Source organism: Apodemus sylvaticus, chromosome 12 (genome assembly GCF_947179515.1).
Source record: "Apodemus sylvaticus chromosome 12, mApoSyl1.1, whole genome shotgun sequence".
Taxonomy (NCBI): domain Eukaryota; kingdom Metazoa; phylum Chordata; class Mammalia; order Rodentia; family Muridae; genus Apodemus; species Apodemus sylvaticus.
The window spans coordinates 78,581,324-78,636,804 of record NC_067483.1 but is presented as its reverse complement, the minus strand read 5'-3'; the positions used below and the strand labels follow the sequence as shown (position 1 = coordinate 78,636,804).

Here is a 55,481-nt window from a genome sequence, read left to right as displayed (position 1 = left end):
CTGGTCTACAGAATGAGTTCCAGGACAGCCAGGGCTACACAGAGAAACCCTGTCTCGAAAAAAATCAAATCCAAAAAACCAAAATAAATAAATAAATATAAATAAATAAAATAAATCAGAGATGTACAATGCTTTGTTATTCTGAGAGGTTTTATAATCTTCCAGAGTCAAAGTCCCTTTGATCTCTTTCTTCCTGTATTGAGCACAAAGAGAAGCTCTGTACAAAATTCCTATCAATTTTACTGGATCCAGGTAGAGGGGAAGACAGAAGTGGCTGGATTTTGCTACTTGGCAGTGTGATTTATTTTATGTGCCGGGCGCTTTAAAGAACCCTAAGCCCTTGAGTGTTGTCCGGTGCCTCTTGGAATTCTGGGGACAGGAGGATTTTTTAAAAGCCTGAAGAGGCTGTGAGTTGAGGACTAGAATTGGGAAATAAGCAGGAGTAATCAAGTGGAAACTTAAGGGTTCTTTGGAAAGTCAGTTGGATGGAGGTGTTTTGCTGGGACAAACACATGAACTCTTTTTTTTTTCTTTTTTGTTTTTTTTGGATTCGGTTTTTTTGAGACAGGGTTTCTCTGTGTAGCCCTGGCTGTCCTGGAACTCACTCGGTAGACCAGGCCGGCCTCGAACTCAGAAATCCGCCTGCCTCTGCCTCCCAGAGTGCTGGGATTACAGGCGTGCGCCACCACCGTGCGCTTACATGAACTCTTCATTAAAGTGGACACAGGTGTGAAAGGCTAAGGCCAACTCATGAAAGAATGTTTCACTGAAGCAGTAACAGAAATTGTAAGACCCCCCAAAACTGAGGGTGCCCCAGCACCCCACACCTCAGAAGGCAACACCCAAATCACTCGTGAGAAACGGTCTCGATGCAATAACATGAGGATTTCTTTATTCCAGAATTCTGGGTTCCACAGCCATACACTGAGCAGGGGTAGAGGACTGAGGACCACGAGTGCCGAACTGCGACAGCTTTTATAAGCTTATGACAAAGCCCCCGAATCACAAACCAATCATTTCTTAGCATGGAGAGCCCTCGAAATCGAGCCAATTGATTAGTACCACTCCATAGTTTTTAGGCCAATCAGTTTAAATTATCGGAGCCCACGCTCAGTGGACCAGTTAGTTTCCTATTTTCTTGAATGTCTGTAGCTGCGTAAACTCCTGCATAAGGGTAATGGTGTAAGCAGTTTACAGAAGCAAGATAAGCTTAGCCCATTTCCAGTTACCTTATGGGGCCAGGATCACCTATTCAAGGCCTTTCTGCTAGGTCTAAACAAAGGGCGGGCTCTGGAATGTGACCTTTTACCTAGTTTCTTTGTTTGTTTGATTTTTTTGGATTTGGTTTTTTCAAGACAGGGTTTCTCTGTATAGCCCTGGCTGTCCTGGAACTCACTCTGTATACCAGGCTGGTCTTGAACTCAGAAATCCGCCTGCCTCTGCCTCCCAGAGTGCTGGGATGACGTGCACCACCCCCCCACCCCGCCCATCCCCCCCACTCCACCCCCCTCCCTTCTAACAAAGGGAGATAGCATTTTAAACTTTCTGACTTCTTGGGGCCATTAGAGTTAGGCTGTATTATTTTCTATCCTTTCAAGATGTTCTGCTAAAGCAAGCATGTGAAAAGACACATGATGAAGGATTCTTCACTAACAACACACGAGTAATGGTGTGCCCTACAATGCATAGTTGAGCTGCATTTGTAGGGACTCCGAAGAAAGAAATGCACCCAAAAAAAAGTTCTGGTGGTGTGCTGCAGTTTCTTGCCGCTTCCACTGACCCTGGCACATGCTGAGGCAAGGCTCGTGGAAAACAGATAATGTTTGGAGGATATAAATAGGACTCACCGAACAGTGATGGTGAAAATAGGACTCACCAAACAGTGATGGAGGCAGAACTCTGCTTGCTGGTACAGCTAGCTGTGAAACACTTGTGGATCTTTTGTCTTCACTGATCTTCCCTTCCGTGAGAGAGGCGCAGCTGAGAACTCCGGGTGTTCCTGCTGGTCCCTCCTGCTGACTCAAGCCTCGCCTAGGCTGAGGCCAGGCTGTCTCTCCTAGGTGGTGCCTCCACTGTTGCTGTGAGAACCCTGTCAGAAACAACAGGCCAGCTCCCCACGACCAAAAATCCAGGCTCACCGCCCAAGACTTCCTGGGGGAGAGACAAGGAAAAGGCCTAAACAGAGAACCACCCGACCTAGGGTGAGGACAGAGAGGGAAGTGACAAAAAAAGACAATGCCAGAAAATACCTTGAATACCACAAGGTGGGCAGGACAGGGCCAAAGGGCAGAGACAACCGCCCCATTTGAGTTGACCAATAATTTTAAATGTTGCTCTGGGTAACCAATCGCAGCCGTCTAACTCAGGTCACCACTGAACTCCCCACCAAAATGTTCTAGCCTGCTTGCCAGGGGACTCCAACATACTTTGGAACAATAAACCTCTTGCAGATTGCAGCGATTCCGGTCTCTGTGGCCTTATTGAGTGGGGGTCTTCTGACGGACTCTTTTTTGTCGTTTGGTTTTTTGGTTTTGGTTTTTTTCGAGACAGGGTTTCTCCGTATTAGCCCTGGCTGTCCTGAAACTCACCCTGTAGACCAGGCTGGCCTTGAACTCAGAAATCCGCCTGCCTGTGCCTCCCAGAGTGCTGGGATTACAGGCATGCGCCACCACTTCCAGGCTTTCTGATGGACTCTTACTAACCTGACTCTACCGAAATGGACTGCTGAAGTGTCCATGAAATGTTTTGTGAATAGATCGAGCTGCTACTGCTTGTCTGCTAACCTGTGAACTGAACTGCCAGTTTCCAGACAACACAGACAAGAGTTGCTTCAAAGAATCTTTCTAAACAGGTCCACTGCTCCCCTCCCCAGTCTTTCTTTTCCACTACCTCTGTTGGGTGGTGGGCTACAAGGAAGGTTAAAGTGTTTATGAAATATCATTAAAAATAAGGTTTGAGGGGCTGGAGAGATGGTTCAGTGGTTAAGAACACTGACTGTTCTTCCAGAGGTCCTGAATTCAATTCCCAGTAACCACATGGTGGCTCACAACCATTTGTAATGGGATCTGATTCCTTCTGCTGTTTCTGAAGACAGCAACAGTGTACTCACATAAGTAAAATTAAAATAAATAAACAAATAAATAAATGGTTTGGAAAAAAAAAAAGCTAAAGTTACAAATAGGGTCCAGGAGAGAGAGGAGTAAGGCAGAGAGTAGAAAAAAAAGATATGAGCCGGGCGGTGGTGGCGCACGCCTGTAATCCCAGCACTCTGGGAGGCAGAGGCAGGCGGATTTCTGAGTTCGAGGCCAGCCTGGTTTACAGAGTGAGGTCTAGGACAGCCAGGGCTACACAGAGAAACCCTGTCTCAGGTGGCGGGGTGTGTGCGTGGGGGGAGATACTTGGTGACAATTGAGCCAGAAGCTGAGCTGAGCTGGAGAACCTATTGTTAGGAGACAGGAGAGGCCCCTGGAAGAACCCACAAGCAAAAGAGCAAATAAAGAAAAAAATAACATTAAAAGCTACAGCTGGCACCCAGCTTGGCAGGCTGTTTGAATGAAAAGAAACATTTAAGGAATGTGGCCACCACTGTCAGGTAAGAGTTACCTTCACAATGTCTAGACCACTTGTATTTGAAATCCTTGGAGAAAGTATTTTATGATCTATCTTAGCTTGGATGAGATTGGAATTCTGTACTTAAATCAGTTCATATCATAACTTGCATTTATCAACCTCAGAGGATTTTCTTAAATTCTAAACAACTTAAGCTTATATATGAGACTATAACTATCTAGTCTTCAAAGACAGATGGGCTGGACATTGTAAAAGTAATTCTTACCTGATAGTTGCCATAGTTATTCTTATTATATGTAATTTATTGATATTAAAAAGCCTTTTCTTAAACTAAAAGGAGGAGACATTGGGAGATCATTTTGTACTGTGTGAAGATATTTTTCTGTCTTTCCTTGCCTTCCTTTTAAAAAAATTTTTTTTAAAGATTTACTTATTTATTATATATGTAAGTACACTGTAGCTGTCTTCAGACACTCCAGAAAAGGGTGTCAGAACTTGTTATGGATGGTTGTGAGCCACCATGTGGTTGCTGGGATTTGAACTCAGGACCTTCGAAAGAGCAGTCAGCGCTCTTAATAATTAATAATTTTTTAAGATTTACTTACTTATTATATGTAAGTACACTGTAACTGTCATCAGATACCCCAGAGGAGGTCATTAGATCTCATTGTGGATGGCTGTCAGGCACCATGTGGTTGCTGGGATTTGAACTCAGGACCTTTTGAAGGGCTGTCAGTGCTCTTAACCACTGAGCCATCCCTTCAGCTCCTCCTTCCTCACTTTCCTAAAGGCAGCTGAATGGCCAATAGCTGGGTAGGAGAGGACAGGTAAGACTTCCAGGCAGAGAAAGGAACACTGGAAAAGGATGAGAGGCAAGAAGATTCATCAGCCGGAACCAGAAGTCGGACATACCAAGCTAAGGAGAGGTAACCAGCCATGTGGCAGGACATAGATTACTATAAATGGACCAATTTAAGTATAAGAGCTACTTGAGAACAAGTTTAAGCTAAGGCCAAGTTTGCTTGCTTGAGAATTTATTTTATTTTATGTATATGAGGACACCGTAGCTGTCTTCAGACACATCAGAAGAGAGCATCAGATCCCATTACAGATGGTTGTGAGCCACCATGTGATTGCTTGGATTTGAACTCAGAGCCTCTGGAAGAGCAGTCAGCGCTCTTAACCAATAAGCAATCTCTCCGGCCTCCCAAGCTTTCATAATTAATAAAAGGCCTTAGTATCATTATTTGGAGCTGGTGGGTCTAAAATAATTTAGGGGGTTTGCTTCAGCCCCTTGCTCCCAAATAACTGTGGGTGTTTTTGTTTCTATGCTCTATCCTGTTTTAGGTGGCAGCCCTATAATTGAGCAGATACTCATCTATTCCAACCCTACTATGTGTCTTGGCTACTTCCCAGCCTTACCTGTAACCTGCAACTTGCTTAGGCCCTCTCTGCTCCATGTTTCTCCTTGTGGCCCTTTGAGAGCTGCCCACCGTCTCTCCTCATCTTTTCTCACATAAGGCAAGTGCATCTTATAAGGTACCTCTTTAAAACACCTTCCGATCTATCATGTCTACAGGAAGCCACCCTATTTCATTATAATCTTGTGAACTATCCCCATTAGCAGGCATATACTGTATATAACTACTAGGAATGCTGTTGGTAATTTTGTGACCAAGGACTACCTGTACTCAAAAGTTGTTATGGGTTTAACTCCATCTCCTGAGAAGGGCTGTCTCATCTGATCTTCCTTCCTTCCTTCCTTCCTTCCTTCCTTCCTTCCTTCCTTCCTTCCTTCCTTTAAGATTTATTTATTTTATGTATATGAGTACACTGTCAATGTCTTCAGACACACACCAGAAGAGGGCATCCGATCCCATTACAGATGGTTGTGAGCCACCATGTGGTTACGGGAATTGAACTCAGGACCTCTAGAAGAGCAGTCAGTGCTCTTATCCGCTGAGCCATCTCTCCAGGCCAAGAAATGTTTTAATAAGAGGTAAACAACGAGAGCAGTACATGTACAGATCTAGCAGAAAGTGTCAGGAAGAGTTATTTCTTTACAGATGCACACCTAACAAGATTAAATAATTATGTCAGAGCAACTGTAAAACCTCATTTCAAACCACTGTTCCCTGACCACATGACCACATCACTGTGACTACACACACACACACTCACAAAATAAACACACAAAAAATAAAATAATTTTATTTACCTTAGGAGATCTCTAGTGAAACATTACAAAGATGTGTTAGCTACACCTAATATGCTTATAAAGAGCTGTATAGCATGCTAGTAAGATCCAAAACCTCTAAGCTTTGTGGTGTGCCTGTAATACCAGTACTTGGGACATGGAGATTGGGCAGTCAGGAATTCAGATACATGAGACCAGTCTTAAAAGCCAAAGCAACACAGAGAATGAGAGGGAGATACTAAGAACATACTGTTAAACAAACTAGGGAAGAGAGGACAAGAACACTCTATTTGGCAAGCATGGTACAGGACATCTTAACCCCAGCACTCCAATTGCAAGGGGCCTTTAGATCCTGTGAGTTCAAGGGCAGCCTGGTCTACACAGAGAATTCTAGGACATCCATGCATACACAGACCTTGCCTCAAAAACAAAACAAATACTTTACCAAACAACACAGGGAAATCATCTGGGAAGGAAATGTCCAACATCATTTATTTGTAACTCAGCCTGTGATGACAGACACACACCGTCATGTCTGGTTTATGTGATCATGGGGACCCAACCCCAGCTTTGTGCATTCTAGGCAAGCATTCTAACACTACACTACACCCTCAGCCCTTAAAACTGAGTGTTTGTGTCTTCACCTAGAGGACTAGAGAGACAGCTCAACATTTAAGCACACTTGCTACTCTTGCAGAGGACTAGTCTTCAGTTCTCAGCACCCACAGCAAGTACAGTCTGTAACTCTACAGTTCTCAGCACCCACAGGAAGTACAGTCTGTAACTCTACAGTTCTCAGCACCCACAGGAAGTACAGTCTGTAACTCTACAGTTCTCAGCACCCACAGGAAGCACTGTCTGTAACTCTACAGTTCTCAGCACCCACAGGAAGTACAGTCTGTAACTCTACAGTTCTCAGCACCCACAGGAAGTACAGTCTGTAACTCTACAGTTCTCAGCACCCACAGGAAGCACTGTCTGTAACTCTACAGTTCTCAGCACCCACAGGAAGTACAGTCTGTAACTCTACAGTTCTCAGCACCCACAGGAAGTACAGTCTGTAACTCTACAGTTCTCAGCACCCACAGGAAGCACTGTCTGTAACTCTACAGTTCTCAGCACCCACAGGAAGTACAGTCTGTAACTCTACAGTTCTCAGCACCCACAGGAAGCACTGTCTGTAACTCTACAGTTCTCAGCACCCACAGGAAGTACAGTCTGTAACTCTACAGTTCTCAGCACCCACAGGAAGTACAGTCTGTAACTCTACAGTTCTCAGCACCCACAGGAAGCACTGTCTGTAACTCTACAGTTCTCAGCACCCACAGGAAATATAGTCTATAACTCTACAGTTCTCAGCACCCACAGGAAGCACTGTCTGTAACTCTACAGTTCTCAGCACCCACAGGAAGTACAGTCTGTAACTCTACAGTTCTCAGCACCCACAGGAAGCACTGTCTGTAACTCTACAGTTCTCAGCACCCATAGGAAGTACAGTCTGTAACTCTACAGTCTGTAACTCTACAGTTCTCAGCACCCACAGGAAGTACAGTCTGTAACTCTACAGTTCTCAGCACCCACAGGAAGCACTGTCTGTAACTCTACAGTTCTCAGCATCCATAGGAAGTACAGTCTGTAACTCTACAGTCTGTAACTCTACAGTTCTCAGCACCCACAGGAAGTACAGTCTGTAACTCTACAGTTCTCAGCACCCACAGGAAGTACAGTCTGTAACTCTACAGTTCTCAGCACCCACAGGAAGCACTGTCTGTAACTCTACAGTTCTCAGCACCCACAGGAAGCACTGCCTGTAACTCTACAGTCTATAACTCTACAGTTCTCAGCACCCACAGGAAGTACAGTCTGTAACTCTACAGTTCTCAGCACCCACAGGAAGTACAGTCTGTAACTCTACAGTTCTCAGCACCCACAGGAAGCACTGTCTGTAACTCTACAGTTCTCAGCACCCACAGGAAATATAGTCTGTAACTCTACAGTTCTCAGCACCCACAGGAAGTACAGTCTGTAACTCTACAGTTCTCAGCACCCACAGGAAGTACTGTCTGTAACTTGGTTCTAGGGCATCTGTTGCCCTTGACATTCCTCTATTGGCACTGCATGCACATGGCACCTTAAATACATGCTAGCAAAACACTCACATAAAATACATACATACATACATACATACATACATACATACCATAGTACCATAGCACGGGTATGTAGGTCAGAGGACAACTTGTCTGTCTTCCCTTTCTTTCTCTCTTTCTTTCCTTCCTTCCTTCTTTCTTTGTTTCTTTGTTTCTCTGGGTAGGAGGTTGTTTTGGTTTTGGGTTTTTTCTTTTCTTTTCTTTGTTTGGTTGGTTCTTTTTGAGACAGGGTTTCTCTGTGTAGCCCTGGCTGCCCTGGAACTCACTCTGTAGACCAGGCTGGCTCTCAGAGATCTGCTGGTCTCTGTCTCCTGAGTGCTGGGATTAAAGATGTGTGACACCACCACCTTGGAACTTGTTCTCTTTGAAACAGGATCTCATTGTCAATGTAGACTCAAACTCACTGAGGTTAACTCTGGGGGCCTCTGCCTCCCAAATGCTGGGATTGAAGCTGTGCTATCATAGCAGCTGCCACATATGGGGCTGGTTTGTTTTAGACTGAGTTGCAGCAATCTTCTGACCTTGACCCCCAAGTTCTGGGATAACAGATGTGGGCCACCATGCTTACTGAGGTTTCTTGGTGTCAAATGAATTTAGAAATTACCCAACCAGCATTTGGGAGACAGAGGCAGGCAGATATCTGTGAGTCAGTCAGAGGCCAGCCTGGTCTAATCAAAAACAACAAAAAATTACCAGAAGCCTTGTCATAGGCTTAGAATAGGCATTTAGTGACTGTCTTCTAGCCACTTGGGAGAATTCCTCTAAGAAGAAATCTATAGTGTCTATATACTTAATTTATAGCACGTGAAAGATATTCTTTGAATAAAAAGTTTTATCTTTAGGTTGGCTTTAAAACCTGAACAGATTAATTTTGGCATAAGCGATAGCTCCAGGCCTTGTATGTGTTGGAGGCAAGTTTGGGATAGATAGGACCTTTAAAAAAAAAACAAACAAGCTCATATACTTCCTAATTCAGTTGTGTTAATTATTCAGGTCGGGGATTGAAACTAAGAAAGTCAATCTGAAGCATAAACATGTAAATTGCGCTTCTTAGGAGACGGGATTTTGACGTGTCTAGAGAAACCTGAAATTCAAACAACTTTCCTGGTTTGGGAAGGTCTTCAGTTTTTCCCGAGATTGCTTCTGAGCATGAACGGAAGTCGCTCTCTGAGCAGTCTCCTGTGATTTAATGATAGGTGCCATCTTCTGGACAGAGTAACCCACCTGCATTCTGATCTTCCGGACGCACGCTCACACCAGTGGGTCAATTTTATTTTCTTACAAAAATAAATAAATAAATAAATAATTGAGTGCATTCAAAGACCGCTTTAAAGCAATACGCCTCATCTTCCCACAGTAAAGATGGCGACGCCGTGAGTAAGTTACAAGCAATTCCACTTCCGCACTTTTCCTGCGCCCTGGTCCAAGATGGCGGACGAGGCCACCCGGCGGGTCGTGTCTGAGATCCCGGTGCTGAAGACTAACGCCGGACCCCGAGATCGGGAATTGTGGGTGCAGCGACTAAAGGAGGAATATCAGTCCCTTATCCGGGTCAGTTTTACTCCTGTGGTTGACCGCGTAGCAGAGGGGTGGCGGGTAATCATGTGTCCTCGGGAATTGGCTCCGGGTGGAAGCCGCTTCCGGTTTTTAAGTTTAAACTCTAAATTCATATAAATGCGACTGTTTGGGGGGACTGGGGGCGTTACGGGTGGCTGGAGGGAGGATGCAGAAGAGATTCCGGTTGGGAGCACAGTAGGGCTAGATCTTGTAGGAAAAAATAGCAGTATTCCGGGAAGGTGACGTGTCTCTGTCGCACCAGGTGTTTGCTCTGCAGGCTGTGGTAGAGGGTCAAAAGTACTTCTTAGAACGCGAGGAAGCCTCTGTGCATCACTGCTTTTCTTGCATTCTTAGTGATGAAATGGATCGAACAAATGTTAGGACAGAAACCTGAAGTGTTTAGAGGTTGAAAGAGATGTTTGTAGTTATAAATTAGCTATCCTTTCAGCTAATTCCTCTGTTAAGGGAAGAGAGAGATTGCCCTCCTTTTAGTGCTTCCTATCTGCTTCAAAAACCAGTAGATGGCTTGCAGTATATATTGCCTCACTGAGAAATTGGCTGAGTGTTTGCCATGCAAGATGGCCTGGGTTCTATCTCTAGCACCTCATAAATTGGTGCGGCTCGTGCATTCTCGGCACCCAGGACGTGGAGCCAGGAGGACTGGAAGCTCAGGTCATTTTTAGACTACAAAATGAATTCCACGCCAGTCTGGACTATATGAGACCCTGCCTCAAACACAACAATAAAACATTTATTGTGTTACCAGTACCTAGGGAGAGTATATGAGCCCTAATAATAATGGCCTTATTGACAGAATTGAGGTTGACAGAAACAATATTAAACTGTGTTTACGTGGAGACACAGAGACATGACTAGGGTATTTTGAGAATATGGGGAAAGATGAGTAAGGTGTAGTGAGAATTTTGGAATTTTGGTCTCTTTAAAACAGAAGCATAAGAATGTGGTTTTGTTTTAATCCCAGGTATGGGGATATGGGGCTGCTTCAAAGCAGCTGTCTATGGTTTGACTTGTGCCTAGCAGAGGCCTGGTTTTGCCGGCTGCAGATAGTTTCTGTGATTGCAGGACAATTGGAATTTTGGGAAATTTTCAGAAGGTATATAAATGCTAGAACTCTGATTGCATTTGGTGGTTGCTGGTAACTTGGGGGGAGGGTTGCCTGGGATTTGTTAGTAGTCTTGCTCAAAGAAGAAACAAGACAGAACTTAGATTTGTTATCCCTCCCTCCCCTCTCCTGCGTTTTTCTTTGTCTCCTGTCTAGTTATAGGGGATGTAACCGGGGAATAAAGTGTGGAGCAAACAAGAAACCATAGAGTAGCTAAAACACCAGCTACAATAAAGCTTCTTAGAAGTGATAAAACTTGACCAGGCAGTGGTGACACACATCTTTAATCCCAGCACTTGGGAGGCAGAGGCAGGTGGATTTCTGAGTTCGAGGCCAGCCTGGTCTACAGAGTGAGTTCCAGGACAGCCAGGGCTACACAGAGAAACCCTGTCTCGAAAAAACAACAACAACAAAAAACCTTAAAGTATAAACACGAGGCCAGAGAGAGATGGCTCAGTAAACAACCTTAGCTTGATCCCTGAAACCCACAGTAGAAGACAACTGGCTCCTTCAGGTTGTCCTCTAATCAGCACAGGCAACGCCTTGGAACTCCTTAGCATAGGTGCACAAACACACACACACTAGCATATCAAACCTAAGGTAGGAAAGGGATACTCAAGACGTAAGGACAAGAGTGAAGAAATGGCTCCTCACTGCCCTTGCAGAGGATCTGGTTTGATTCCCAGGACTTACATGGTTGCTTGCAACCACCCATAACTCCTTTTTCAGGGGATCCGATTCCCTTTTCTAGGCCGCATGAGCAAAGGAGGCAAGCTAGGAAGGGCGCGGCCGGCGTGCGCAGGAAGCCTCCAGGTTCAGCACTTGGGAGGCAGAGGCGGGAAGAGTGCAGCAGCCTGGGCTGTTCCAAAGCCGCCTTGAGTTGTCGTGGGGTTTTACGGCTGTGAAGAGACACCATGACCAAGGCAACTCTTATAAGGACAGCATTCAATTGGGGCTGGCTTACAGAGTCGGAGGTCTCTTATCATCAAGGTGGGAGCATGGCAGTGTCCAGACAAGCATGGTGCAGGAGCAGCTGAAGGTTCCGTCTTCTGAAAGCTGCTAGCAGAATACTCACTTCCAGGCACGATGAGGGCCTTAAAGCCCACACCTACAGTGACACACCTACTCCAACAAGGCCACACTTTCTAATAGTGCCACTCCCTGGACCAGGTATATATAAACCATCACTAGCTGTAACAGAATGAGTTCGAGGCCAGCCTGAGCACTTTAGTGAGACTATCAAGAAAAAAAAAAAGAGTAAAATTTGGGCTGGGGCTAAGGCTAGGAGTTGCAGTATATACCCGTAAACCTAGTACAGGGACACCAAGGCAGGAGAATTTCAGAGAGTTTAGTTCCAGCCCCGGCTACAGAGAGACCCTGTAAGAGATGAAGAGCCGGGCTGGAGAGATGGCTCAGTAGATAAGAGTACTGACTGCTCTTCCAGAGGTCCTGAGTTCAATTCCCAGCAACCACATGGTGGCTCACAACCATCTGTAATGGAATCTGTTGCCCTCATCTGGTATGTCTGAAGACAGCTACAGTGTACTCACATACATAAAATAAATAAATTTTAAAAAAAGATGAAGATCAGAAACTAAAATCAGCAGGACGTCATGAAAGATTAGTAAGGAAAATGAAAGGGAAAGGTCAGGAGTGAAGGCTGACTCCTGAAATTGAGAATGTCCTTGGTGGTTTGTATTGAGATTTCTAGAATTAAAAACAAAACAAGCAAACAAACAACAACAACCAGAAATGGTATAAGAATGTGCTTTTACTTTAATCCCAGGTGTGGGGATGTGGGACTGCTTTGGACTGACAACAGCTAATCATGATTTATTTGCCTTGAGCTGTAACAGAAGCATGGTTTTGCCAGCTGCAGATAATTTCTGCAGTTATAATGACATTTAGAATTCTGGGAGCTTTTCAGAGGGTACATAAATGTGAAGGTTCCTGAGAGGTGAGCGTTGGGTGGTGGTGTTAGTTGTTAAAGGAGGTGGTTGAGGTTAGATTCAGGGATTTTTCTTTCTTTTTTGTTTTTGTTTGTTTGTTTTGTTTTGTTTTTGATTTTTGGTTTCTTTCGAGACATGGTTTCTCTGTATAACCCTGGCTGTCCTGTAACTCACTCTGTAGACCAGGCTGGCCTCGGACTTAAAAATCCGCCTGCCTCTGCCTCCCAGAGTGCTGGGACTACAGGCGTGCACCACCACCATCTGGCGGGATTTTTCTAATTATCTCTGCCCTCTTTGTTTTTTTTCCTATCTAGGCTTAGGGGGTAAAACTAGGGGGTGTGGATAAAGGGTGGGAAAAAGAACCCACAAAGCAGCAAAGGCCAGCCACAGTGGTTCATACCTGTTATCCCAGCACTCAGGAGGTGGAGGCAGGAGGATCATCATTCTTAGTTATATAAGGTAGGTTGAGGCCAGCCTGGACAGGAGACCCTCAAGAGGAAGAGAGAGGGGGACCGTATAAAATCCAGTGGAAGTTCTAAGTTTATTTTCTGTAAGGTAAAGGTATAGATTGAAGCATACAGTTGGATACTAGAATCTGAAATTCTGACAAAGGCTTGAACTAAAGGTAAAGATTTGAGAGTCACTAGCTTGTGGGCTGCTGATGGGCGTTAGCACAGGATCCCCCAGGAATGTCGTCTTTGGTAAATGGGCTTGGGGCTGAGGACAGACACTATCAGAAGTGAAAAAACAACCCTACAAATCTCCACATATTTTGTGCTTGTGGTATTGTTATCTGCTCTGAGAAAGCCCCCAACTTCTTTAGCCTTTTTCTTCATTTTGCTTATCTCTTTAAAATTGTTAAAAATTGGGCTGGAGAGATGGCTCAGTGGTTAAGAGCACTGACTGCTCTTCCAGGGGTCCTGAGTTCAATTCTCAGCAACCACATGGTGGGCCACAACCATCTGTAATGGGATGTGACGCCCCCTTCTAGTGTGTCTGATGGCTACAGTGTACTCATAATAAATAAAAATAAGTAAAATTGTTAAAAATAGTACTAAAGAGGAAAGTAATCATACTTTTCTTTTTGACAAGAGGGGCTGCCCTTGGCTCCAGTGTCCGTCGTGTGTGTGTGTGTGTGTGTGTGTGTGTGTGTGTGTGTGTGTGTGTTTGCTTTTTGTTTTTCATGTCAGGGTTTCTCTGTGTAGCCCTTGCTGTCCTGGCTTTGTAGACCAGGCCGGCCTGGAACTGAGAGATCTGCTTACATCCTGAGTGCTGGGATTAAAGGTGTTCACCACTGTTACCCGGCTCCAGCTTCCTTTTCTCTAAGATCTCATTTTCTGCTTTCAGTACGTGGAGAACAACAAGAATTCGGACAATGACTGGTTCCGACTGGAGTCCAACAAGGAAGGCACCCGGTAAGCAGGTCCATGGGAGGTACGGGTAGGAGCCTCACGTGCCTTAAGCAGTTTGGTATCCCATAACCAGCTGCCAAAGCTGCCACGCAGCACTTTAGAATTCCTCATTCCTGACCTGTGAGTCTTGCTGTTAGGTGACCTAGGCAGAGATGTCATTTGCATATGCTAGGAACGGTCTGAGGTTTGGTCTCTGTTGCAGGTGGTTTGGAAAATGCTGGTACATCCACGACCTCCTCAAATATGAGTTTGACATCGAGTTTGAAGTGAGTGTGGTAGAATGGGAAGTGTGAAGGTTAGTAGACAAGGCTTGATTAGCTGATTGTTGACAAGCTAACCTTTCATGAAGGGGCCAAATAAAGCTTTTAAAGTGGGAGGGGAAAGCTGGAGTTTGGAGCAGATATGTACCAGTTACTAATCTCTATGTCTAGAATGCTAGTGTGCACACGCCGCTTGGGGGATCTGCAGAACAAGCCGTTCAGCCAAGAGATGCATATGTTTCATTAGACTAGTTCCTTTTTTTTTCTCTCGCTTCTCTGTTTTATTATGGCTTTGTAATTTCTCCAGATTCCTATCACATACCCCACTACTGCTCCAGAAATTGCAGTCCCTGAGCTGGATGGGAAGACAGCAAAGATGTACAGGTAGGACCAGGAGGTGAGAAAGAGCAAAGGTAGCCTTAGAAAGAACTCAAGAGACAAATGGCTTCCCCAGAGCCTGCTGCTCCAGCGTCTAGAGAGGGTCCAGGTCTCCTATGTCAAGCCTGTGCAAAGTACTTAGCTGGCCTTGTTTTCCCTTCTGAGCACTAATCATCTTCCCGTGTTCCCAAGAAGAGGCTGCTATACACTAAGCCAGTTTCGGGTATCAACGCTTTCTTCTTGGCTTTTTGATAGGGGTGGCAAAATATGTCTGACCGATCATTTCAAACCTTTGTGGGCCAGGAATGTGCCAAAGTTTGGACTAGCTCATCTCATGGCCCTGGGGGTAAGTTTGTTATTCTTGGTGTGTGAGAGGAAGACGGGTCGGGGTTTCAGGGATAATATTCTCATACATGTAGCCAAGACTAAACATTCCTTGGGCATGTCCTCCTAGACTCTAGGACCTAGAGTCTCCAGGAAGGAGGCTCAGGTGGAACAAGAGGCACAGACTGTGACAGTGACCTCACAGGGTTTCCCTTGCATTGCAGCTGGGTCCTTGGCTGGCAGTGGAAATCCCTGATCTGATTCAGAAGGGTGTGATCCAGCACAAAGAAAAAGGCAACCAATGAAGGAGGAAGCGCCCGAGGCAGGACAGAGGGGCTGTTGCGAGGCTCTACCCCAGCTCTCTCCTTTCTCATGATTCCTTCGAGGGTCACCTCTGGCTGTTACAAAGTAGCTGGAGGGACAAAGAAGAAACACCCAACAATAGGCAAGGTCACAAAGTTTCTAAATGAAGGTACAGAGAGGTGAAAGATTTGGGTCTGGAAATAGGCAATTTGTATCCCTTCTCCAAGAAGAGCCCTGGAGGCATTTTGGAGGCATGGAGTGTAACTGACAGCTTATAGCTTTTTGGTTTCTGGAGACAACCTATCAATAAAAGCTGCTTCCCGTGGTAGCCCCGTGGGTCTCATTGATGGCTGTTAACGAGGTGAACAAGCAAAATATGGAGGTACCTAAAAAACTACACCAGGTTGGGAGGAGGGTATGAGCAGAAGAAAATCTGGTTTCTTTCCTTGCTATCGGGGTTTATTTTTGCCCTTTAGCAGTGAAGCGCGCTTTACTTAACTGCCTGAGACTACAAAGAGGCTTGAAGGATGGGTTTTACAGGTCCGCCAGCGTTCCCTGCCCACTAGGGATCTCATCCTTAGGTGGAGATGCTAAATGCTTCTCTATTGGTTTGCTGGCTAGCCCTGGACCTGCATGCAGCCTTCCTTCCCACTGCATCCCTCCTTGTTTGGGAAGAATCTGTGTTGCAAGCCCTTCCGTTATTTTTCGACTTTTTTGGCTCTTCGTCCCTATGGACCATATATGACTGGGTAAGGGGCTTTGGCCTCAGGGACTCGCAGCAACGGTTTAAAGACCACCACCAGGCAGGGCCTGAAACTAGTGGTTCTAAAGTTGGCTGCGTTTCCATGGTGTCGGTCTGGGAGCCGTGGGGGCGGGTTCACGCAAGCGCCGAGGAGGTAGGTGGGAGGAAGCCGAGTGTGGGCGCGCAGGCGCCTAAGAGACTGTGAAGCCGGTGGCCGGTGGCCGGGCGGCACCAACAAAGATGGCGGCGGCCCTTGCGGCGGGAGCAAGCTGGGCAACAGCTGCGGCTAAAGCTGCAGCCCGGCCTGCGGGGAGGCTGTTTGGGGGTCGGAGGGGGTGGCCCTGAGCTGGAGCTGGACCCCAGCTGGCCTCCCCCGCTGCCTCACCGGGGGACAGGTATTGGCCGGGACGTTATGGCGGGGTGGGGTGGGGGAGCCGAGGGAGGATGGATCCAGACCCCAGAGGACGTTCACCACAAAGGGAGAGGCTCGCGGTGCCCAGCGGGGCCTGGGAGAACTGGGCTGGAAGAACAGCATTCTCGGACCGCGGGGAATATGCCGCCGGACCCCGCAGCCAATCAGCAGCCTCGGCCTTTCTGCCCTCGAGGGGGGCGGACCCGGGTAAAACCCTGCTGTGGTGGGAGAGGTGCACAAATTAGGGGTCAAGTAGTTCGTCCTCCATCTCAAACCATTGCCCCCCAGGGCCCAGATGCCAAGTAGGACCCCAGAATTGGAGGAGGGAGTGGATTGCAGATCACCCGTTTAATCGGCTTCGTTTGCAACCCAGAGGAGCAGGGGTTGAGCTTGGAATTCTGTCTTTTGGACTGATTCCTGCGTCCACAGTCCCAGGTCTATGGCACATTCCACTTGACTAGCCACATATGAGGGTTTTTTAGGAGTTTGTAGATTATAAAAACAGCTGAGATTGAGATTACCATTGGCTTTTAAATAAATCTGTATTCTACAGAGAGGGGGTGGGGCATGGAAAGGTCAAAATGATGGTCTACTATTCAGTCATGTGTTTATTCAATGAATACTAAGTATTTTTCTTGTGCCAAACATTGCCAGGTCTTGGAGATGCAAGAACTGATTTTATAATTCGTGCTCTCCGTACATTAAGAAGCCAGCTTGCATGTTAGCCTATATCTTAGCTCCCTTCCTAACTCAAATGCTGACCCTCTGTTCTCCTCAGGTCCAGCCTGCGGTGCCCACAATGCCCCAGGCTTCTGAGCACCGCCTGGGCCGGACTCGAGAGCCACCTGTCAATGTACAGCCCCGAGTGGGAGCCAAGATCCCACTTCCTCCTCGGGCCCGCAGCAAGGAGCGCCGAAACCCAGTTCCTGGGCCAAACTCCATGTTAAGACCTTTGCCTCCCAGGCCAGGTCCCCCAGATGAGAGGCTCAAGAAACTGGAGCTGGGTCGGGGTCGAATCTCAGGCTCTCGTCCTAGAGGTCCCCTTCGAGCAGATCATGGGGTTCCCCTGCCTGGCTCACCGCCCCCAACTGTGGCTCTGCCTCTCCCATCCCGGACCAACTTAGCGCGTTCCAAGTCTGTGAGCAGTGGGGACTTGCGTCCAATGGGGATTGCCTTGGGAGGGCACCGTGGCGCCAGCGAGCTCGGGGCTGCCCTGAGCCGCTTGGCACTCCGGCCTGAGCCACCCACTTTGAGACGTAGTACTTCTCTCCGGCGTCTTGGGGGCTTCCCTGGCCCCCCTACCCTGCTCAGCATACGGACAGAGCCCCCTACTTCCCATGGCACCTTCCACATGATATCTACCCGGCCTTCTGAGCCTTTCTACTCTGATGACAAGATGGTGAGGACTTGGCAGCACACGTGGTCTTCCATGCTCATTTTCCTCTTGCCTTCAACTTTGTCATGCTATGGCTTTCCTGTGTTCCCTTCTCGGAGTCCCTTTGGTCAGCCCTTCATTACACCAGTGGATTCTTGTCTTTTCTGAGACCTTCTAGATCTTATTTTGGGTTGTATGTGATTCTCCAACGTGGTGTGCCAGTCTAGTCCCTAGGGAATTAGCCCGCCTATTTAGAATTCTTCTTTGGGTCCTTAGGCCCTCTCTTTTAAGGCAGCTTCGCTCCTGGGACCGGGCCCTAGACCTAATTAATCCCTGGAGCTGAGGAGGGGCGGGGTTAAGAGCACCTGCACTGGTGTGGTTTACCCATTTCCTGAGCTGTCTGAGCGAGGCTGCTTGCAGTTGGAGCCAGCAGGAGAGGGGGCCACGGGGGCAGGAGGGGGATTTGGGGGCAGTAAAGTGGGGGTGGGGAGCAGCTGGGCAGCCATGCCAGTGCTTGGGGCGTTGCCTCAGGAGCTGCAGCGCCGGCTAGCGTGGCAGCGGAGTAAATGGGGACTAGGTGTGACAGCCATGGCCGAATCTGTGGTACACTCAGCTGTGATGGGTTTACTACTCATGACCAGTGAGGTAGGATGGCCAGTGAGGGAAGCAGGGTAGAGTTGGGGCACGGACGGGGTTGAGGAGGCACTCGGCAGCACGCTCTCTCGAAAGCGCCAGGTAGAATATGTCTGTCCTCTGACTTTCTAGGCTCATCACACACTACTTCTGGGCTCTGGTCATGTTGGCCTCCGAAATCTAGGAAATACAGTAAGAGCCATTTTTTCTGTCCTCTGTAAAGGAGTGTGAAGTGTGAGATGGTGTTGGGGGTGGAGATGAGTGCAGATCCAGGCGAGGCGGGTGGGAGAGCACAGAACCGCTCTCAGTCCAGCAGGGTCCCCTCTGGAAAGGTAACCGCAGTGTTCCCACTGCTTCCCCAGTGCTTCCTGAACGCCGTGCTACAGTGTTTGAGCAGCACAAGGCCTCTTCGAGACTTCTGTCTGCGAAGGGACTTCCGGCAGGAGGTGCCCGGAGGAGGCCGAGCCCAGGAACTCACAGAAGGTGGGCAACAATTTCTTCTGTTCTCTCTCGTTCAAACCTTCAGTTCTACCCTCCCAATACCCATGGCTCCCAGCCCTTCAAGCTAGCAGGTACATCCGTATTCCCCTGTTTCTTCCTTCCTGGACATTTTCTAGCCACTGAATCTCCTCCCGCCTGCTCTTCTAGACATTAACCTTGAATCCCTCCCCCGCTGTCCAACCAACAGCCTTTGCAGATGTGATTGGTGCCCTGTGGCACCCTGACTCCTGTGAAGCTGTGAATCCTACCCGATTCCGGGCCGTCTTCCAGAAATACGTCCCTTCCTTCTCCGGATACAGGTGGGGAAACTAAGTGAATGGGATTTCTCTCTGGCTGCGTCTGGGGCTGGGGCCAAGCAGAGGCTCTAGCAGCAGTGTTCTGAGCCTTGAGGTTTCCTACACTGAGGGAACAGGGACGCACCCACCTTTGGGCAGGGGACCCCGGGAGGACCGAGGGGATGGATCAGTCGCCCATATTCTGTCTGGCTGTAGCCAGCAGGATGCCCAGGAGTTCCTGAAGCTCCTCATGGAGCGGCTGCACCTTGAAATCAACCGACGAGGCCGCCGGGCCCCGCCAATCCTGGCCAGTGGTCCGGTTCCCTCGCCACCTCGCCGAGGAGGGGCTGTGCATGGAGAGCCTGAATTGAGGTAAGGGCTCGTTCCCCCTTGCTTCTCTCTGAGTAGTTCTGTCAGCTTTCAGTCATCACAGAACTGAGCTAACCGAAACTGAAATGTAGGGCCTAGGGGTGGAAGCCCCTTTAGCACAGAAAAAAAAAAAAAAGGAAGAGAGGGAGAGGAAGAGGGAAGCTCCAAAGTGCATATAGAGGGGTCAGGGATGCCACTGAACTGGGGAAGGAGACAACTTCTACAATCAAATATATCAAAAGAGTTGGTAAAGAAGATGACTGTGTGTGTGTAGACACATATACACACATACATATACACACCTTCATATATCTTCATCTATCATCCAAGATGAAAGGATCTCTCTCTCTCTCACACACACACACACATATATATATGTGTATATATATATATATATATATATATATATATATATATATACTTTCATCTTAGATTTCCCCAGAAAGTTCCCAGAAGCAATACTTACTCCTTTGACTAGGAACCTAGGGAAGGGGCTGGTATGTGGACAGAGAACAGGGTTCAGTGGACAGTTTCCCTGGCTGGGGACACCCAGTATTGCAGCTGTCTCACAGGTGGCCCCCTTCCCTTGCTCTGTGGCAGTGATGACGACCGAGCCAACTTAATGTGGAAGCGCTACCTGGAGCGAGAAGACAGCAAGATCGTGGGTGGGTATGCAGTGGAGCCCCACCGTGGGAGTCGGGCCCGGGACGGGGAAGTGTGGGAGCCAGGCCAGACGCCGAGGGAGGCTGTGAAGTGGTGTGTGGAGCTGGTCGGCAGCTGTAGGGAAGAGACGATGACTTCTTCTGCCTCTTTGCTTCTACCTAGACCTGTTTGTGGGCCAGCTGAAAAGTTGCCTCAAGTGCCAGGCCTGTGGGTATCGCTCCACGACCTTCGAGGTTTTTTGTGACCTGTCCCTGCCCATCCCCAAGGTGGGATTCCAGTAGATTCCAGGGGTGGAAGGAACATGGGTGCTGTGACCCACCCCTCCCCACCCCTAAGTGTGGGTGGGAACTGTGTGGGTCTCTAAAGCAGAATTAAAGCCTGGATTTAAAAAAAAAAAGATTAAAAAAAAAGAAAAAGGAAACTCGGAACATGCTGACCCTTCCTTCCCCCTTTCTCCCTAGAAAGGGTTTGCTGGGGGCAAAGTGTCTTTGCGGGATTGCTTCAGCCTCTTCACCAAGGAGGAAGAGCTGGAGTCGGAGAACGCCCCAGTACGTGGGACCTTAATAACAGTTACATGTCTGGGTGTGTGTTGGGGGGGGTGTGTCTCAGGTATGTCCTCGTATGCCTAGGTTAAAGGGGGAGGGGAAAGCAATGAGAAACATTACATTTCTGTGTGAGTAGGGTTTTAGAAAAACCAACCTAGGTGAGAGCACCCTGACCTAACACTATTTGCTGTTTATTTAGGTGTGTGACCGATGTCGGCAGAAAACACGAAGTACCAAAAAGCTGACAGTACAAAGATTCCCCCGAATCCTCGTGCTCCATATCCTACTCTTCAAGTTCTTATTTCTCTTAGGGTATCTCCCATACAGTGTTTCCTCACCTTCAGTGAGTTTCCTTTAGGGAAAACCTGCCACCCTACCTTTCTTTGTCACCTTTCAGGATGTGTTGGGGGGATAGAGGGCACTGGATTTATTACTGCGGTCCCCCTTAGAGACCCTTAGACTCCCCAAAGCTCCTTAACCAGGGCTTAGATCTGAACCGATTTTCCACCTCCCGAGGCTCCATCAAGAAAAGCTCAGTCGGTGTAGACTTCCCGCTGCAGCGGCTGAGTCTAGGGGACTTTGCGAGCGACAAAGCGGGTGAGTCTGGCAGGGACCGTCCTACGGAATCGTCAGGAGGGAGACACAACTCCTGCTGTAGAAACTGATGTTATTTAACCCGCAGGAAGCCCTGTCTACCAGCTGTATGCCCTTTGCAACCACTCGGGGAGTGTCCACTGTGGTCACTACACAGCCCTGTGCCGGTGCCAGACTGGTTGGCATGTCTACAATGACTCCCGGTGAGAACAGCCTCTTAGTCAGCTCCTGTCCCACCCCACTGCAGCCCTGGCGCGCCCCCCTCCTGTGAGGTCTGAAGTTCCTGACAGAGGATGGGCTGAGAGTCTCTCCTGGTCCCCACCCAGCTACTCTACATTGAGTCTTGTAGGACTGAGGGGGAATCTACAAAAATGACCACTGACCACAGCCGTGTCCCATTTGTCTTCTCAGTGTCTCCCCCGTCAGTGAAAATCAGGTGGCATCCAGTGAGGGCTACGTGTTGTTCTACCAATTGATGCAGGAGCCACTTCGGTGCCTGTGACACCATCTTGAAGCCCTGGCACCTGTGAAAACCCTCTGAACACCCTTAAGCCCCCAGGCTCCCCACTTACCTCACAGACGTCTATTTTTGTGTCTTTTTAATCGGGGAGGGGAGGAGGGTTGGCTGTAGCTCCCGTTATTTTTTTTATTAAGAAGTCCCTTCCGCCTTGTTTCCCTGTCCCATGTACAGAAACCACCAGGCCCTTGACCATGTACAGCCCCCAGAACCTCTGCAATCTCACTTTTTTGTGAATAAATTTATTAAGAAAACGTGATGTTCATGTTTGTATTTGTGGGTAAGAGGGAATGGATATCTAGAACTTTTGGTTCAATTAGAGCTTTCCTGAGCCCCAATTCTGTCTCTGAACAGGTGGGGGCGCTCTCACGGCAGAAGGAAAAGAAGAGGGACTGAGCTAGCCCCAGGACCCAAACACTCAGTTCAGTGGTACTAGGAAGACAAACCTTGAGATGCGAGAAGTTGCGGGAAAGCCTGAATCTAGAGTGCAGGCATTGGCACGCTGGTTTTTCCTGAGAGGGGGACTGCCCCTCGAGGGCAAGGCACCCAAGAACCCCTGTTGACAAACACTGCTTTCGTTGCCGGGTGGCCCTTGTTCCCGTAGGCCCTATCTGTTGCTAACATCAAGGAGCTGTTTATGGAGTCTTCTCCCCACGGACTGGCCTCCAAGTGTGTCTCTCTTTCTCCCTAACTAAAGCTCGTGGGGCCCTCCCACCCTCCAGGGTTCTCACCGCAGACCTGGGAAGCTTGAGCTGGGGAATGCTAACCCCAGGATTCAGCTTTTCGCTGCCCTATCCCTGGGGAAGGCAGTGCGGGTTACTGCCACTAAATCCGGCTAGGAAACGAACAGGTTAACCCGCTCCGCGGAACTGACACTGAAAGCGGCTGTTGCTCCCAGGAAGCGTCACCGCCAATGTGGTGTTTTCATTGGTGGATGTCTCCAGAGCTCACCAATCCAGAACCCGCATTCCAGAACCCACCAATCCAGAAGCCGGAACGTGAAACGCAGCCTCGCCTCGCGGGCCTCCAGGAGAGAGTCGACGGAGAGTCGGAGGGACCCTAAAAGTTAGGGGCGGGGATACCAGACTTGAACCTGTTCACCAGCTGAGGCTGGGCGAACCGAGTGCTGCAGAATTCTAGCCTCGGGAGGGCCTGGGCTGGGGAGATAGCGTGGGCGTGGCCCGTATCTGCACACCGACAGGATGGACTGATCCTAGGGCCTCTGTATCGCTCACTCACTTTCTCGGGTCCCCTATCTCGTGGGTAAGTCCTGGCCTCAGAACGAAGACCCCACTCTTCCACCAGCACGTACACGCGCGCCCGCATTAGTTGCTCCTAAACAGTAAGTTCCCAGAGGTGGGTTACGGGGACCAGTGGGGGTTTCTGCAGTTGTAAAACAGGATGCTTCCCATTCTCCTGGGGTATCTCGACCTTTCCCTAGGCCTTACGATGGGCCGGACTGTGATAGTGCTTGGCGGAGGTATCAGCGGATTGGCCGCAAGTTATCATCTGATCCGAGGCTCCAGCCCTCCTAAGGTGAGTCCCCACCGGAACCAAAGGAAGACTCATTTCATACTCTTAACGTTTCCAGCAAAAGCTGGATAGATTTTTGTCCCGTGAAATATGCACTTCCCCCGATCCCCAGTCCCTTTGCCCTGCACCGACAGTGTCTCACTTTTGGCGCCAGGTGGTCTTAGTGGAGGGCAGCAAACGTTTGGGAGGCTGGATCCGCTCAGTCCGAGGATCGGATGGTGCGATCTTTGAACTTGGACCTCGAGGAATTAGGCCAGCTGGAGCCCTGGGGGCTCGGACCCTGCTCCTGGTGAGCGTGCTGTGGAATGTGCAGGACAGGTGGTGGAGGAGAGTTCTCCAGAGGGACAGAGTTGCAGAGAGGGAAAAAAACGTTGGGTCAGGTTTTCCTTAGTGTCTCCTCTTCCTGAGGGCTTGTGGAGAGCAGGTTTCTGAACTTGGCTTGGAGTCCGAAGTCTTGCCTGTCCGAGGAGATCACCCAGCTGCCAAGAACAGGTTCCTGTATGTAGGCGGTTCCCTGCACCCCCTACCCTCCGGCCTCAGGTAACACCCCGTCTCTCTAGCTCCCTATTACACACCCCCTCCTTTCGCTCCCTGTCAGGCCTCCCAGCTACAGGGGGTCAAATGGATGAAGATAACCCCGCCCCGCCCCGCCCCTTCCCCCCCAGCTGGGAAGGTGAATCTGGGAGTTTTCACCATGCCTTCCTCCATGCAGGGGTCTACTCCGTCCTTCACCCCCCTTCTCAAAACCTCTGTTTTGGGCTGGGCTGAGGGAGTTGCTGGAGTCCAGGGGCAAAGAGCCTGATGAGACGGTGCACAGCTTTGCCCAGCGCCGCCTTGGACCTGAGGTGACATTGCTCAGACATGGTCTCAAACCTCTTCCCCCCTGCTGCTGGTCTCTAACTCAGACTTAACCTCGGGGGACTCTTGGACCATTTAGGGATGTCCTCTCTCTATTGCTGGAATTTCCAAAACTCAGTGTTGGGAATCAAGGCCTTTCTTTCCTTCCCATCCTTTTGTTACACTGGGAACATCTCCAACCCAAACTCTCTCCTTTCTTAGTCCCTAGCAAGGAGGGCCAGTGGAAATCAGTCAGGGTGGCTTATTCCTTGGCCCCCTCAGTCCCAGTCTTACCCTTAAGGTGGCGTCTTTAGCCATGGACAGTCTTTGCCGAGGAGTGTTTGCTGGCAATAGCCGTGAGCTCAGCGTCCGGTCCTGCTTTCCCAGTCTCTTCCAAGCTGAGCAGACACACCGGTCCATATTACTGGGGCTGCTGCTGGGGGCAGGTGAGGCGGGGCATCGGTTCAGAGGGTGAAAATATAAAGCCTGACAACATGCTAAGGTACTTTGTATAAGGCGTACTATTTTAATCTTCGTTCCCTCCCCCAACTCCTTTTAGGGCAGAGTCCACAGCCAGATTCCTCGTTAATTCGTCGGGCCCGAGCTGAGCGATGGAGTCAGTGGTCGCTCCGTGGAGGGCTGGAGGTGTTGCCCCAGGCCCTTCACGATTACCTAACAAGGAAAGGGGTCACCGTCCTCAGGGGTCAGCCAGTCTGCGGGCTCAGCCTTCAGCCAGAAGGGCGCTGGAAGGTAGGGGAACCCTCTGGAGTGTAGTGAGCCTCTATCAGTGTTACTGGTGGTAGTGGTGCTATATTGGGTATTGCAAAATTTTACCTGGCAAAAAGTTTCATTTGTCAGTGTGCATGACCCGATATTTTTTTGGTTTTTGGTTTTGTTTTTTTGTTTGTTTGTTTGTTTGGGTTTTTTTGGAGTTTTTTTTTTTTGTTTGTTTGTTTGTTTGTTTTTGAGACAGGGTTTCTCTATATAGCCCTGGCTGTCCTGGAACTCACTCTGTAGACCAGGCTGGCCTCCAACTCAGAAATCTGACTGCCTCTGCCTCCCAGAGTACTGGGATTACAGGCGCCACCACTGCCCAGCTGCATGACCCAATTTTATACCATAGCAAAATAGGCCCTCTGGGGAGGGATGTGGGCTTCTCTGCTTAACATCCATTTCTTTAAACTTGGTCCAAACCTTTAAAACATGATACCATTTCCTCAGGTGGCCACCATTCTAATATTCTGCTGCCTAGAAGTCACCTTTGCTACCTACATATCAGTCACAAGATTCATACAGGAGGGCATCAAGGCCCTGCAGTGTTCCTCGGATACTTCTGTCCCTATTTTAGAGTCAGTGATAATTCTTTGTCCGTAAATGTCTTCATCTGGGAAGAGAAAAGCTGAAACAGCTTAGCAGTTAAGAGCACGTACCACCATCGAGCGGTGTGGCGCACGCTGGTAATCCCAGCACTCTGGGAGGCAGAGGCAGGCAGATTTCTGAGTTCGAAGCCAGCCTGGTCTACAGAGTGAGTTTCAGGACAGCCAGGGCTATACAGAGAAACCCTGTCTCAAAAAAAAATCAAATCCAAAAAACCAAAACAAACAAAAAAAGAGCACGTACTGCCTTTGCAGAAGAACTGAACTCCACAGGCGTCCCCGCTCACGGGCATGCACACACAGACTATGTCACCATCCCTGTCAAAGTGGTTAACCAAGTCAGGTTAAACCACTTATCACTGGACTTACTACTGTTTTCTTGCCTTAGAGAAGCTATGTAGATACTGGCTACCTTAGGTTGCTACGTTTTATTTGTAAACCTCCCTCAAAATGCCCGTGGGTAAGAGCCTGTGAATGGAAGTAGTGTTTTTGAGTGTCTAGGACAAGGAAAGAACCACCCACCTTCACTGAACATTTCAGAGCCGCCACACTGGCCTACTTTCGGGATTACACAAGAGGGTGTCTTAGTTGTTGAGATGACCTTGTCACTCGTATTCTTCATCCTGGGTCAGCACCCAGTCTTTCCTGCCCCTTGAGTACCTTGGGAAACTGAGGCAGCAAATCCCACCTGACCCATAAAGCCCTCATAACGCTGTCTTTCATATGTTCTTGTCACTCAGGTGTCTCTAGGGGACAGCAGTCTGGAAGCCGACCACGTTATAAGCGCCATTCCAGCTTCAGGTAATGGGATGACCCTTCCCCTAGCCATCAGGGAGCAATAGTGTGCCTTCACACAGCAGCAGGACCACACAGGCTCCAGAGCTGGTCATTCCCAAGGGGCTCTGAGGGGCTCTGGTAAGGCAGAGTTAGCCTAGTGTGAACGCCTGCCTGCTCTCCAGAGCTCAGCAAACTGCTCCCTGCCGAGGCTGCACCTCTAGCTCGCATCCTGAGCACCATCAAGGCTGTGTCTGTCGCTGTGGTGAATCTGCAGTACCGAGGCGCCTGTCTGCCCGTTCAGGTATGAGGAAGAGGACTGGAGACACCGGCTCAGTGACAGCCGTTCCCTTGTGACCCACAGACATCTTCCTCTCCAGGGATTTGGACACTTGGTGCCATCATCAGAAGATCCGACTGTCCTGGGAATCGTGTATGACTCAGTTGCTTTTCCTGAGCAGGATGGGAACCCCCCAGGCCTCAGAGTGACTGTGAGAGGAGATGGGGCTTCGGGTGGGGTCTCCACAGGGCTTCTCGGTGCCGCGGTATAGGCAAGAGCAGGCTGGTCAGTGCCAGATTTCTTCGTAGGTGATGTTGGGAGGTTACTGGTTACAGAAGCTAAAATCTGATGGCCATCAGTTGTCTCCAGAGCTGTTCCAACAACAAGCCCGGGAAGCAGCCGCTACCCAGTTAGGCCTGAGAGAACCCCCAAGCCACTGCCTGGTCCATCTCCACGAGGTGAGTTGAGATAAATTCTTATTCATTCCCCCACTGAAAGCCTTGAAAGTGAAGACGCAAGGGCAGTGACAATCCTGCCAAGGCCTTGGAAGTCACTAATAAACTTCCCCTTGCATCTTCTCTCTCCTCAGAACTGTATCCCTCAGTATACGCTAGGCCACTGGCAGAAGCTAGGTAAGCCGGGACAGCAGCCGGGCCGAGGGAGTCACTCCTCAGCCATAACTGCTCCTTTCACTCTTACCTTCCAGACTCGGCTACGCAGTTCCTGACGGCCCAGAGGTTGCCCCTGACTCTGGCTGGAGCCTCCTATGAGGGGGTTGCTGTCAATGACTGTATAGAGAGCGGGCGCCAGGCAGCAGCTGCTGTCCTGGGCACAGAATCTATCAGCTGACACCCCCCCCCCAACTCCCACTTTCCTACTCGGCAAAGTAAAAGTTGGTGGAGCTTGGTTTGGTTTGGTTTGGTCTGACTGTTCTGTCACCCACCCTATAGTCTTGCCAGGGTGGGGCTGTTGAGAGACAATGATTAAGTGGCCTGGGGTGCAGAAATCACAAGCAAAGGTGAGACAAAATCCTTTATTAGAAAAGATATCAAAATCCCAGCCCCTGCCTCCCCCTGGCCATTCCAGACCCGAGGGGACCATTCCAGCACTCGCAGGAAATGCCCAGCTAGGGGTTTCTCCCACCAGACAGCTTCTTAGGAACCATAAATAGAATAAATATTCACAGAGGTCCCAGGAGAAGCCAGGCCACTCTTGGAAAAGAGTAACGCCCATGGACGAGGAAGGGACTTTGGGTCCAGCCCTGCTCCCACCCCAGGGGCAGAGAATGACATCAAAGATTCACAGTCATGAGCCCTGACAGGTGGCCCCTAGAAAGAGGAACCTCCGGGTCTAGAGGAGCCCAGCTCCAATCTAGCAGTGAGGAGAGGTCCCTGCCCCCTAGCACAGCCCTGGAGTTAAATCCCTCACATCCCTCTGAGAGCAGTGAGGGGCAGAGGGTGTGAGGAACGCAGCCCCTCAGGTTCAGTTTCATGATTAAAATGGGCAAAGAGTCAGCGTGAACCCCGGGGGGCTGTGTGGTTGGCAGTAGGCAGAGGGCCAGGCCTAGCCGGGGGCCGGCGTTGCAGCATCTCTTGACGGAAGGCCTGAGAGGAACCTGGTGGGTACCGGGGACCAGAGGGAGACCGGGGACCCCGAGGGTCAGTCCCAATGTCTGCAGTGATGTTGGTGTAAAGAGGACCCAGCTCTCTTGCCAGCAATCGGTATGTTAGTGAGTTCATTCCATCTTGTGTCCAAGAATTCTGGGTACGGACCAGGAGGTCAAATCTGAGGGTGAGAAGTTTTAAGACTAAGCTCTAAAAGGAAGAATCTGGAATTTAGGGACATTTAAGAGCGTCCTAAACAGACGAGAGGCCTGAGAATCCAACAACCATTCCCTTCCTACCTGTGGGGATTTTCCTCGTTTCCTTTGTCCCCCCTGTGCCTCACCATCTTATAGTGTCCCACAGAGGTAGGCGGTCGAGAGATCTTCATCCCAGCCAGGCGGACCCTGTGAGAGAAGTGGGGGAGTCTTGGAGGAGCTTGTGTGGGAAACTGCTGCTGTCGGGTGAATGGGAAAAACAGACCCACTAGGGAGGGGATGGCCTGACTGGGATGCAGAGAGCAAGGGCCTAGATCGGCACACAGAGCGATGGCATAGGCTGGCACACAGAGCGATGGCATAGGCCGGCACACAGAGTGATGGCATAGGCTGGGACACACAGAGCGATGGCATAAGCCGGCACACACAGAGAGCGATGGCATAGGCAGGGACACACAGAGTGATGGCATAAGCTGGCACACAGAGTGATGGCGTAGGCCGGCATACACAGCACGGCGGCCCAGGTCGGCACACAGAGAGCAATTTTACCTGTCTGGCAAGGAAGAAAAAATAAATAAATAAAAACTGCCACGCATGACAAGGCGGGACAAAAGCAAACAAACAAAGGGAAGGTAAGACTGACTGTATCTAAGTCTGCGGGGCCTGGTGCCAGGTGCCCTAGGGCCTTACAACAGTTGGCAAAGGTAGATTTATAATTCTTGCATCTGCTTTCTAAATGGCTCCTAGAAGCTGCCTGTAGAGTCTTGGGAGGACAGAGAAGGGTGCCCTTTTGTCCAGCGTATGGAAATGGCAGACCCAAACCCAGCCATCCATCTCTTACCCTTTGGCACTGGCGCTGAAAGCGGGGCTTACGTATGCTAAGCACACACGTGCCCACCGAGCTGCCTCCCTAGCCCAGCAGTTCTTATTTAGAAACAGTGTCTAAACTACCCCGCTCCTTTCCAGCCACTGCCACACGGGACAGGGAAGAGCAGAAGCAGACAGATGATCAGGACCTTAAAACAAGCCAGAACTGAAACAGAGGCAAGGGGTGAGGGTGGTTTGACAAAGAACTGGCAGAATACATCTAGAAGTCTCAGAGTGTGAAATACACAGAGGGAGAGGAGAATTCACAGAATGATGTCATTTCCGGGGACACAAGGTAGAGAAGGCAATGAATTCAGCACACGAAACTCAAATGCACTACACATGGACATAGTTCACTGGAGGCTAAAGATAAGAAATGTTTCACAGCCTAAGAAATGAGTTGGCATTATGCAAATCAGCACCCCCGAAAAAATAAAAAGAGAAAAACCAAAAAGATGTGCCGGCAGTGGTGGCACATGCCTTTAATCCCAGCACTCAGTAGGCAGAGGCAGGTGGATTCAGTGAGTTCAAGGCCAACCTGGTCTACATAATGAGTTCCAGGATAACCAGCGGTACACAGAAACCCTGTCTCATAAAACAAACAAAAACCAAACCAAACAAGGGTGATTTGGGGCTCTATGGGGCGAATCCCTTTTCCCCATTCTCACAGAAGTAGTTTCTATGTAAGCCTAGCAAAACTAAGAACTAACTTGTCTCTTAGGCCCCTTTCTGAGGTCTAGAATTCTGTATTCCATATTTCTAATTGATCTTCTCCCCTTTTCCAAGAATATCACCAACCAGATCTACCTGGAAAACTGAAATTTGGCAGAATGGGTAGCAACAGGCAACGCCTGTCTGGAGGCGACTAGGCCAAAGGGTTTGGTGCAGAAGCAAGAGGCTCAGGATTTGTGCTGACAATTGTGGTCAGGGTTTGAGAAAGAGATGTGGCAAGAAGTCTGACCTGGTAGCAATGTCGTCATCCTCGCCACCCCAGCCCCAGTATTCGTTGGGGAAGCCGTTCATCTTCAGGTACTGGTCAGGAGTGAGCGCCGAAACTCCACCAAAGTACTGGGGGTACGGGAGGCTAAGGGCAAAAAGATCTGCGCGGTTGACAAGTTTGAACAGCCACCCCTACCCACAATCCCCTTGGCCCTCCTCACACTACAACCGAGCTGGCTTCCCTATTTTCTAGTGCCCTTCCACGCCCTCTACCTGTATCCAAACTTGTTCATGGCAACGGCAACATGGCGGGGTCCCCGGGGGTCGCACACATACAGGTTATGGTCATTCTCCGGAAGGAGATCCACATCGTGTAAGAACAAGCAGTCCCATTCCTCGTCACGAAGGGCTTCCCGCACCCCGACGTTCAGCAGCTTTGCCCGGTTAAACGTTCCATTTCCAGCCTAGAAGATAACGAAGGGGAGCAGGCTAGGCCCGGGGTGGGGGAGCAGGCTGCATGCGGGCCCGGAGAAGGGGGAACAAGGCCACCGCTGAGCCCGCGCGGTGGTCCCTGACTAATTCCAGCACTCACGAGGCCAAGACCGGAAGATTCTGAGTAGGCTGAAAATAAAACAGTCCCGGAGATGGGGCTCATTTGGTAGAGTGTTATCTACATTCTTTAAGGCCCCTGCACAGTCCAGCTCAGCACCATGTAATACCGAATACGGTGGCATGTGCCTATAGCCCAGCGGTGGGAAGGCAGAGACAGGAGCAGCAGAAGGCAAAGGTCCTCCTCAGCTACACCAGACCCAATCTCAGAAAACAACACAAAACCGCACCACTTTTTTGATTTAGTTATTCAAACTAATTAAAACTTTTCTTCCGTATCATCGAGTGCCGGACATTTAGTTTCTTTGATTGCTAACAGTCATATGCAATAATTGTTAATTGGCTTCTGTTTTTTGCCACATGTCAAAGGGACATCTTCCTCAAGACAATATATGTCAGCAGTTGTGGATCTAGGGGGCTGGAGAGATGGCTCAGCGGTTAAGAGCGTTTGTTGTTCTCATAGAGGACGGGACCCAGGTTCAATTCCCAGTACCCACACAGTTTGCACGGTTTACAATCATCAGAAACTCCAGTTCCAGGAAACTGAAGTCCTTTTCTGACCTCAGACACCAAGCATGCCTGTGCTGCACATACTTACATGCCAGCAAAGCGCTCATACACAAAATAAACCTTTTTTTTTAATTAAAGAACAAGTATTTTAGCTCATCCTCGACCAATTCTAAATTTGCATAAGTCACTCAACAAAGAAAAAAAAATCGAAAAATATAGGAGAGTAGAAATACCCTAACAGAATAAGCATGGGTCCAGCAAGGTCAGAAGAGAAAGGGTGGGCGCTTCTCCATTATCTATCGTCCGCCGTCTTACAGTTAACCTACAGACCCATGAGATGAAAGAAGAGACGTTCGAGGCTCCCTTAACATTAAGGAAAGAGTAAGGCGGACAACGGGGATACCTGGTGGATGACATAGATGCCGTATGCGAGCTGTTGGCGCTGCAGGAAAGGGTGCAGGTGATAGAGCAGCAGGCGAAGGTGGTGCTCCCGGGCGCGATGGGGCACAATTATGGCTGTTCGGGAGCGGGGTTCACACCCTGCAGGGCGGTACCGGCCCCCTGATTCCACCCGGGGATTCCGCTCCACAATCTCCGCTAGTGACGGCACTGGGCTAAAGGATACTGACACAGGACCCACTGTTGGTAGGGAAAGACAAGTTTAGAAATCGGAGGCACACGGGTAAATGGGTATCAGAACCCAAGAAGAGGCTTGGAGAGAAACAGCCTGCTTCTGAGGCTCAGTTTCCCAACAGCTCACTCATTCTTATTTTAGGGAACTATATAACTTTCTCTTGTCCCACACTGAAGCTACAGGAGAAGACAAAAAAAAAAAAAAAAAAAAAAAAACCCAAAAAAGCAAAAAAAACAAAAAAACAAAAAAACTACCTTATTAAGCCAAAACTCATCTACAAGGGAAATAATTTCCACCCTAGGGCATAAAGTGGGCAGGCCGTGGGAAGCTTGTGACCCCAAGGGCCCACCTCTTAATTCACAACATCGGCCCACGTTAGAGTCCATTCATTAGTCTTAAGTCTCGCTTCATGCCTGCCCAAGACTCCCTCCCCCGCAAGCCTTGTTCTCTTCCTCCCGTTCTTTCCTTTGCACTCACCTAAGAAAGGTGATCTTTCTGGGCAGTAGGGCAGGGCTTGAGCTGGAGGAGCTCCTGCAGCTGCAGGGGCCTCAGGCAGGTGACTGAGGTTACTATAGACGTCATGGGGATGGGAATAGTCAAACGTTGGGCCCGGATCTCGACCAAATAGGGCGCTAAGACTTCGGAAGCCTCCTAGTGACAGATACATCATAACTGCCAGCTGGGAGCCCACAAGCAGGGCCAACGTGCAGGGCCTCTCCAGGAGCCTCCGCAACATCCTGGAGTGAGGGCTAGGTGAGGAGTGAAAGGATTTCTGGAAGGGAACAGGAAGAGAGCAAGCCAGAAGAGACATCAGCAGGAAGAGATGAAAGCGAGGTGGCCGGGGAAAGAAAAACCAGGCAGGGAACAAAGTCACAGAAAGGAACACTGGTGTGATCAATCAAAAATAAATAACAATAAAAAAAAAAGGTTAACCAACCACCACCAGCAACTTTCTTCCACTTCCCCCAAGCCCCTCCCACCAGCTACTCTGTCTCCACCTTCAAGAAAGCTTACATCATTCACGTCCCAAGTCTACTTCAGAAGCCCTTTCAGGCTTTGAGAGAGAGAGAGAGAGAGAGAGAGAGAGAGAGAGAGAGAGAGAGAGAGAGAGAAGACACGACACACACGCACCTGTGTTCAAGCTGTCTTTTTCCGGATCATAGGGGCTTCAGGAGGTCCCCGGGGAGCAGAGATATGAGGCATTATCTCAAATTGGGACGGTCACAGAGGACAGAAAAAAAAAAAAAAAGCATTCCAATAGCCAATCTGGAACCAGCAGAAACCAGAAATGATCAAGGATAACCAGTCACCTGTACAACAGAATTTGGGAAGAAACAACAACTTTGCCATCATGGGAAGTGAGGGAAAGTGATTGGAAAAATTAAAGATTCTCAGGTGACCTGCAGTGGAGGAGTGTCAGCTCTGTAACTAACCCTCTATACTCCCACAAAACGAGCTCTTTGGGGAGTGGGGACAGGGAAATGAATGAAGGCCCTAAACAACAACAACAACCCCAACTATTAGAGAGGCAAGGCATACGTAACGGAACCTTGTAGTGGCCAGAAAACAGAGCAAAATAGGGAACAGGTTCTTTCTGTTCTTTTAAGTCCCAGCGAGCGCCTCCGCAGGTGCAGGGTGCTTGGTCACCTGGGAGCCGCAGGCAGCAGCTCTGGAGCGTGGCCCGAAGAAGGGTGGGGGTGGCGTCCTCTACCCCTTTCCACCTTTCTCCAGCCGTAATGGGGGTGGGGAGGAGCGTTCCAGGTGAAGGAACTAGAGGAAGGGCTGGGGCAGGATCGGCCCACGACCTGGGCCGACTCACCTGGAAGGGCGTGGTCGGTCAGAGCTTTGCAAGCGGAGGGAAGAGGATTGGAACCCCGTTCTCCTCGAACACGCCCATCCCACCCTGGTCTCTTGCGCTCGCCCCTACCGTGCAATGGGAAAGCAACCGGCCCGCGTCCACATTTCCACCCGAGACCCTTTCCCTGCTCAATCTGATTTTTTAGCCTTGACTCAGAACTTCTTCTTCCCCCGACCTCCCAAACCTTTCTCGGAGGACTCTCTCTCTATGGCCCCCAGCCCATCATACCTGGTCTGTTCCCCGTCGTCACCGCCACCCGGACAACCGGGCAGGTATCGCTGCCGCCATCTTGGAAGCGGGCGCCGGGGCGGGGCCTGACGTCACGGGGCGGAGACTCTGGGGGAGCCAGGCGCAGGGGCCCCCACCTCCAAGCCTGCCAATCCTTAATTGGTGGCCCGCGTCGCGGAGATGCACAAGGGTACCGGGGAGCCTCAGATCCCGGTGCTTCCTCTCGACTTCGCAGTCGACTGACGGGGTTCCATTGCTCATTTCAGTTTAAAAAACCCAACAGCTCAAAGCCCTGGTTTTTCAGTAAAGCTGAGAGACTCTTTGTAATGTTTCGGACTACCTCACTCAGGGATCAGCTGAGCGCTTAACCCAGTGAGTTAATGGCGTCCACTGTAGCCTAGTGCTACTTAGTATCAGAGTTGTTCCTCCCTAAGGCTACTGTAGCACGCATTTTGTATCTCCATGGTATCTCACGGGCCTTGAAATGGAAGTTAGCTAACTGTGAAACGTACAACGTAGAGGGAAAGGCAGCATCGGCTCTGATGTAAATATGTTTTCCTAGATATTAGACTACAATGGACGCTACGACGATGTATTTAATCCTGTGGCTTCCTCCAGCCCCTTGCTTACCGTTTCTTAGAAACAAGTATTTATTGCTAGGAAACAATAAGACCAGTTACTTGCGGTGTCTGTCTCAAACAGAGCACCATCTCCTGGGGTGGCGGAAGAAGAGGGTGCGGAGGGGCTACATGCAAACAATACAACGCAATGATCATAATGACCCAGAAAGATCACCTCATCCATACATGTTGTGATCCCGGCAGGCTTTTCAGAAAAAGTCATGTTTAATGGGAAATCTGAAAGACTTGTCTGCAACATATCCTGCGCTAAAAATTGTTCTCATGAAAGTTACTTTACAACTCAGTATAGGCTGTCTAGTAAATATCACTTGGAGAGAAAAAAAAGTTTGTCTCAAGTTCCTCCTTTAGTTTTATATTTCTTATCTGTAAATTTGTATTCGGTAGAGCCAGTTCCTTCAGGAGTTAAACACTATAAACATGTGCTCCTTTTTTATACGGTTAAAAACAATTCTTTGCCGGGCATGGTGACGCACACCTGTAATCCTAGCACTTGAGAGGCAGAGGCAGACCTGGTCTACAGAGTAAGTTCCAGGACAGCCAGGACTACACAGAGAAACCCTGTCTCGAAAAAAAAAAAAACAACCAACCAAACAAACAAACAAACGAACCAAAACAACAACAACAAAAAACAATTCTTCTTTACCAAACGTTCGACAGAGCCCTCTTTTTAACTACATCTTATCTTTGGTCCTATCTTGGGCCTGCCTTAACGGTTTTTGCCAGAAAGAATCCTACCAAGCTAGTCTTATACCACTAACCCCTTGATAATTGATCAGCACCATCTGCCTGCAGCAAGAATCCTGTCAAGTCAGTTTACAAAGCATCCCTTTGTAAAAGTATCTTTTATTCTCAGCTCTGATTGTTGTCTCCGAGGCTTACTGCCTCAGTCAGCTAACCTAGGCCTAGTCCTGGAAGCGTCTAATGTCTTCACAATCTTATCTAGGCCTAGAATGTTTTCAGCCTCTGAGACTTACTGCTGAATAAGCTCATCCCTTCCTAGTTCTTTCTGATCTCTATTGGCTGGTGTAACGCTGTTCTGGCGCAAACTCCTCTCCAAGCTGACTGATTTAAATTGGCCTCTCTTTTCGGCCTCTGACTGAATAGCTCTGCTTGGCCTCATACTAACTTTGGCAATATGTTTTGATCTTTTGGCTTCTTCTCATTCTCTGACTCATTCTGTCTCGTGTCTAGCCTGTTCTCTCTCTCTCTGCAATCTGTCTCTGTACAACTGTCCCCGGTCAAACTGCCTCTGTCCTCTCTCACCACTGCCCCTCAAGTAGCTTCTGGTGACCGTTGGGTATACCCTGTTCTGTCAGATCTTTCTCTAATTTGTCCCTTTGTCTGCCACTCGGTTAGACATCGCTTTCAATCATAGATACTTCCTTCTACAAACTAACTTTACCCTCATTGTTTGGGGACTAAAGGTGTGTTCTAAGGGCATGTCTGTATCCGGCCAAGGGGATTAAAGGTGTGTGCTAAGGGTGAGCCACACCACAAATAGGAACAGTGTTTCCCAATAAACAACACAATCTTGGGATTAATAATGTGATCAAATATCCTGCAACATCCTTCTAGTCCTTGATGCCGTTTCTAGGCCAGGTACAGACTTACTTGACCCATTCTTAAATTCCATTGCTAGCCTCCAGGCTGGTCTGCTGGCCTGCCCTCAGGGACCTAGAAACTGCTGATGTCATCTGTCACCTGCTGCAGCTGCCAGGTGTTCTCTCTCTCTCTCTCTCTCTCTCTCTTCCTTCCCCTTCTCCACCCTCACGTTCCCAGGTCCCCACTCCTCTTGTCTCCCCCCAGTAAACCCCCCTTATACCAGATCTGTTGCATGGCGTAATTACTCAGGGCACATTATGGCGTGGGTCTGCCTGGTACCCCCTTGTGCCACTATATTTCATAATACACATAACCCTGGCCTTCTTCCTTCCCTCCTCTTTTTTTCTTCCTATAATCCCGAGTAGAGTCTCCCTTACTGTTCTAAGTGTCAGAATATAACAAGTGTGAATGCTGAGATCTGAGACTGGAGCACGAAAGCAGGTAGTGAAATATCATGATGGTAATGGAGGTGACGCAACAGGTAAAGGCAGTGGCTGGCAACCCCGAAGGCCTGAAGTTGATCCCTGAAAACTACCTAATGGGAGAGAACTGACACCCACAGGATAGTCTCTGATGTCCACACATTTGCATCATGACACATGTGCCCACACATATATACACAACAATAAATAAATAAATAAATAAATAAATAAATAAATAAATAAATGTTAAAAGGCAAAAATCAAATGAAAAGAAAGATTCTGGTGTTGGAGAGATGGCTCAGTGGTTAACAGCACTGACTGCTCTTCCTGAGTTCAATTCCCAGCAACCACATGGTAGCTCACAACCACCTGTAATGGGATCTAATACCCTCTTCTAGTGTGTCTGAAAACAGTTACAGTGTACTCATATAAATAAAATGAATAAATTAACCTTTTTAAAAAAGAAAGAAAGACTCTAAAGTACTTTAAAAGGGTTGGAGCTGAGGGTGTAGATCAGTGGTGGATTATTGTTTTTGGCTGGTTGGTTAGGTTTTTTTTTTTTTTTTTTTTTTTTTTTTTTTTTGGATTTAGCTTTTTCAAGACAGGGTTTCTCTGTATAGCCCCGGCTGTCCTGGAACTCACTCTGTAGACCAGGCTGGCCTCGAACTCAGAAATCCGCCTGCCTCTGCCTCCCAAGTGCTGGGATTACAGGCGTGCACCACCACTGCCCAGACTTACCAAAATTCCCTGTGTTTATCTCAAGAGAAGGAATGAAATTGCTCTGATCACAACTTTTCTCTGGTGGCAAGGTGGAACATTCTTAATGTGGTCAAGATCGGAGCTGAGACTGTAAGCCAGTGGTTACTGGCTTAGCCTTGGCAAAAAGTCAAAAGACAGGAGGTGAGAGGGCTATGTAGCCAGGTATCATAGAAACCAGCAGTGAGATAGGAGTTATGCAAAAACGATGTATTATTAGATCTCGAGAGAAGGCTTGGCAATCAGGAGCACCTGCTGCCCTTGCAGAATTCCCAGGCTTGGCCCCCCAGCAGCTTCCCGCAGCGTTTCTCAACTATCGGCCATGCTCAGACCAGAGATCCAAAGCCCCTCTACAGGTTGCCAAGAGCACTAGATAGCCCCACGGTGTGCATATGCATGCAAGCAAAACACACACACACAGAGAAATAAATATTTTTGTTAAAATCATTTAAGGTGACTTGGCGTTGCAGTGCAGGCTTTAATCCCAGAGCTCAGGAGGCAGCAGTAGGTGAGACTAGGCGAGACCAGCCTGGTTTTCATAGTAATCTCCAGACCAGCCAAGGCTGCATACATGGCTCAGCGGGTAAGGTTAAGAGCACTGACTGCGCTCCCAGCAGCCATATGGTGGCTCACAACCATCTCTAATGGGATCTGATGCCCTCTTCTGGTGTGTCTGAAAAAGAGTGCCAGTGTACTCACATACATAAAATAAATAAATGAAAATAAAAACTAAAAAAACACAGAAATACTATGGGAATATGCTTTCAGTTTTAATCCCAGCTGTGGGGATGTGGCACTGCTTCCCAGCCCAGGACAATGATTTGTCCTGAGCTCTAGCAGGGACATGGTGTGGCCAGCGGCAGCTGTTTTCTGAGAGTGTGTGACATTTGGAATGAAAAGAAAGATTCTGGTGCTGGAGAGATGGCTCAGTGGTTAACAGCACTGACTGCTAACCAGCCAGAGGGAATTCTGGAGACTTTTCAGAGGGGCTATAAATGCTAGGGCCCTGAGCAGCGGGGGGTGGGGGGGTGGGGGGGTGTGGGGGTGTAGTAGGGGGTGGGAGTGGGGGGGTGAGGGGAGTGGGGGGGTGGGAGGGGGGTTTGGTGGATGTGGTTTGTTAAGTAGTCATGTGCAAAGAAGAGAGAAGAAGAAAGAGGAGGAGGAAGGAGAGGAGGAAGGAGAGGAGGATGGAGAGGAGGAGAAAGGAGAGCAGGAGAGACAGGAGGAAGAGGAAGGGAGAGGAGGGAGAGGAAGGGAGGAGGGAGAAGGAGGGAGAGGGAAAAAGTAAGAGGGAGGGAAGGGAGAAGAAAGGTGAGAAAGATGAAGAAGGTGAAGATGAAGAAGGTGAAAAAGAAGAAGGAGGAGGAGGAGGAGGAGAAGAAGAAAAAGAAAAAGGAGAAGAAATTATATACCCTGATGCTGAAGATCAAACCTACCTCAATGACTACTAATCAGCAAGAAGCAGTCTGACGATAACATTGTCCCCTTTCTGATCCCTGACTTTACTCAGGGAACTCTTTCCTTTCCCCTCTCTCCATTTTTTTCCTCTTCTATCTAGTGTTAGGGACTTAAAAGGAAAGAAAAAGGGTGGAGAAGGGAGGCAGAAAGAACTCAGAAAGTAGCTACAGGCTGTAAGTCAGCTTCGGGCATTGCACCGTAGGAGGTGTTGACATTGCTTGTTTCAATTTTTTAAAAATTAGATTGATTTTGCATATATGGATGTTTTGTCTTCATGTATGTATGCCACATGCATTCCTGGTACCTGGAGCAAGCCAGAAGAGGGTATAGGAGCCCCTGGAACTGGAGTTACAGGGGGCCGTGAGCCACCATGTGGGCGCTGGGAATTAAACCCTAGTCTTCTGCAAAAACAACTGGGCCACCGCTCCAGCCCTCATTAGTATATTTTTATTTTATGTGTGTGTGCTCATTTGCCTATAAGCCTGCCTGTACGTATGTGTACTAAGCAGTGCCTAGTGCCTGGAGAAGCCAGAGGGCATCGGGTCACCTGGAATCGGAGTTACAGGTGCCCGTGAGCTGCAGGGTGGGGGCTGGGAACCTAGCCTGGGCTTCAAGAGCAGCGAGTCATCAGCACTTCACCTTCTTTCTTTCTTTCTTTCTTTCTTTCTTTCTTTCTTTCTTCCTTCCTTCCTTCCTTCCTTCCTTCCTTCCTTCCTCTCTCTCTCTCTCTCTCTTTCTTTCTCTCTCTCTCTCTCTCTCTCTTTCTTTCTTTCAGATCAGATCTTTCACGGAAACCTGGCATTTGCTGTGTAGGTGAGACTGGCTGACTAGCTATTCCCAGATCTACATGCCCCACCCCCAAGCACTAGGGTTCAAGTATATCCTGTGGGCTTGAAAGAGCTGGCTCAGTGATTAAGAGCTTTGGCTGCTCTTCCAGAGATCATGAGTTCAAGTCCCAGCAACCATGTGGGGCTCACAACCATCTCTACTGGGATCTGATGCCCTCTTCTGGCATACAGGTGTACATGCAGATAAGTAGAGTATATAAAAAAAAATTCCTAAAAAACCAAGTACATTGTGGAGTGCACCTTACCAAGGGAACTGCCTCCTCAGACCCTTCTTTTCCTCTTTTTAAGTCGGGGTTTTCTTTTTCTGTCTTTTTTTTAATTAATTAATTTATTTATTATATGTGAGTACACTGTAGCTGTCTTCAGACACCAGAAGAGGGCCTCAGATCTCATTATGGATGGTTGTGAGCCACCATGTGGTTGCTGGGATTTGAACTCAGGACCTTTGGAAGAGCAATCAGTGCTCTTAACCACTGAATCATCTCTCCAGCCTCCTTTCTTTTTCTTTTTCTTTTGTTCGTTTTGTTGGTTTGGTTTGGTTTGGTTTTTTGAGACAGAGTTTCCTGGAACTCACTTTGTAACCAAGATGGCCTCCACCTCAGAGATCCACCCGCCTCTGCTGCCTTTTACTGCTAGCATAAAAGGTGTGCACCACCACACCTGGCTTGAGTCAGACTGTCCTTATGTAGCCAGGGCTGGTCTTGAGTTCCTGGCAGGTCTCCATTCTCGACTTCCTGAGTGCTGGGATTACGGCAATATGCCACCACACCCAGCAGGATTTCCCCTATTCTTGAGACTCATTTCCCCTGCCCTCTCTCCTCTTTTTCTCCTCTTCTTCTCCTGTCCCCTTTTCTCTTTCATGAATATTTATATTATCAAGAGAATGTGCCTAACATCATGTCTCTATCAAGATGTGTGTGTGTGTGTGTGTGTGTCACTGGAAGAGCTTAGATGGCCTTTTGTTAGTTAAATATAATGGATGCTTAAATATACTTCCACCCCTCCTCTCCTTCCCAAGGCTAATTAAGAGCTCGGAGCCTGTCCCCATATAAGGTCCTGTCTGGGGATGTTGTTGAACTGCTGCTCCCCCACCCCCTCTGACTCCCCTTTTTCTGAGCATATTTCGAGCTGGCGGTTTCCTCCAGCTGTCAGCTGGTTGATCTTGCTGCCAAAGATTTTGGCTTCTCCCCCCCCCCCCCACTACCCTCCCCCCAGCAACAGTCAATGGGGAAGGTATTCAATTGGCTCAGAAGCATCATTCTCATAGCCAATGAAATGTTAATCCTTTGAATCCAGGCCCTCACCCCCCGCCCCCCTGACAAGCTCTGACCAATGAGATACTGCTTTATCATTGTCAATCTGGTAAGACAGAGAGAGGGAGAGGGGAGTGGGGAGGGAGGGAGGGAGGGTAGGAAGGAGAGAGAGAGAGAGAGAGAGAGAGAGAGAGAGAGAGAGAGAGAGAGAGAGAGAGACTATATGGGAAGGACAGAAGCGGAGCTAGAGTTCATGTGTAGAAAAACAAATGTGCATTCTCCAGCACTCTCCAGAAACCCTGACTCTCCTACCGCCACCACCAAAATAGTGATTGGACAAAAGCCCAGATGTCCTCTGCCCTAACCACAGAAGTGAGAATGTCAGAGGCAGGCAGCAGGGGGTTGAAGAAATTGATCCAAATCCTGTACTGCTACAGTCTCCTTCCCAGCTCCGAAGAATCTTCATGCATAGCATTTGCCATCTCCTGAAATGAGATAGTCTGAACTCTACTTACACTTTTTTAGGGAACATGCCCTTAAGATCACTGCCTGGTCTCTCACTGTCCCTCCTCCTCCTCCTCCTCCTTCTTCTTTTTTTTTTTTTTTTTTAATGGTTTTTTGGATTTGGTTTTTTTGAGACAGGGTTTCTCTGTGTAGCCCTGGCTGTCCTGGAACTCACTTTGTAGACCAGGCTGGCCTCGAACTCAGAAATCTGCCTTCCTCTGCCTCCCAGAATGCTGGAATTACAGGTGTGCACCACCACTGCCTGGCATTGTCCCTCCTTCTATCCTTACAGATCCCGGAGCAGTTCAGACACCCTCCCCTCTTCTCCTTTGCCCTCTTCTGCCCTGCTGTCTATACCACATCATAGCTACAGCTACAGCCGCAGCTTAGGTTGGGCTCCTCCTGGCCCGTATACAGAGGGCTACATCCCCTCATCCCCACAGCTAGCAAAAGCTTGTTGGACCCTTGACTTCAGGTTAGCTTTTATGTGACGTTTATATTCTGGCTCTGGAGGGCAGAACATGAAAGTTCATTCCTGGAAAAGGTCAGGTGTTGACCAGCATTGAGAACTTGGATAAACTCATCTTTTTGAAGAGCTAACTATCTCTTTCACTATACAAACCCACCCACTTCATCAACCAACCAACCATCCATCCATCAATCAATCAATCAATCAATCAATCCCAATCAATCACAGAAGTAGCCTTTAAACTCAATGCTTTTTTATTTTATTTATTTACACTTTGTGGATATCAGTGTTTTTTCTGCCTGTATGTCTGTGCACCACATGCACACCTAGTACCCACAGAGAACAGAAGACGGTATTGGATTCCCTGGAACTGGAGTCATAGAGGGCTGTGAGCGGCTGTGTGGGTGCTGGGACTCAAACTCTGGGTTCTCTGGAAGAGCAGCCAGCCCTGTTAACGGGGGAGCCATCTCTCTAGCCTTCAATACATTGGAGGAAAAGACAATTCTCTACCTCCCCCCCCCCCTTTTTTTAAAAAAAAGATTTTATTTATTTATGTATCTGAGTACACTGTGGCTGTTGAACTCGGGACCTCTGGAAGAGCAGTCAGTGCTCTTAACCTCTGAGCCAGTTCTCCCTCCCCCTCCTCCTCCTCTTTTGAAGAGCCAAACTGGCCTTATGCCACCATGCAGCAGCAGAGGCCTTGAAATCCCCACCTACCTGCTTCTACCTCCCAAGGAGGAAATTTCTTTGTGTCAGTAAGAACCCTGGGGTTGGTTCTTAAGAACCCTATGGTAGGGTTCTTTAAAGTAGGGTTTCTGTAAAATAACTCATGACAGTGACTTACAAAGTAAATTAACAAGGACCCCAAAGAAATGGGAGAAGGATTACTACCATAGTGGACCACTCCCCAAAGCCCAGACCGTGTTTCTTCTTCCTGGGCCGTCGTGCTCAGGTGCTAGGTCAAGCTCTGTGAAGTCCATTTTGCCTTTATCTTATCAGCGCCTTGCACTGCCCCCTTGATTCTCTTGTGTGCGCATGTGCTGCACAACCACCCCCCAGGATGCAGAGTGAGCTCTTTAAGGTTACAGCCGTACGTCATTTGTGTTTTACCTTCACTTCAACGAAGCTTTGCTTGTACCATCAGTTCACAGTATTAAGCTCCAGAAGTGTACTGTCGGGCCAATCTCACCACCTAGCCGAAGCAACTGAAGATGCCACGGTCGGTCCTGCTCCTGCCTCTCCCCCGCCACCCACCTGGTTGGTAGAAGCACCAGGAGACCCACTAGAGAGCAAGTACAGGAGTGGGAGCAGTGCTTGCTAAAGAGAGGAGTGCAGCCAGCCCTTCCCTCCGGGCTGCAGAGAGTGCGAGCACTGTGCTCTGGGGTGTGTAGCACACTCTGCCTCCTACAGAACTTGACCAGCAAAGCCTAGTCCCAAAGAATACAGCACACACAAAGGCCTCCAACTCCGCGCCTGCCTCTCACCCTCATGCCCTTGCTCTGCATCTCAAGTCCCGCCAGGAAGTTCCCACAGACGATGCTAAGGCAGAGCAAGATGCCTTTAGTTTCTCTGCAGTCCAGCCTCACCTCAGGGTCATCCTCACCTCAGGGTCATCCTCGCCTCAGGGTCATCCTCACCTCAGGGTCATCCTCGCCTCAGGGTCATCCTCACCTCAGGGTCATCCTCAACTCAGGGTCATCCTCAACTCAGGGTCATCCTCACCTCAGGGTCATCCTCACCTCAGGGTCATCCTTACCCACAGCTCCTTCCTAGCGCAACCTTCAATCCCTTCCACAATCCTAGCAGTTCTGTGTTTGCCGCTCAACATTTGAAATTCTCCACTGACACCTTCAACGATTCCCTTTTTTTTGTTTTTAAAGTTCTTAGCAGGACACCAAATTCTGCTAATAAATTTATTTTATTAATTATTGGTTAAATAATGTAATGTTCATGGCTTTACATTCTTTCTTTTTGAAGATCAAATTGGCATTTATTTTTTAATTGAATATCATCTTCATTTACATTGCCATGGTAAAACCTTTCCCAACTTCCCCCTATTCCTAATGCACACAGAACTGACTAGGTTACTGCTCAAGGGAGAGCCATTGCAGCCGTACTTTCTGCCACCAGGGACAGATGGCTCCACTCTCGTTGGGTGTTTTTTTTTTTTTTTTCTTTTTTCTTTGCTTTGTTGACTATCGCCTGCCTACCAGACCACATCCTGTTCCTCTCCTTGAATTCCATTCTAACCTCCAGTCTTCCAAGACTGGGCTTGGCTGAGCTTACATTGATTGATTCTGGAGTCATTGTCCCAGTCAGTCACTACAAAGGTTGCCTTTCATGTTACAAATGCCTTTACAGTTTGAAAATCTCTGAGCATAGAGCGATGTTGTTAGAGCTGTTATTAATGGCCCCATTCTACAGACTTGTGATCCAAGGTTGTGTGTCAGTATCTGCCCAATATCACCCAGGTCATAGGCTGCTGAATCCTAGCTCAAGGTCACACCCACCAGCTCCTAGAATGCCAGGATGCTACTACAGTGGTCCTTTCTCTGCCCTTTCCACAGGATGCTACTGTTTCATCTTTTCTCTGCCCTTCCACCACTCTTACTACTAAGCCCCTGTTTGTGTTGAGGGAGTTGTCTGGTTTTGTTCTTGTACCTTCCTGTTCTTGTTGACTACCCTTGCCAAGTGTTTATGGTGTCTGTCTGTTGCAGGTGTCTACGAGCCCACAGAAGTCATGGACAGGATGGCCACCTGAGAAAACTCTCTCCAAATCCTAAACTGGGTACTACCAACCCAGGGATCTGAGCCTGGGACCAAAGACAGGCACACGTGACAGGAATGCTGGTGGCCTTCCAGCGCCTTGCAGAGCCACCACGGAGGGCCACTGCGGAAGAGCAAGTGTCACAAGAAGAGGGGCTGCCATTGCTTGAGCACCTTCTGAGTGGGGGGGGCATTACGCTAGTTCTTTATTTACATTATTTAATCCTTACAGCAAATTTCTACGGGAGGTATTATTATCGGCACATGAGAAAACGTATGCTCAAAGAAGCAGGGCCAAAATATAACCCACATTTGTCAGACTCCAAAAAGAGCGTATAAATAACAAACTTCAATTTAAAAATATGATAATCCCTTACTCCCTGAAGGCAATCCTACCTTTGACTCTCCTTTTCCCAGAAAAAAATAAAAAATCAAGGAGAGGAAAGCAGGGCAGGTTGTACCTCATACATAAACACACACACACACACACACACACACACACACACACACACGTGTGCGCGTACACACACCACTCATATTTGTCACCAACACCCTGGATTTCATAGCTAGGTTGGGGCTATAATGGGTGAGTTTCCCTAAGACCCTAGTCCCCTTCCCTGGTGCTAAATAAAAGTGAATAAATACCAAATAAATACAACTAGGGCCCAGGACCCACCCTGTCTTCCCCGCTCCTTCCTGTGACCTGCAGGGTAGAGGGGGGCAGTTTAGTAGATAGGGTACTGTCACCTAGCCCCCGTCCATTCACCAGCACATCGCTGCCTCCCAGGGCAGGAAGCCAGGGCAGGGCCAGCCTGCGGTTTGGGGCAGAGAGGCAGGCGGGTCTCACCCTCTACACCGCCCTACTGTGTTTTAGCACGAGGCGGCTGAGGAAGCCCGCTCATTCTCTCAGATGAGTCCGAGGCCCCGGCGCCCCCAAAGGGCAGCCGGGACAGTGAGGTTATTTCCGGCCTGCCCAGGGACGCTTCCGAAGGATTTTCATAATCTCTGCCCTGCGTTGTAGCCAGTCTTGCGGAGGAGGGCGTGGAGTTGAAGGGGCTGGCCGCGGGACGAAGAAACTGTACCGCAGACGTGCATTCTGTGGGTTGCCAGCCACCAGGACTTGCAGTGTCAAGGGCTGGGCCAGCGGCCCATGTCCAGACAGTGTCTCTGAGGCTGCTGTGGCCCCGCTGTAGCGCAAACTGACTGCCCCAGGAAGTACCACATCTGTTGCGGAGGGCATCAGAGTGTATTCACCATTGAGAGCATAGGAACCGTCTGAAAGCTTCAGGGCCAGGTAGATGCTCCTGAGGCCAGATCCCCCCTGCTGCCGTACAAGGATATGGGTGGCCCCCGCAGGGATCGTGACCACATCGCTGTATCCGTACCTGTGAGGAAAAAGGAAATAAAGAACTCAGCATCTCCCAAATTCCTTCAGCCTACCTTACCGTGTTTGTCTGTGTGTGTGTGTGTTAGGGGTTGCTTCTGCAAGCTTATCTGAGGTGTGTGTCCACTCTAGAACAGAGCTACCAGCAAGTGTACTCTCCTTACCCTTATCTCTGGACACCTACTCTGCTTCTTGAATATCGAGCCACTCCTGGTCTCCCTGGGGCCTGGCCAAGTCCTACTCTTTGCTCTCTACCCAAGGAAGCCTTCCCTGATGCCTCTGAGAGCCCGTGTGCTCTCTCTGCTCAACATGTGGAGCACCACACTGTGACAGCCCACTCCTGTCTCCCCCTGAGACTACAGAATGTGTTGAGTCTGCAGGGAAGCATTGGGCCCCAAGATTAGAACAGCAACCAGGAGAACGGAGCAGAGGAGAACTGCTGAAAGGACCTGAATTTTTTGAAGGAGCCCGACTGCTTGCTGCAGCGAGAGCCATCCCCGCCGCACACCATGCACTTGTCAAATTTCTTTTTGGAACCAATGATCCGATCACAGCCAGCGTGGATACAGCGGCCTTGGACACAGACAGAGGAGGTGTCTGGAGAACAGGGAGTTCCGTCTGCCACCTGAGGAGCAGAGGAGGGACATTGTTAAGAGTTCTTGCTAAGTCAGCAGGGGGGTGTAAGTTAAACATCTGAAAGGTGAAATCGGAAAATAACAGGAAAGGAAAAGATGTGTGTGTGTGTGTGGGGGGGGTTCACCTAAATGGGATTAATACGATAATAACACACAGCCATTGTTCTCGCATTGACTATGAATCAGGTGATGCACAAGATGCTGTAGGTCTCACAATTCCTAAGGGTGAATTTTTGAGGGTTAGAAATATCACAAACTGAGAGGGGCAAGGATTTTTACTCCCAGAACCCAATTCTAAGCTTAATGGTACAGCCTCCGATGGCCACTAGAGGGCAGCAAACTCGCAGGAATTTTGTATAGACTCCTGGAGTAGGGAGGGCGTCCCAAACCGCTAGGGCTTGTTTTAAGTCGGCTCTGTGAAAGGAGTGTCCCAGTGGTCTTCGGGAAGTCTACCCACTGAGGGACTGGCTGTCTGAGAGGAGTCCATGGAAGAGTGAGTCAAGGCTTTCCCCCGAAAGGTCACATGCTTCCGTTCTCACCAAATGTGGGGCAAAGGAACAGAGAACCGGAGAAGCAAACAGAGCTAGAAGCCGGAGCAGCTCTACTGGCTTCTGATCCAAAGCCAGGCCTCTGCTCTGGCACAGCCGTGGACAGACAAGACCGAGGGAGCCTGTCCGCTGACACGCGGGACCGTGGGAATGGCAGCAGCGGCCTGGGGGAACCACTGGGAAGTGTGTAAGCCTCGACTGGGCCTGAAGGTTTCTGGGCTCACCCGTGGCTCCAGTACATAGTAGTAGCCCAGTGCCCGGGCCTGGCAGGTGAGTTTGCACTGGTCTCGAGGGGCTACACCTGTGTAGCGTGGCACCCAGTCCATGGGCCCCGGAAAGCTCTTGAAGAGGTCGGTTCGGTGGTTGTAGGCTGCACACTGCTCTTCCCGGAAGGTCAATGCTACAGGCATAAAGAAAACAGCCTGAGGCCTCTCTCTCTCTCTCTCCTCACACCACCCCACACACCCTTCCACTTAGCCCCTCAGGACTTTAGCCAGCATGGCATCTCCCCCACAGATTTCCAGGGATAGTTCTGGAAAGATAAAGACATTTCCCCAGCAGCAGAGGCGATCAGCGCCTTAGGCCAGGACTCAAGGCACAGCGCTTCCTGTGGGCCACCCCTTCCTGTCAGCCACAGTTTCCAGGGCTCCTGTCCTTCACACCCCTCACCTGAGCCATGTGGGCAGTTCTCAGTGTTGCAGGAGCGGAAGCGGGTTCGGCGGCCCTCACAATACTTGCCACCATTCCGGGGGACAGGCCTTGTGCAGTCCCGGGAGGAGAACTGGACGCCACCCCCACAAGTTCTGGAGCAGTCGCCCCAGGGTCCCCAGGGACCCCAGCCTCCAGCCTGAGGAATCTGCAAGGGTACAACATGGAGATGGGATGAGCGCCCTCTGTCCTAGGCTTAGGGCCAGTCCTTTCTACAGGCCTTTGACCAAGGTCCCGCCCTGGGGTCTCACATTGAAGTCCTTGAGCTGGTCCACATGGAGACAGCGGCCCCCCATGCAGGCCTGTGCGGGTCCGCAGGGAGTGCCGTCAGCCCAGGGTGAATGCTTAGTCTGACACATGGCGTGACCATTGAGGTGGCCAGAGCACCAGAGGGCGGCACAGGGCGGTGGCAGCTGCGGGCAATGGCTTGAGTCAGGACCAAAGGTCAGTTGGCATTGTCGGTCAGCGTCATAGTCCTTGCCAGGAAACGTCATGGGCAGATGCAGGGGAGCCTCTGGTTTGTCTAAGAGGCAGTGCCCTGAAAGGAGCAAAGATACAAAATTAGCAAGGGCCTGAAATTTAGGATTACCAGCTAAAGCCGGGGCTCCCTCATGCCGAAGGTGCCCTCAGCTGCATTGTATTGAATGCTTCAGATGTGATCAGAACAGGCCGGGCAGTGGTGGCGCACGCCTTTAATCCCAGCACTTGTGAGGCAGAGGCAGGCAGATTTCTGAGTTCATCGTGCCATCGGGGCCAGTCTGGTCTACAGAGTGAGTTCCAGGACAACCAGGACTATACAGAGAAACCCTGTTTCAAAAAACCAAAAAAAAAACCCCAAAAAAACAAAAACCAAAACCAAAAACCAAAAACAAAACAAACAAACAAAAAAACAAAAAAACAAAAAAAAAACAAAAAAAAAAGCCCTGGTCTATAATATCTCATTATCATAGTACTGTGGGTTACTGGCTATTATTACATTTAATTTACCTACTAGCTAACTACAAGCAGAGAGAAATGAAGTAACTTATAGCCACGCGTCTGCATGTAAACAAAGAACTCAGTCAATGTAGGAACCAAAGGTACCTCCACCTGGTCTTACCCTACAGAATTTATCATCCTCCTCCTCCTCCTCATCATCATCACCACCACCACTATCATCATGGTCACTGCTTGTAATGGGTTGGCCTGATGCTGCTTTTATTTCTAATGCTAATATTGGGTCCTCAAGACCTGTTTGCCCCCAAGTTATTTTTGATTGTAAAGATTTTGAGGAAAGATGCCTATAGCCAATAGGTGTGCAGAAGAGACATAGGTGGGGTTTAGGGTTCTGGGCTTGGGAGTCAGGGGAGAACCAGGACGGGGGAAGGTGAGGAATGGAGGAGACGCCCCCACGGACTAGTGAGCCGTGTGGTTGGCTAATTGGCATTAAGAGCATCCCAGACAAACACGGCAAATTATACAGTGGGATTATTGGCTGGGAAATAGACATATTCACACAGAGGATAGATTATCTGCTCAGATCTTCTGCTGATTATGGCTTATTATAAATATAAAAGTTGTGTCTTTTTTCTGGGAACTGAATATTCAAAGTGGGTTAGAAACCCCAGATTGGGATTAAAAATTTCTATGACTAGTAGTATTTGGGTTTTCTTTTCCTCTTTTTCTTTTCTTTTTTTCTTTTTTATTTATTTAATATATGAGTACACTGTAGCAGTTCTCAAACACACCAGAAGAGGGCATCAGAGCCCATTACAAATGGTTGTGAGCCACCATGTGGTGGTTGCTGGGAACTGAAGTCAGGACCTTTGGAAGAGCGGCCAGTGCTCTTAACCACTGAGCCATCTCTCCAGCCCCAGTATCTGGGTTTTCAAAACCATTTAAAAAAAAAATCACATTCACTTATTTATCTCAGGAGAACAGAGTTTTCACATGACACAGCTCATGTATGGAAGTCAGCGGACAACTTGAAGAGGCCAGTCATCAGACTCTCCAGTTTGCCAGCAAGTATCTTAACCCGCCACGCCATCTTGCCAGCCCTATTTGGAATCTTGTGGGTGGTTCATGCTATAGCCCCAGATAGCCTGGAACTCACTATTACATAGCTCAGGCTAGCCTGAAAGCCATGTGGCAATTCTTCTGCCTTCATTTCCCAAATGCTAGGATTATTGGCATATGCCACCATGCACAGCACCTCTGCACAATTCTTCTGTGGTGGTTTGTATATGATTGGCCCAGGGAGTGACCCTATTAGGAGGTGTGGCCTTATTGGAGTAGGTGTGCTACTGTGGGTGTGAGCTTAAGACCCTCACCCTAGTTGCCTGGAAGTCAGTCTTCTACTAGCAGCCTTCAGATGAAGATGTCCATCTCTCAGTTCCTCCTGTACCATGTCTGCCTGCATGCTGCCATGTTTCTGCCTTGATGACAATGGACTGAACCTCTGAACCTGTAAGCCAGCCCCAATTAAATGCTGTCTTTTATAATACTTGCATTGGTCATGGTGTCTGTTCACAGCAGTAAAACCCTAACAAAGACACCTTCCTTTTCTCTCTCCCTTCCTTCCTTCCTTCTTTCTTTCTCTCTTTCTTTTTGAATTGTGGTCTCCTTTATAGTCCTGGCTGCCCTGGAACTCACTACATAGACAGGCTGACCTCAAACTCGCACAGATGCACCTGCCTCTGAAGGCTGGGATTAAAGGCGTGCGCCAGTACCGCCCACCTGTAGAGTTCTTGAGAATGCCTCTGTGCTGGAGAGATGGCTCGGTGGTTAAGAGATTGCTTCCGATCAGTTGCTCTGGGGAGCTGGAGACATAGTTCCACAGTTGAGAGCACTTGAAGTGGTCTCAAGTTCAGTCCCCAGCAACCACATCAAGTGACTCACAAACTGCCTCCAGCCCCAGGGGACCCTGCACCCCTCTTCTGGCCTCCAAGGGCACCCGCAAGCATGTATGCTCACACAGAAAATAAAATGCAAACTTTTGTCTGGAGATAGTCATTCTGCAGTCTGGCACACCTTACTGAATGCCAAGGTGATCTACTGATTTATAGTCTGTCCATTTCAATCTTGGACCGTGCTGGCCCTTAAAGGGTCAATTCTAATTGTGCAAAGCTAATATTATCTTTAGCCCCCCTTTATCTGTGCTATTTGTTGTCATAGGAAGTGGGAACCACACAGAGATGGCAGCATTTCTCACCCCATCGGAGAGGAAACACACACGGACGACTCAGTGTGGCCCACAGAAAATGTTCCAGAAATAGAGTCCAGTGAGAGAGGTCAAGAATTGATCTCCTACTTTGGGAACGGTGTCACCAGCTTACCGTAACCATTGTCCAGGAAGTCAGTGATGAATCGGGCACTGCAGGGGGACCAGGGCTCCTCAGGGTCCACGTGAGCCATCACGGGGGCCATGACATGGCGAGAGGACCCGCCCAGCCCGTTCAGGTTAGCACATGGCTTGGAGTTATCATGAAGCATGTTGAAGACATGGCCTGTAAGAGAAAAGGTCCTGCTAGTGTCCACAGGGTCCATGCCGTGTCCTCACAGGGCTCCATCTCCATCACACACTTGGTTGCAGCTGTGGATCAGACCCACCTCCCCTCCCCCACGGGCCCCCTGATTGTTCTCTGAAGATTCATCATGGAGCCCCTATTGCCTTGTCTTCTCTTCCCCAAAGGAAAGGCCCCTCTCTGCTTACTTTCCACTGCAGCGAACACGCCCGACCCTCCAGTCCTATTCCCTTACCCTCTCCCCTTCCAGACACATATACTCATGTTACGTGCATATAGTCCAAAGTAAGTTTCCACTACTTGCTATTTTATTTAGTAGAAAAATCTATGCTTGTCTGCCCCCAGAGCACAGAGGGCTTCTGACCCTGGACCTAAGGCAGAGGAGGAAAGACATCTTGGTATCCCCATTTGTACTCTAGCGAGCCCCTTATATCATTAGAGCATCCTCAGTCCCCCTCACACCCACTTCCGGTACCGCCCCGCCCCAGAGCGTCCTTACCCAGTTCATGAGCGGCAGTGAAAGCTGACTGGAGCCCGTCATCCTCCACGATAGCGCAGCTCCTAGCTGGATCACACACTGTGCCCACATCCGCCATACCCAGGGTGTCACAAGTGGAGACCCCACACAGGTCCTGTGGAGAAGGAGCGTTGAGGATGCTTGGGGCTGATACCCAGATGAGTGAGGAACTAGATGCTGGCTACCTAGCATGGGTCAGGGCCCACATAGGCACTGTGCGGCTCTGTGGCTGGCGCCAGGCTCCTGTGCATGGGGGCGGGGTGGGGTGGGGTCATCTTCTCCATCCCAGTCTGTGTAGTGGTTGTGGTTCCTTGTCTGTGGTGCTGTCCGAGGCCTTACCTGCCGGGTGAACAGAATGGCTGTGTCAAAGTGGTCCGGATCTGAGTCGTCAGGGGTGTTGAGGCCCCGCTGCCAGGTGCAGAAGCTGCGTAGGGTCTGGGCGGCACTTGGCTCCACCTGGGGCCCTTCCTGGCCTGACCCCAGGATCACCAGGCGAGTCACCACCAAGTTGACAGGGTTTCGGATGCTTGGGTGCTTAAAGGCTTTGGCAGCAGCCGCCATAACTGTCAGCAGGTAGCGCTTTAAGCCCGTCCCGTGGAATGCTGCCATCTTGTCGTCTGCCACCACCAGTGTCTCCACGTATCTACTCAGAGAAGCGAAGCGCTTGAGGAGAGGGGGTAAAAAATCAGAGGAGCGTCCTGAGAGGCCCTCTCCCCTCCCTTCATTCCCGAGTCTAAAACTCAGCGGAGTTAGCTGGCCCTCACACACCCCACAGGATTCCTGGAGTGGCTGGTTTGGGCCCTCCCCCTAACTCCAAATCCCATCGCTTTTGTGCTAATGCTGAAGAATCAGCTGTTGTTCTGAAGGAAGAGAAGGCTTGCCACGTTTCACGGCTAAGTGGGCCCCAGAGGTGAAAAGCAGCTGGGACAGCCTGGGGAGGAGGGGCGCTAGGGTCCCCAAGGGTGGCGGGGCTGAGGGGGTGGCGGGGTTGTGGGAGTAGGGCTAGAGGGCTGAGCTGCAACGACGACGTGTCTGCCCTGTGTGGTTGGAGGAACAATTCAGTCAGCAGCTAGGGCCACAGCCAGATCTCAGCGTGGCGGGTGTGGAGGAGTGTCTGGTCTGGATTAAAGCTAGAGGAGGGGTGGGGGAGAAGAAGGGGGGGAGACCGGGGAGTGGGAGGGAGGAAAGGATAGCGCCTCAGGCAGCCTTGCAGTCAGCCCCACAGTGTGGGAAGAGGACTGACCCAGAGGTATGGGATGCCTCTCTTTCCCCTGCCTACTCCTGTTCTAGTTTGCAGTTTGCCAGAACAATTTTAAAGGGAACATCAGGAGCCAAAAGCTCAGTCCCTCGGGCCTCAAATTTGACTCCCGTAGCTGGGGGGTGGGGGTAAAAATCACTGGGGCAGAGAAAAGAGCCTAGACCAACAGGCTGTGGGGAGAGCTTTACTGCTGGGAACTGTGTCAGCAGGAGACTCCATGGCCAGGAAGGGGCGGGGGAGGGAGAGAGGGGGAGAGGTCATTCCGGCCCAGAGAATCTGACCTACTACCTCAGGGAATCCTCAGAGCAAAGCGAAGGACTGAAGCGGGGAGTAGCCGGGATTTTTCAAAGAAGGGGTAGTGGAGATAGGAAAGGCAGAGAGAAGGACAGGAGCCGAGAGCTAGTAGAAGTGGGAGGAGAGAGGGTGAATAGGGGTCAGTAGGACAGACATGGCGGGTGGATGTTACCGGACACGATCTCCGGGGTTGCCTACCTTGGTTCTGCGGGAAATGGGACTGGGGCTCCCAGAAGGAGCCTTGACGTTGCACATGGGACCTTGGCTGCTGGCAGGACTCTTCCGGCGTAGGATGTGAGCCCCTGGTCCCCCAGCAGAGTTAAGGGCACCTCCTTCCAGAGGCTGGAGGTGGAGTTCGGCCCCACGGTACTGCAATACCCCTAATAGGGCTCCCCCGTCCCAGTGCAAAGATGCCACCGACTCCGGATCTCCATTGATGGTGCCAGTCAGGTAGGTGCCTGGCTCTGCCCCGCCCAGTATCTCAGGTGCCTGGCCCAGGTACTGTACTGTCAGCCCCTCTACCTGCACCCCAGGGTCCTGTTCCAGTTCTAGGAGCAACATCTCCCCAAAGGCTGGCAATCGGTACAGCAGCCTGGCAGGGATGCCTGAGCCAGGTGTGATGCTGCTACCGTTGAGCTTCTCTGGAAACACGATCTCCTCCTCCCGGGGGAGGGGGCTGGCTGACCACGCTAAGGGCAGAAGGGAGGCCAGGAGCAGCAGCAGCCGCTGCCACCGCTCCAGGCCAGAGCAAGGCACCGCGGGAAGCGGCAAGCAGGCTTGGAATCCTCTTCGCAGCCAGTGCCCAGTCAAGCCCCTCCTGGGACGCAAGCCCATCTGGGACATGGTACCAGCGCCGCAGCTGGGATGGATTGAGGCCATCTGAGGCACCGAACTCCTCCACACCCTAACTGTGGAAGGCTGCTCGTTAAAGCCAGAAAGGCTCGGACTTGGGCCAAAATCTGAGGCAAAGTTTTTTAGAGGGGCTAAGGACGGTCAGAGAAGACAAAAAATAAAAGAGCCCCTTGGCTCAGGAAAAGTGTCCAGGGGGGGTCTCTCTCCTCCCAAACTTGCTCCTGGGTCTTTCTGTCCCAGGTCTTTGTCTGTCTGTGACTCGTTGGTCTCCCCCTCCGCTCAGCTGTCTGGCTTTGCCTCCCTCTTCTGTCTCTTTGTCTCTGTCTCTCTCCTCTTCTGTCTCTTTCGTTCCTGGGTATCTGTGGGTCTTCCCCGGGTTCTCCCCAGCCTGTCTCCCCTCCAGCTCTTTTAAGCATCCAGAGCCTCCCTCTGTGTGTGATTGGCTGATGTGTAAGCCACTCAGCCAGAAGCTCGGTCACTGGGACTCCGAAGGATGGATATATCATTGCTTGCTTCCCAAAGACCTTAGTAGTTTTTTTTTTTTTTTCCTTAAAAAAGAAGAAAAAAAAAAAAAGGGACTTGCCCAGGGGAAGGGAATCTCTAGCAACCAGATGCAGTTTAGGCACTGGGCCAGTTGATGACACATCCTTTTCCCAAATCCCACCATCAGCCCTCAGCTGTCTCTTCCCGGTTTTCTTTTTTTCTTTCTTTTTTTTTTTTTTTATGGTGGGACAGAGCCCCAGGGGAGGTAGGGACTGAGGGAAAGGGCCTAGACATCACATACAGATGAGATTCAGTCCTGGGAGAATTCACCAAGTCCCTCCTGTCCAGCCTGGTCTAGCCTACTCTTCCTCACTTCCTCAAGGGTCATTGATGCTGCCCTGGCTAATCTGCTAGAGCCGAGCTGTCTGGGTGTAAAAGGAAGTGGGGAACAGGTAAGAAAGCATAAG

The 55,481-nt window shown here is 49.5% G+C and overlaps 5 protein-coding genes across 11 annotated transcripts; 3 read left to right on the top strand and 2 right to left on the bottom strand.

Annotated features, from left to right (window-relative positions):
- The first annotated feature begins 9,082 nt into the window (after window positions 1–9,082).
- Ufc1 (ubiquitin-fold modifier conjugating enzyme 1) lies at window positions 9,083–15,551 on the top strand. Its single transcript, XM_052199852.1, has 7 exons — window positions 9,083–9,176; window positions 9,275–9,468; window positions 13,894–13,961; window positions 14,161–14,224; window positions 14,526–14,602; window positions 14,852–14,942; window positions 15,145–15,551. The coding sequence occupies exons 2-7, from the start codon at window positions 9,346–9,348 to the stop codon at window positions 15,223–15,225; spliced, it is 504 nt and encodes a 167-aa protein (XP_052055812.1). The 5' UTR covers window positions 9,083–9,176; window positions 9,275–9,345; the 3' UTR covers window positions 15,226–15,551.
- A 96-nt stretch (window positions 15,552–15,647) lies between these two features.
- Window positions 15,648–22,108, top strand: Usp21 (ubiquitin specific peptidase 21). 4 transcript variants are annotated; one of them, XM_052199840.1, is made up of 14 exons: window positions 15,648–16,360; window positions 16,666–16,812; window positions 17,156–17,776; window positions 18,518–18,577; window positions 18,748–18,868; window positions 19,074–19,185; window positions 19,378–19,533; window positions 20,131–20,195; window positions 20,356–20,459; window positions 20,655–20,741; window positions 20,938–21,009; window positions 21,221–21,335; window positions 21,421–21,535; window positions 21,744–22,108. In XM_052199840.1, exons 3-14 carry the CDS (start codon window positions 17,177–17,179, stop codon window positions 21,832–21,834), a joined length of 1,698 nt encoding a protein of 565 aa, XP_052055800.1. In that variant the 5' UTR covers window positions 15,648–16,360; window positions 16,666–16,812; window positions 17,156–17,176; the 3' UTR covers window positions 21,835–22,108. The 4 variants fall into 4 exon arrangements, with proteins under 4 accessions (XP_052055800.1, XP_052055798.1, XP_052055801.1 ...); XM_052199838.1 differs by lacking the exon at window positions 16,666–16,812; XM_052199839.1 differs by lacking the exon at window positions 15,648–16,360 and having other exon boundaries at window positions 16,417–16,812.
- Window positions 22,109–22,882: 774 nt separating this feature from the next.
- Window positions 22,883–27,555, top strand: Ppox (protoporphyrinogen oxidase). Of its 3 annotated transcripts, none has more exons than XM_052199843.1 (13): window positions 22,883–23,112; window positions 23,291–23,385; window positions 23,537–23,671; window positions 23,807–23,922; window positions 24,095–24,227; window positions 24,521–24,665; window positions 24,779–24,969; window positions 26,336–26,396; window positions 26,555–26,673; window positions 26,750–26,860; window positions 26,958–27,107; window positions 27,239–27,281; window positions 27,356–27,555. In XM_052199843.1, exons 2-13 carry the CDS (start codon window positions 23,299–23,301, stop codon window positions 27,496–27,498), a joined length of 1,434 nt encoding a protein of 477 aa, XP_052055803.1. In that variant the 5' UTR covers window positions 22,883–23,112; window positions 23,291–23,298; the 3' UTR covers window positions 27,499–27,555. The 3 variants fall into 3 exon arrangements, with proteins under 3 accessions (XP_052055803.1, XP_052055802.1, XP_052055804.1); XM_052199842.1 differs by having other exon boundaries at window positions 22,884–23,191; XM_052199844.1 differs by lacking the exon at window positions 22,883–23,112 and having other exon boundaries at window positions 23,791–23,922.
- A 113-nt stretch (window positions 27,556–27,668) lies between these two features.
- B4galt3 (beta-1,4-galactosyltransferase 3) lies at window positions 27,669–34,215 on the bottom strand. Of its 2 annotated transcripts, none has more exons than XM_052199846.1 (8): window positions 34,114–34,215; window positions 33,159–33,337; window positions 32,505–32,799; window positions 31,797–32,032; window positions 30,548–30,738; window positions 30,297–30,419; window positions 28,553–28,657; window positions 27,669–28,434 (listed from the first exon to the last, which is right to left on the bottom strand). In XM_052199846.1, the coding sequence occupies exons 3-8, from the start codon at window positions 32,761–32,763 to the stop codon at window positions 28,161–28,163; spliced, it is 1,188 nt and encodes a 395-aa protein (XP_052055806.1). In that variant the 5' UTR covers window positions 32,764–32,799; window positions 33,159–33,337; window positions 34,114–34,215; the 3' UTR covers window positions 27,669–28,160. The 2 variants fall into 2 exon arrangements, with proteins under 2 accessions (XP_052055806.1, XP_052055808.1); XM_052199848.1 differs by having other exon boundaries at window positions 32,505–32,776.
- Window positions 34,216–45,706: 11,491 nt separating this feature from the next.
- On the bottom strand, window positions 45,707–54,902 carry Adamts4 (ADAM metallopeptidase with thrombospondin type 1 motif 4). Its single transcript, XM_052199837.1, has 9 exons — window positions 53,878–54,902; window positions 52,467–52,790; window positions 52,110–52,242; window positions 51,422–51,592; window positions 48,359–48,645; window positions 48,069–48,255; window positions 47,624–47,799; window positions 46,666–46,841; window positions 45,707–46,217 (listed from the first exon to the last, which is right to left on the bottom strand). Exons 1-9 carry the CDS (start codon window positions 54,556–54,558, stop codon window positions 45,791–45,793), a joined length of 2,562 nt encoding a protein of 853 aa, XP_052055797.1. The 5' UTR covers window positions 54,559–54,902; the 3' UTR covers window positions 45,707–45,790.
- Between the last annotated feature and the right edge of the window lie 579 nt (window positions 54,903–55,481).

Bases quoted from the DNA above. Each gene is read 5' to 3' on its own strand.
- Ufc1 (XM_052199852.1), top strand. From the start codon at position 9,346: ATGGCGGACGAGGCCACCCGGCGGGTCGTGTCTGAGATCCCGGTGCTG. The intron at 14,225-14,525 runs GTGAGTGTGGTA...TAATTTCTCCAG, and splicing joins AGTTTGACATCGAGTTTGAA to ATTCCTATCACATACCCCAC. The intron at 14,943-15,144 runs GTAAGTTTGTTA...CTTGCATTGCAG, and splicing joins CTCATCTCATGGCCCTGGGG to CTGGGTCCTTGGCTGGCAGT.
- Usp21 (XM_052199838.1), top strand. From the start codon at position 17,177: ATGCCCCAGGCTTCTGAGCACCGCCTGGGCCGGACTCGAGAGCCACCT. The intron at 21,336-21,420 runs GTGAGTCTGGCA...TTTAACCCGCAG, and splicing joins CTTTGCGAGCGACAAAGCGG to GAAGCCCTGTCTACCAGCTG. The intron at 21,536-21,743 runs GTGAGAACAGCC...TTGTCTTCTCAG, and splicing joins CATGTCTACAATGACTCCCG to TGTCTCCCCCGTCAGTGAAA.
- Ppox (XM_052199843.1), top strand. From the start codon at position 23,299: ATGGGCCGGACTGTGATAGTGCTTGGCGGAGGTATCAGCGGATTGGCC. The intron at 27,108-27,238 runs GTGAGTTGAGAT...CTCTCTCCTCAG, and splicing joins GCCTGGTCCATCTCCACGAG to AACTGTATCCCTCAGTATAC. The intron at 27,282-27,355 runs GTAAGCCGGGAC...CTTACCTTCCAG, and splicing joins AGGCCACTGGCAGAAGCTAG to ACTCGGCTACGCAGTTCCTG.
- B4galt3 (XM_052199846.1), bottom strand. From the start codon at position 32,763: ATGTTGCGGAGGCTCCTGGAGAGGCCCTGCACGTTGGCCCTGCTTGTG. The intron at 30,739-31,796 runs GTATCCCCGTTG...GTTATCTTCTAG, and splicing joins GCATCTATGTCATCCACCAG to GCTGGAAATGGAACGTTTAA. The intron at 28,658-30,296 runs GTCAGACTTCTT...CTTCTCTCACAG, and splicing joins GATGACGACATTGCTACCAG to GGTCCGCCTGGCTGGGATGA.
- Adamts4 (XM_052199837.1), bottom strand. From the start codon at position 54,558: ATGGCCTCAATCCATCCCAGCTGCGGCGCTGGTACCATGTCCCAGATG. The intron at 51,593-52,109 runs GTAAGGACGCTC...TTTCTCTTACAG, and splicing joins CACTGCCGCTCATGAACTGG to GCCATGTCTTCAACATGCTT. The intron at 47,800-48,068 runs GTGAGGGGTGTG...TTATGCCTGTAG, and splicing joins GAACTGCCCACATGGCTCAG to CATTGACCTTCCGGGAAGAG.